The sequence below is a fragment of the Triticum aestivum genome, chromosome 5A (assembly GCF_018294505.1).
Source record: "Triticum aestivum cultivar Chinese Spring chromosome 5A, IWGSC CS RefSeq v2.1, whole genome shotgun sequence".
Classification (NCBI taxonomy): domain Eukaryota; kingdom Viridiplantae; phylum Streptophyta; class Magnoliopsida; order Poales; family Poaceae; genus Triticum; species Triticum aestivum.
The window spans coordinates 184,067,761-184,139,849 of record NC_057806.1 but is presented as its reverse complement, the minus strand read 5'-3'; positions in this window follow the sequence as shown (position 1 = coordinate 184,139,849).

Genomic DNA, 72,089 nt, shown 5'->3' with positions numbered 1-72,089 from the left:
ACCTTTCAAAGATGCATGATGGCTATATTCTCTGACTTTTGTGAAAAGATTTGTGAGGTTCTCATGGATGACTTTTCAATCTGTGGATCTTCTTTTGATGATTGCTTGAGCAACCTTGATCGAGTTTTGCAGAGATGAGAAGAGACTAATCTTGTCCTAAATTGGGAAAAGTGCCACTTTATTGTTAATGAAGGTATTGTCTTGGGGCATAAAGTTTCTAAAAGAGGTATTGAAGTTGATAAAGCCCAAGGTTGATGCTATTGAAAAGATGCCATGTCCCAAGGACATCAAAGGTATAAGAAGTTTCCTTGGTCATGCCAGTTTTTATAGGAGGCTCATTATGGACTTCTCAAAAATCTCTCGGCCTCTGACTACTTTATTACAAAAAGATATACCATTTGTCTTTGATGATGATTGTGTAGAAGCATTTGAAATACTTAAGAAAGCATTGATCTTTGCACCTATTGTTCAGCCACCTGATTGGAATTTACCCTTTGAAATTATGTGTGATGCTAGTGATTATGCTGTAGGTGTTGTCCTAGGACAAAGAGTTGATAAGAAACTAAATGTTATTAAATATGCTAGTAAAACTCTAGACAATGCCCAAAGAAATTATGCTACTACTGAAAAAGAATTCTTAGCGATTGTATTTTCCTGTGATAAGTTTAGACCTTATATTGTTGATTCTAAAGTAACTATTCACACTGATCATGCTGCTATTAAATATCTTATGGAAAAGAAAGATGCTAAACCTAGAATTATTAGATGGGTTCTCTTGCTTCAAGAATTTGACTTACATATTGTTGATAGAAAAGGAGCCGAGAACCCCGTTGCAGACAACTTGTCTAGGTTAGAAAATGTGCAATTAACCTGATGAGCAATTAAATGTCGAGAACCCCGTTGCAGACCCACTACCTATTTATGATAGCTTTCCTGATGAGCAATTAAATGTCATAAATGCTTCTCATACTGCTCCATGGTATGCTGATTATGCTAATTACATTGTTGCTAAGTTTATACCACCTAGTTTCACATACCAGCAAAAGAAAAAGTTCTTCTATGATTTGAGGCATTACTTTTGGGATGACCCACATCTTTATAAAGAAGGAGTAGATGGTGTTATTAGACGTTGTGTACCTGAGAATGAACAGGAACAGATCCTACGCAAGTGTCACTCCGAAGCTTATGGAGGGCACCATGCTGGAGATAGAGCTGCACATAAGGTACTACAATCTGCTTTTTTATTGGCCTACTCTCTTCAAGGATGCCCATAAGTTTGTCTTATCTTGTGATGAATGTCAAAGAATTGGTAATATTAGTAGACGTCAAGAAATGCCTATGAATTATTCACTTGTTATTGAACCATTTGATATTTGGGGCTTTGGCTATATGGGACCTTTTCCTTCCTCTAATGGTTATACACATATTTTAGTTGTTGTTGATTACGTTACTGAGTGGGTAGAAGCTATTCCAACTAGTAGTGCTGATCATAACACTTCTATTAAAATGCTTGAAGAAGTTATCTTTCCAAGGTTTGGAGCCCCTAGATAATTAATGACTGATGGTGGTGCACATTTTATTCATGGTGCTTTCTGTAAAATGCTTGCTAAATATGATGTTGATCATAGAATTGCATCTCCTTATCACCCTCAGTCTAGTGGTCAAGTAGACTTGAGTAATAGAGACCTCAAATTAATTTTGCAAAAGACTTTTAATAGGTCCCAAAATAATTGGTCCAAGAAACTTGATGATGCATTATGGGCCTATAGAACTGCATATAAAAATCCTATGGGTATGTCTCCGTACAAAATGGTCTATGGAAAAGCATGTCACTTACCTCTCGAACTAGAACACAAGTCTTATTGGGCTTTTAAAGAACTAAATTATGATTTTAAACTTGCCGCTGAGAAGAGGTTATTTGATATTAACTCACTTGATGAATGGAGAACCCAAGCCTACGAAAATGCCAAGTTGTTCAAAGAAAAAGTTAAAAGGTGGCATGATAAAAGAATACAAAAGTGTGAGTTTAATGTAGGCGATTATGTATTGCTATACAACTCTCGTTTAAGATTTTTTGCAGGAAAACTTCTCTCTAAATGGGAAGGTCCTTACGTTATCGAAGAGGTCTACCGTTCCGGTGCCATAAAAATCAACAACTTCGAAGGCACAAATCCGAAGGTGGTAAATGGTCAAAGAATCAAACATTATATCTCACGTAATCCCATAAATGTTGAAACCAATGTTATTGAAACCGTAACCCCGGAGGAATACATAAGGGACACTTTCCTTAACGTTTCAGACTCCAAAAAGGAATAGGTATGTGGTACGGTAAGTAAACCGACTCCAAAACAGTTTTTAAGTCAATATTTCTCCATTTTGGAATATTTAGAAAAATAGAAAATTAAGCAGCAGTCCAGAAAGGACACGAGGGCTCCACGAGGGTGGAGGGCGCGCCCCCTACCTCGTGGGCACCTCAAGTGCTCTCCGGACTCCGTTTTCTTACAGGACACGTATTTTGGTCGGTAAAAATTCATTATATAATCTCCCGGGGGTTTTGACTCCCGTATCACGCAAAAATCTTCCTATCTTTGTTTCGAGCTATTTTCTGTCGGGGTTCTCAAGGCCAGGCACTATGTCGTCTCCCTCCTCCTCCAACCATGAGGGCAATGATGCTTGGCTAATGAAGATAGAGCTGAAGAGAGAAGAACCTATGGAGATCAACAAGGATGAAGGGATCAAGAAGGCCATGGTGGATCAAGTTCCAGAAACAGAGGACACCCTTCAACTGGATCACAATCTTCTTACCCCAACAGAAATTGAAGCTTTCAAGATGATTGAGTTGGCTCGTATACAAAATAAGTATCTCACACGTGAAAATATTTTGTTGAAGGAGCATATCATCGCACTCAAGGGCATTATCCGCAAGCTAGAAGACCTTCTACGCTCGATGTGCGACTATCCATCATCAACATCACCACCGTCTCCTCAAACAAAGAAGAATTGAGTATCTGGTATGGGCACTCCACTTGGAAACTGCTAAGCTTGGGGGAGTGCCCCGGTATCGTATCACCATCACTTTTATCTTTGCTGTTTTTCTTAGTTCGATCATTTTGATAATATCTTGATCCAGTAGAATAAAAGTTCTTAGAATGATCTAGTTGTGAGGTTTGCTTTATTATTCTTCTATGTAATCGAGTCCGTGAGATATATAATAAAGATTAGTGTTGAGTCAAGGGCTTGATTATTTTTCCATGATCGTAAAGGAATAAAAGAAAATAGAAAGAAATAAAAAGAAACAAAGAGATCATGTGAGTCTTATGGAGAGTAATGAGCTCACATAGAAAGAGTATGATGAATAAAAGTTGTTGAGGGTTGACAAACATAGTTTTGGTCATCGTTGCAATTAATAGGAAGTAATAAAGAAAGAGAGGTCCTCACATATAAATATACTATCTTGGGCATCTTTTATGATTGTGAGCACTCATTAAAATATGACATGCTAAAGAGTTGACATTGGACAAGGAAGAAAACATAATGAGTTATGTTTTCTTACATCTGAGATAAATTATATTGTCTTGGATCCTCCAACATGTTGAGCTTGCCTTTCTCCCTCATGCTAGCCAAATTCGTTGCACCAAGTAGAGATACTACTTGTGCTTCCAAATACCCTTAAACCAGTTTTGCCATGAGAGTACACTATACCTACCTTTGGATTGAGTAAGATCCATCAAGTAAGTTGTCATCGGTGCAAGTAATAAAAAATTGCTCTCTAAATATGTATGATTGATTGGTGTGGAAGAAATAAGCTTTATACGATCGTGTGATATGGAAGTAATAAAAGCGATAGACTGCATAATAAAGGTCCATATCACAAGTGGCAATATAATGTGACGTTCTTTCGCATTAGGATTTTGTGCATTTACCCACAAAAGCGCATGACAACCTCTGCTTCCCTTTGCGGAGGGCCTATCTTTTACTTTTATCTCCTACACTACAAAAGAGTCATGGTGATCTTCCCCCTTCCTTTTTACATTTTATCCTTTGGCAAGAACAATATGTTGGAAAGATCTTGGTATATATGGCTAATTGGATGTGAGTTTTCATGAACTATTACTGTTGACATTACCCTTGAGCTAAAACGTTGGGAAGCAAAATTATAAGCCCCTATCTTTCTCTGTGTCCGATTAAAACTCCATACCCATAAGTATTGCGCGAGTGTTAGCAATTGTGAAAGATTATATGATAGTTGAGTATTTGGACTTGCTGAAAAGCTCTTATACATTGACTCTTTCCTATGTTATGATAAATTGCAATTGCTTCAATGACTGAGATTATAGTTTGTTAATTTTCAATGAAGTTTACGATTCATACTTGATATTGTGATTGAATTATTACTCTAGCATAAGATATCATATGACAAGAACTATATAAGTTGCTGCTCTAAGAATGATCATGATGCCCTCATTTCTGTATTTTATTTTTATCGACACCTTCATCTCTAAAGATGTGGACATATTTTCGATTTCGACTTTTTGCTTGAGGACAAGCGAGGTCTAAGCTTTGGGGAGTTGATACGTCCATTTTGCATCATGATTTTATATCAATATTTATTGCATTATGGGCTGTTATTACACATTATGTCACAATACTTATGACTATTCTCTCTTATTTTACAAGGTTTAGATAAAGAGGGAGAATGCGGGCAGCTGGGATTCTGGCTGGAAAAGGAGCAAATATTAGAGACCTATTCTGCACAGCTCCAAAAGTCCTGAAACTTCACGGATGATGTTTTCCAAATATATAAAAAACATTGAGCGCAAGAACTTCACCAGGGGGGCCACACCCTGCCCACGAGGGTGGGGGGCGCGCCCTACCCCCCTGGGCGCGCCCCCTACCTCGTGGGCGCCCTGGTGGCCCTCCGGTGACCATCTTCTGCTATATGGAGTCTTTCGATGGGAAAAAAATCACAATCCATTTTCTCGGACGAAACTCCGCCGCCTTGAGGAGGAACCTTGGCGGAGCCAATCTAGGGTTCTGGCGGGGCTGTTCTGCTGGGGAAACTTCCCTCCTGGAGGTGAAAATCATCGCCATCGTCATCACCAACGCTCCTCTCATCGGGAGAGGGCAATCTCCATCAACATCTTCAACATCACCATCTCATCTCAAAACCCTAGTTCATCTCTTGTATCCAATTCTTGTCTCCAAGTCCGGGATTGGTGCTAGTAGGTTGCTAGTAGTGTTAATTACTCCTTGTAGTTGATGCTAGTTGGTTTAATTGGTGGAAGATCATATGTTCAGATCCTATATGCACATTAATACCCCTATGATTATGAACATGTTTATGTGTTGTGAGTAGTTACTTTTGTTCCTGAGGACATGGGAGAAGTCTTGCTATTAGTAGTCATGTGAATTTGGTATTCGTTCGATATTTTGATGAGATGTATGTTGTCTCTCCTCTAGTGGTGTTATGTGAACGTCGACTACATGACACTTCACCATTGTTTGGGCCTAGAGGAAGGCATTGGGAAGTAATAAGTAGATGATGGGTTGCTAGAGTGACAGAAGCTTGAACCCCAGTTTATGCGTTGCTTCGTAAGGGGCTGATTTGGATCCATATGTTTCATGCTATGGTTACGTTTACCTTAATACTTTTGTTTTATTTGCGGATGCTTGCAATAGAGGTTAATCATAAATGGTATGCTTGTCCAAGTAAGGGAAGCACCCAAGCACCAGTCCACCCACATACCAAATTATCAAAATACCGAACACGAATCATATGAGCGTGATGAAAACTAGCTTGACGATATTCCCATGTGTCCTCAGGAGCGCTTTACATCGTATAAGAGTTTGTCCAGGCTTGTCCTTTGCTACAAAAAGGATTGGGCCACCTTGCTGCACCTTATTTACTTTTGTTACTTGTTGCTCGTTACAAATTATCTTATCACAAAACTATCTATTACCACTTATTTCAGTACTTGCAGAGAATACCTTGCTGGAAACCACTTATCATTTCCTTCTGCTCCTTGTTGGGTTCGACACTCTTACTTATCGAAAGGACTATGATAGATCCCCTATACTTGTGGGTCATCAAGCTCCTACGTTACCGCCCGGTCGACGACATGTACGAAGATTGGCTGGACTGCATCGTCGAGCTCGTCAGCACCGCTGGGGGCTCCCCCACACCGTCCCTCTCGTTGCCTCACCCATCTCCAGCTGCGGGCGACGTGGCCCATGGAGCGCCTCCGCCACCTCCGCATCAAGATGCCACCCTCGCAACAAGATGCGAGGTCCCGCAACGCGACCCACTGCACAGGGCACCAGTGCACGAAGAAGGAAGCTGCCAAGAAGTCCCTCGGTCGCAAGAAAACGCTCCTGCACTCCCAGTCCCAGCACCACCGCGTCAAGACCGCGTACCGCGTGTGGCGGCGGCACGTGGACACCAGGACCAGGCTCCGCCTCCGTGACGGGCCCTAGTGACCACCGCAGGCTGCAGTTCCTTCATCCTGAGCTGCACATCATCGACCTGCCTCCACGCTACGACGGCATCCCCGACCCTGCTGAGTTCATGCAGCTCTATGAGCTAAGCATCGAGGCAGCCAACAGCAAGGAGAAGGTCACGGCGAACTAGTTTCGCATGGCCCTCAAGGATGGCGTACACTCGTGGCTCCTCAACCTGCCTGCGGGATCGGTCTCCTCCTGGGGCAAGATGCACGAGTGTTTCGTCGCCAACGTCCAGGGCACTCGTGACCGTCCATTTGTCGCAGGTGACATGCGGCGCATCAAGCAAAAGCGAGGGGAGACCCTGCAGAAATACATCCAGTGCTTCAACAACGTCCACCTCAAGATCCCCAAGGTGATGGATGAGGCCATCATCTCCGCGTTCTCCGATGGCATACACGACGTCAAGATGAAGGAGGAGCTCGCCATCCACGAAGACCTATGCACGGCCCTGGAGATGTTCAACATGGCAACCAAGTGCGCAAGAGCTGAGGAAGGGCGCCTTTCTCTCCTCGAACTCCCAGCTGTCGACCAGGAGGACAAGAAGGCCAAGGCCAAGGACGTGAAACGCAAGGGGATTGTCGTGCTCATGGCAGAGCCAGAGATGAAGCGCGGCCGTGACCATCCCTAGTCATTCAAGGCCGGCCGTCCATTCTGCGCCTTCCACAACGTTCATAGCCACAACACTAATGATTTTCAAGAGCTCAGGGCCATCCACGATGGGAGCGTCGGTCCACGCCCCAAGCGCAACGATCGGGGCTATGGCCGTGGAGGAGGACGAAGTAGATTACACTGGGACGACCGCGGCCGCCGCCAGGAGTGGCGCGACCAGCCTCATGAGGACTGCTAGCAGGACCTGCCTCACAAGGGCACCTAGAGAGACCAGCCTCGTGAGGACCACCCCTAGGGCAACGCTGGCCTCCCTCCGCTGCCGCCTCCGCCTAGAAGGAAGGACGACCATCATCAGGACGAGGGGGCTGGGGGCTTCCAGGAGCCACGCACCATCGCCTGCATCTTGGGTGGAGCCCAGGCCCCGGCCTCTCAGTGTATCTTCAAGCAGTTCGCTCGCAAGGTGAACGCGGCTCTCCCCAAGCTCTAGGCCACGCGCCCGCTCAGGTGGTCCAAGTGTGCCATGACCTTCAGCTTGTCAGACCAGCTCAAGTGCGCAGCAACTGTCGGCGCTCTTCCGATGCTTTTGTGGCACCCCGGCTTAGAGAAACCAGAACGCCCCATATTCCGGCCCAGAGATCGAGGAGAATTCTCTAGAATACGGCACTGCTTGACATAGAACAAATCAGCTCTTATTACAAGAATATCAATACAAAGGTCTGATGTTACAAAGAGGCAAATCAGCACGGTGACCCTACGCCTGCGATACTACACTTGTTCTATGCTAGCAATGGAACAACGACGAAGGTGGTGAACTCCACTCTGCAAGGACTCTGGCTGGGACACGATCTAGCTCGCACGCACGGCAACCTTGACAAGCAATCAAGCAATCATGGCATCACCTGCAATCTGGCATGACACGCCAAGTCAGTACGTTGAATGTACTTGCAAGCTCACAACAGCCATAAACATCAAGGCAAGACAATAACATAGCATTAACAAGTTAATTAATTTAACAGCTACTAGGATAAAACAACAACTACTACTAAGCATGATATGAAACTACTACAATACTGATAAACCAACATCTCAATACCAACAACAACCTCATTCTTGGCTAACCGGCCAAGCAAATACCATCTCGACCACCTCGTGGTCCACATGATCACCTCCTGATCAAAATATCCACACGGTCACCTCGTGACCAACATATCCACACGGTCACCTTGTGACTACATCACAAACTGAATGATCATCCTCAAGATAATCTCAACATCATCATCAACATCCTGCCAAACTGTAATTGCTCACATATATCATATAAATCAGCTATAAGTCATTCCGTCATGTGAGTGTTGATCGAACGGTGTGACCTATTATGAACCCATGCCCATGACCAAGGACGCGGCTATCAATAGTTTAAACAAACACACTCTGCATAGGTAGCACAGTTTACCCACACCATGGAACCCATGGACTCGCACTCCCATTCGGGTGGACCAATGGCGTTCCGACAAAACCGATCTACTGCCATGACACTCTGCCGGCCACTCCGACCAACACCCCCTTTGGGTTCAGTCTTGGGTGGCCCCGTGCCTACCAAAGGCACCAACGGCCACCGTCGTGGCAAACAAAACGGTCCCAAACAGGGACAAAAGCGCGCAAAACCCAACTACGGGGACACAAGGCTTATGTCCGCTTACCTGATCAGGGTAGCACACGCCCATAACCTTCCCTCGTTGGAGGCACCGGCGAGAGACATGGCAATATCATCGCATTAGGGCCTTCCCATAAAGGCAAATGTGGTTTCACTGGAGAAAGCCTGGTTCGGTGGCACCTGACCAACTTAATGACGGAATTTATCCCCAAAAATATAACTGTGATAACTGATACTCCGATATCAACTATCAAACTATAATCCAAGTCATAGCAATATCCAACAAATAATCCAAAGCTTAATATCGTCATATGAAAATACTCCGAGGACAGTATAACACTACTATCATGATGAACCCAAGAACGATAATACTACTACTCAAATATCAAGAACTAACTATCCAACTATGATCCACATGCAAGCATCATCTCCATCACCATACTCCAAAACATAATATCAACTAGCATCATGATGAAACTAACACTAGCCACTAATAATCCAAAGGCAACATGATATCCAAAGTAATACTCCAAAATAATACCAGGTACCATCAGGAAAATAATCATAATAGCCACTAAGAATCCAAAGGCACATGTCATCCACATAATCATCAAAACATAAGTCCTAGAACTCCAAGCAATATCATGGCAATATCAAGATCACAACAATACTCCAAGAAATGCCATGAACAAATCATACCAAGCTAATGCAATATTTTAAACAGGTTCAAATAAATAAACCATGTCACGGAATTGCAATCATGAAAATGGAGGGTGTGGCTTGCCTGGGGTGGAAGAAATCACTGGGAAGAAGTGCGGGAAGCTCGCGGAAAGATTTGCCGGAAACAGTTCTCTCTCGGAGGGGCTGTTTGCGTGCAAGGGCAAAAAGGTCATTTCCAGGATATTAACACATGGTGAAAGTGATATCAACAGAACGGGCTTGACGAGACGAAGAAGTTGGCTTTGGAATCAACTCATTTGGAGTTGTGGTTGAAAAGACATGAGTGTTTGACTGCCAGGGACCTATCTGTAAAAATATATCCACAAACAGGCCCCTGAGAGAGAAAACAAAAAGCGCCTATTGACAGAATATGCTTTCTGACTGAGAAAACGTAAACTGGACCGCAATAGAGCCCGAGTACGCTTTCGGATAGGGAAGACGTATTCCAGCGAATACGCTTCCACTTATCCTAGTTAATAGAGGCGGGGCTGGCCCCTGTCTCGTTGACTGGTGGGGCCATGGGGTCCACGCGCGGTCAACCCTCTCCTCCCGCCTCCTTTTTCTTCTTCCCCTGACCCCGCATGCAGAGTCGAGGAGAGGCGCCGGCGCCGGCTCTCATTCTGGCAGCCCCGACCATCTCCCGAGGAGATACGACCATGGATGAGCTCAGCGGAGCACAATGCATCACCTGGAATCATCTCCGGTCGACTAGGAAGGCCTAAGTGTGGGCTGCTTCGAGGCCAGCGGGCGGAGGTCTTCGGGCGCCGGTGAGCTCGTGTCAAGGGGCCACCAGCGATGGACGAGAGATGCATGGCAGGGTCGCCGGAGGTTGAGAGGGGCTCTGGTGGCGGATAGGACGAGAGAGCAGGGCTGACCAGACCAAATTTAAGAGAGGAGCAGCAGTGGCCATGGCGGCTTAGAGCGGCGAGGAGGGGCTCTGGAGGCAAATGGAGGGGGCGGGGAGGAGTAGTGGAGTGAGGGGGGCGGTTGGTGAGCTCGGGAGCGATCGGGGACGGCTATATATAGCCTGACGAGGGAGGCCGTGGCCGAGTGCCGCCGCTCGAGCTCGGCCAAAGCTCTAGCGAGGCTCAGCGAGCACGGGAACACGACGAGGGAGGCAACGGACGACCTACTGAAGTGCACAGGGCAAGAGGGGCCGAGGGGCCAGAGGTGAAGCGGCCAGGGCGCCGTTAAAGCTCGGTCGGCCACAGTGCGCCTGTGGGCGCGTGGAAACTAGCATTGACAGAAGGGCTGACGGAGGGGGAGATGGCTCCAGGAGGACGGAGACGACGCGATAAAACGGTGAGACATACTCAAGAGCGCTAACACGACGAGAGGGAGAGGGGCCGGAGCTAGAAGACGCCCTGCACGCGGCCAACGCCAGCAGAGCGCGAGCTTGGCATGCCAAAAGTCATGATCACCGCGTGCACTGGTGCACACAGTGCCACACGGCCGGCCAAACAATGTCTGGGGGTTCGTCCTTCCTGGGGAGGTTGCAACTGCGGTGGTAGCTTGGTGAAAACTGCCATGGTTAAATGGTAATCACCCTCTGAAGTTTACTGCAGTAAACTTGGGTGAGCACTTGTGATCAACAGGAAGGTGATTGGGAGCAAAGGAGTTGTCTACGAGGTTTAGGTAAAGAAGGACTTTCACCCTGGTAACTTTGAGAAGATTAGGACCAAGATGCACCATAGTTGCTTCACAAGTGCATATTTAGTCCAGAATCAAGATCGGGAAGGTGCACTCACATGGAGCGTCAAATTGAGATCAAATTTGGCAAGGCTTAGTGATTTGGTCATAGTAAGAAGCTGTAAAAATCTCATACCAATTGGATTCACCAAAATGGTACTTCCTTCACAGCTATCTTCACTGACCAGAATCTTGCAATAATTCTAGAGAAATATTGGCTAGGTGAACTGGTGCCAAATTTGGTGGAGAGAAGTTATTTGGGTAGGAGAACAATCTGGTAATTTATCAGGATTTTTGAAGCAATATAAAATGCACTTGCTTCACAACCTAAAAGATTTGGTCCTGTGCTCACATAGATGATTGGATGGGGCTGAAATTTGTAGGAGTGAGATAATATGAGCACAAGAAGATGCATGCAAAAGTTCAACTCATTTAGATTCTCCTAGCTAGTTTTTCCTTCACAGTGGCTTCTATTTGACAAAAACTTTGAAAAATCACTAAGGAAGATTGGCTAGGCAAATAAAGTTGACTTTTGGCATGTGGCAATTATTTGGACACAAAAGAATACCAGGCAAGTTTGGGAGCAAACAAGATAATATAAATGACACTTCCTTCACAAACTGCCACTCTGGACAGAAAGGAAGAATAATTATTGGGGAATTATTCTTGGGCTAGGACAGGAAAGTTTGGGCATATTTGAGCAATATATGACCCAAAGAAATTATGACAATTATTTGGGAATTTTTGGATGGACAGAAATATGGGTTGCTTCACAACCTAGGGCAGACATGGTTATTCCTTTTGTAGGAAAAGGAATATTCCTGAGAAAAAGAAATTAGGCTTTGGTCAAGCAGTGGAGTGACATGATCTTGGAAAAGTTTTTAGGATGATGAGCCAATTGGGAGAGGAAATGAAGATGATTTTCTAGGTGATAAGGCCACAGAACCACTCCAAAAAGAAAAATAGAGCAAAACGAATAATTTAAAAAGAAAAGAAAAGGGCCAAAAACTAGGCTGTTACAGCTTTGTTCACCCATCATCAGCAACATCCAAGTCACGAAGACCCTCATCGATGGCAGTGCAGGGCTTAACGTCCTATCCGTCGAGACATTCGGCCGCCTCCAAGTGCCATATAATAAGCTGCAGCCTACCAAGCCCTTCTCGGGAGTGACCAACGGCTCTACCACCCTGATAGGGCAGATCCACCTCCCTGTCACCTTCGGCACCCGCGATAACTACCGCACCGAGCTTATCGACTTCGACGTTGACCACATCCGCATGTCGTACAATGCCATCCTTGGGAACGTAGCCTTGGCCATGTTTATGGCAGTGACCCACCACGTCTACAATGTCCTCAAGATGCCAGGGAGCTGTGGCATCATCTCGGTCGCCTGTGAAGATAAGGACGTGGTGTGCTCCCTCGAGCGCGTTTACTAGGCTGCAACGGCCGAAGACCCAGACAATGAAGGCACCCTGTACCCTCCTAAGGCCATCCCCAGGAATAAGAAGCAACTACTCCACCAAGGGCCTCAAGAGAGCGGCGTCTCCAGCGGTACCACCTCAGGACGTGCACCCACATATGGGGCGCCTCCCTCCCTCGCATAGGAAGGTGCGCCCAGCGCCCTCCTCAGGCTGGGCTCTAGGGCTCTCTTCTGGAGGGCCTCGGATCTAGCCAATGTCACAAGGGAGGCGCTCGGGCACCATGTGGAGGCATGCTTCGCCACACGTTTCCCTCAAGAGGGCACAAGGCATGGAGCGCTTGGTGCTTAGGAGATCATCACCAAGGCGACCGAGGAGCTTCAAGAAGTAAGGACCATGCGCGGCGACCGCCGCCCACCACCTGGCGCAGCTCCGCGTCCTGGCGAGGGCGACAAGCTGCGCATCCGCATCAACACTCTAGGGCTCAGCAAGGCTGCATCTTAGAGGCGTTTCTGGCCTTCGCGCTTTGGTTGGTGCGAGGGTCCACCTCACAGCTATGTTTGCATGCCATTCGGCTTGCCGAACACGGCTGTCACCTTCCAGCGCCGCTTGCGGGGCATTTTGGTGGCTCTGGAGGCCAGGCATCACGCAGTCCTAGCAGGGAGGGCGACGGTTCTTCATGAGCCGCCCAGGCCCCAGAGCCTCCCGAGGCTTAGGACCCTGGCGACTGATGAAGGGCAACTTCTTCATCAGGCATCTTCAGCTACCCAAACACCTCTCCAACAACGGTATCAGGTGACTCTTTCCAGTTCATTCAGTTGGGGCGCCCCTCGGGCACCATTATCCCCTGGTCGCACGGGCTTGTCCATGTGGTGCGTATCCTTTTGCATCTTTAGCTTACTCAGTTGGGGGCGCCCCTCGGGCTGCATCATCCCCAGGCAGCTCAGGTATGTCCCAGTGGCATGTATCATTCTTACATCTATCTGAACTAGCTTGCCACCTCGCATGAATTGCTTTATAATCATTGCTTACATGGTGCTTGCTCATTGCAGCCTCCCGCGTTGCTGATCGGTCACTTCCTCATCCCGCAACGGGAGTCTCACATGCTAGCACGGTGCTTGTTCTCGGGTCCGTCCCTGCAACGCTGATAAACCTGTGCGATTGAGCTCTAGATTGCGGTCAGCGCCGCACACGTCACCTCACCAGATTCATAGTGCCTTCATCTTCTCACGGAAGGGCAATGGCAGGGCAGCAAGCATGGCTATGGGCTACTCTCTCTCCTCGCACTAACCCGCAGGAATCTCAGGAGCCTAGCTACAGGTGGAACCGCCAGCTCCTCCCTTTCATGCCTTTTGCTTGGTCGTTAAAGGGAGGGCTCCTGAGCATCGCGCCTTAGGAGCTCTTACTGACACTCCAGCCCTCAACCCCTTAGCCTTGACCACGCACCGCGACCTGGCATACCGGTGGCGGCTGAGCTTGCTCGAGGTTCGGGACCTGAGGACGCAGAGCACTCAGGACAGTGTGAAGGGGGGAGCTAGCATAGACACAAGCTAGCAGCATCGCCATCAACGACGCGTGAATCGGGCACCACACAAGGAATCGACCTAGGATCGCTAACATAAGTCACGTATTCAAGGCAGCCCGGCTCGCGACTTAGGATTTTTGGCTCCTGCAGCCTTGCTCCGGCAATGTCGCCTTCCTTTTCTACCTTTAGGGAGCTGCTTGCACACCAAGGGGGGCCTCTTGAGCATCGCACCTCAGGAGCTCTTACCGGACCTCGGGTCGCTAACCTCCTAGCCTTGACCATGGCATCGCGACCTGGCATACCAGCGATGGCTGAAGCCTACCTGGGGATTGGGACCTATCGGCGTAGAGCACTAAGCTGCCGTGATGTCTACTACACAACCTTCTTCTTGTAGACGTTGTTGGGCCTCCAAGTGTAGAGGTTTGTAGTACAGTAGCAAATCTCCCTCAAGTGGATGTCCTAAGGTTTATCAATCCGTGGGAGGTGTAGGATGAAGATGGTCTCTCTCAAACAACCCTGCAACCAAATAACAAAGATGTTGGGGAACGCAGTAATTTCCAAAAAATTCCTACACACAAGCAAGATCATGGTGATGCATAGTAACGAGAGGGGCGAGTGTTGTCTACGTACCCTCGTAGACCGTAAGTGGAAGCGTTATGACAATGCGGTTGATGTAGTCGTACGTAGTCACGATCGAGCGATCCTAGTACCGAAAGTACGACACCTCCGCGATCTGCACACGTTCGGCTCGGTGACATCCCACGAACTCAAGATCTAGCAGAGTGTCGAAGGAGAGTTCCGTCAGCACGACGGTGTGATGACGGTAGATGATGCTACTGGAACAGGGCTTCGCCTAAGCACCACTACGATATGACCGAGCTGGATTATGGTGAAGGTGCGCACCGCACAAAGCTAAGAGATCAATGATTAACTTGTGGGTCTATGGGGTGCCCCCTACCCCGTATATAAAGGAGTGGAGGTGGGGGAGGGCCGACCCTCCTAAGGTGCGCCCTATGGGGAGTCCTACTCCCACCGGGAGTAGGATTCCCCCCTTCCCTAGTTGGACTTGGAGGGGAAGGAAGGGGGGATAGGGGAAAGGAAAGGGGAGCCAGCCCCGAACCAAATTCAGATTGGGCTTGAGGGGGGTGCGCCCCCTCCTAGGCCTCCCTCTCTTCTCTCCCACTACGGCCCAATAAGGCCCATATACCTCCCGGGGGGTTCCGGTAACCTCCTGGTGCTCCGGTATATGCCTGAACTCGCCCGGAACCATTCTGACATCCAAATATAGTCATCCAATATATCGATCTTTATGTCTTGACCATTTCGAGAGTCCTCATCATGCCCGTGATCACATCCGGGACTCCAAACAACTTTCGGTTCATCAAAACACATAAACTCATAAAATCGATCATCATAGAATGTTAAGCGTGCGGACCCTACAGGTTCGAGAACTATGTAGACGTGATCGAGACATGTCTTCGGTCAATAACCAATAGCGGAACCTGGATGCTCATATTGGTCAAACCGCATAACGACATATGTTGTTCCCTTTGTCATCGGTATGTTACTTGCCCGAGATTCGATCATCGGTATCTCAATACCTAGTTCAATCTCGTTACCGGCAAGTCTCTTTACTCGTTCCTTAAAGCTACATCCTGTAACTAACTTATTAGCTACATTGCTTGCAAGGCTTACAGTGATGTACATTGCCAAGAGGGCCCAGAGATACCTCTTCGACAATTAGAGTGACAAATACTAATCTCGATCTATGCCAACTCAACAAACACCATTGGGGACACCTGTAGAGCACCTTTTGTAATCACCCAATTATGTTGTGACGTTTGGTAGCACACAAAGTGTTCCTCCGGTATTCAGGAGTTTCATGATCTCATATTTATAGGAACATGTATAAGTTATGGAGAAAGCAATAGCAACAAACTAAACAATCATCGTGCTAAGCTAACGGATGGGTCAAGTCAATCACATCATTCTCTAATGATGTGATCCTATTAATCAAATGACAACTCATGTCTATGGCTGGGAAACATAACTATCATTGATTCAACGAGCTAGTCAAGTAGAGGCAAACTAGTGACACTCTGTTTGTCTATGTACTCACACATGTACTATGTTTCCGGTTAATCCAATTCTAGCATGAATAATAAACATTTATCATGATATAAGGAAATATAAATAAAAAAATTATTATTGCCCCTAGGGCATATTTCCTTCAGTCTCCCACTTGCACTAGAGTCAATAATCTAGATTACCTTGTAATGATTCTAACACCCATGGAGTCTTGATGCTGATCATGTTTTGCGCGTGAGAGAGGCTTAGTCAAGGGTCTGCAAAATTCAGATCCGTATGTTTCTTGCAAATCTCTATGTCACCCTCCTTGAATCATCGCGGATGGAATTGAAGCGTCTCTTGATGTGTTTGGTTCTCTTGGTAAATCTGGATTCCTTTGCCAAAGCAATTGCACCAGTATTGTCACAAAAGATTTTCATTGGACCCGAAGCACTAGGTATGACACCTAGATCGGATATAAACTCCTTCATCGAGACTCCTTCATTTGCTGCTTCTGAAGCAGCTATGTGTTCCGCTTCACACGTAGATCCCGCCATGACGCTGTGCTTGGAAATGCACCAAATGACAGCTCCACCATTTAATAAAAACACGTATCCGGTTTGTGACTTAGAGTCATCCGGATCAGTGTCAAAGCTTCTATCGACGTAACCGTTTACGACGAGCTCTTTGTCACCTCCATATACGAGAAACATATCCTTAGTGTTTTTCAGGTGTTTCAGGATATTCTTGACCGCTGTCCAGTGATCCACTCCTAGATTACTTTGGTACCTGCCTACTAAACTGATAGCAAGGCCCACATCAGGTCTGGTACACAACATTGCATACATTATAAAGCCTGTGGCTGAAATATAGGGAACACCTTTCATTTTCTCTCTGTCTTCTGCAGTGGTCGGGCATTGAATCTGACTCAACTTCACACCTTGTAATACAAGCAAGAACCCTTTCTTTTCCTGATCCATTTTGAACTTATTCAAAACTTTATCATGGTATGTGCTTTGTGAAAGTCCAATTAAGCGTCTTGATCTATCTCTATAGATCTTGATGCCCAATATATAAGCAGCTTCACCGAGTTCTTTCATTGAAAAATTCTTATTCAAGTATCCTTTTACACTATTTAGAAATTTAGTATCATTTCCGATCAACAATATGTCATCTACATATAATATCAGAAATGCTACGGAGCTCCCACTCACTTTCTTGTAAATATAGGCTTTGATCACACTATCAAAGCGCATATTCCAACTCCAAGAGGCTTGCACCAGTCCATAAATGGATAGCTGGAGCTTGCACACTTTGTTAGCACCTTTTGGATCGACAAAACCTTCTGGTTGCATCATATACAACTCTTCTTTAAGATATCCATTAAGGAATGCAGTTTTGACATCCATTTGCCAATTTCATAATCATAAAATGCGGCAATTGCTAACATGATTCGGACGGACTTAAGCATCGCTACAGGTGTGAAGGTTTCATCGTAGTCAACTCCTTGAACTTGTCGAAAACCTTTTGCAACAAGTCGAGCTTTGTAGACATAACATTACCTTCAGCGCCAGTCTTCTTATTGAAGATCCATTTATTCTCTATGGCCCGCCGATCATCGGGCAAGTCAACCAAAGTCCACACTTTGTTCTCATACATGGATCCCATCTCAGATTTCATGGCCTCAAGCCATTTTGCGGAATCTGGGCTCATCATCACTTCCTCATAGTTCGTAGGTTCGTCATGGTCAAGTAACATGACTTCCAGAACAAGATTACCGTACCACTCTGGTGTGGATCTTACTCTGGTTGATCTACGAGGTTCGGTAGTAACTTGATGAGAAGTTTCATGATCATCATCATTAGCTTCCTCACTTACTGGTGTAGGAATCACTGGAACTAATTTCAGTGATGAACTACTTTCCAATAAGGGAGAAGGTACAATTACCTCGTCAAGTTCTACTTTCCTCCCACTCACATCTTTCGAGAGAAACTCCTTCTCCAGAAAGGATCCATTCTTAGAAACGAATATTTTGCCTTCGGATATGTGATAGAAGGTGTACCCAACAGTCTCATTTGGGTATCCTATGAAGACACATTTCTACGATTTGGGTTAGAGCTTATCAGGTTGAAGCATTTTCACACAAGCATCGCAGCCCCAAACTTTAAGAAACAACAACTTGGGTTTCTTGCCAAACCACAGTTTATAAGGTGTCGTCTCAACGGATTTAGATGGTTCCCTATTTAATGTGAATGCAGTCGTTTCTAAAGCATAATCCCAAAATGATAGCGGTAAATCAGTGAGAGACATCATAGATCGCACCATATCTAGTAAAGTGCGATTACGACATTCGGCACACCATTACGCTGTGGTGTTCCGAGTGGCGTGAGTTGTGAAACTATTCCCATTGTTTCAAATGAAGACCAAACTCATAACTCAAATATTCTCCTCCACGATCAGATCGTAGAAATTTATCTTCTTGTTATGATGATTTTCCACTCACTTTGAAATTCTTTGAACTTTTCAAATGTTTCAGACTTCTGTTTCATTAAGTAGATATACCCATATCTGCTCAAATCATCTGTGAAGGTGAGAAAATAATGATATCCGCCGCGAGCTTCAATGTTCATTGGACCACATACATCAATATGTATGATTTCCAATAACTCTGTTCCTTGCTCTATTGTTCCGGAGCATGGAGTTTTAGTCATCTTGCCCATGAGGCATGGTTCGCAAGTACCAAGTGGTTCCATAAGTCCATCAGAATGGAGTTTCTTCATGCGCTTTACACCAATATGACCTAAACGACAGTGCCACAAATAAGTTGCACTATCATTATCAACTTTGCATCTTTTGGCTTCAATACTATGAACATGTGTATCACTACTATCAATATTTAGTAAAAATAGACCACTCATCAAGGGTGCATGAATATAAAAGATATTACTCAAATAAATAGAACAACCATTATTCTCTGATTTAAATGAATAACCGTCTCGCATCAAACAAGATCTAGATATAATGTTCATGCTCAACACTGGCACCAAATAACAATTATTTAGGTCTAAAACTAATCCCGAAGGTAGATGTAGAGGTAGCATGCCGCCAGCGATCACATCGACTTTGGAACCATTTCCCACGCGCATCGTCACCTCGTCCTTAGCCAATCTTCGCTTAATCTGTAGCCCCTGTTTCGAGTTGAAAATGTTAGAAACTGAACCAGTATCAAATAACCAAGCACTACTGCGAGCATTAGTAAGGTACACATCAATAACATGTATATCAAATATACCTTTCACTTTCCCATCCTTCTTCTCCGCCAAATACTTGGGGCAGTTCCGCTTCCAGTGACCAATTCCTTTGCAGTAGACGCACTCAGTCTCAGGCTTAGGTCCAGACTTGGGTTTCTTCACTTGAGCAGCAACTGGCTTGCTGTTCTTCTTGAAGTTCCCCTTCTTTCCTTTAACCTTTTTCTTGAAACTGGTGGTCTTGTTGACCATCAACACTTGATGCTCCTTCTTGATTTCTACCTCCGCAGCCTTTAGCATTGCGAAGAGCTCATGAATCGTCTTATCCATCCCTTGCATATTGTACTTCATCACGAAGCTCTTGTAGCTTGGTGGCAATGATTGAAGAACTCTGTCAATGAAACCATAATCAGGAAGATTAACTCCCAGTTGAGTCAAGTGCTTGTGGTGACCAGACATTCTGAGTATATGTTCACTGACAGAACTATTCTCCTCCATCCTGCAGCTGTAGAACTTATTGGAGACTTCATATCTTTCAATCCCGGCATTTGCTTGAAATATTAACTTCAACTCCTAGAACATCTCATATGCTCCATGACGTTTAAAACGACGGTGAAGTCCCGGTTCTAAGCCGTAAAGCATGGCCCACTAAACTATCGAGTTGTCATCAGCTTTGCTCCGCCAGGTGTTCACAACATCTGGCATTGCTCCTGCAGCGGGTTTGTCACCTAGCGGTGCTTCCAGGACGTAATTCGTCTGTGCAGCAATGAGGATAATCCTCAAGTTACAGACCCAGTCCGTGTAGTTGCTACCATCATCTTTCAACTTAGCTTTCTCTATGAACACATTAAAATTCAATGGAACAACAACACATGCCATCTATCGACAACAACATAGACATGCAAAATACTATCAGGTACTAAGTTCATGGTAAATTCAAGTTCAATTAATCAAATTACTTAAGAACTCCCACTTATATAGGCATCTCTCTAATCATCTAAGTGATCACATGATCCATATCAACTAAACCATGTCCGATCATCACGTGAGATGGAGTAGTTTTCAATGGTGAACATCACTATGTTAATCACATCTACTATATGATTCATGCTCGAACTTTCGGTCTCAGTGTTCCGAGGCCATATCTGCATATGTGTCACAACCCTAGAATATTGTTTGTAAATAGTTGCATCTTCATCCAGGCATCATATTTAAATTTCTGAAACTTGAACTGAGGAATTTTGGAAGCCTCAAAAACTTAAAATAAAAGAGGGGCAAAGAACCCTGGTAAATGCATTCAATGTTTTCAAAATGGCCTTAAATAATGTTGGTTATATTTTGGCAAGGGTTTTGCACCAAACCAAAAATAATGAACATTTTTGAGGAATATTTTGAGCACTGAATTTAAATCATTACTTTATTTGCATTTGGAACTATATTCATAACTTGTATAGAATATATTTCCAAATACCCTGAAACATTTTATGTGCTTTTGGAAAAGTCCATTAAGCAGCATAAATATTTTCAGAGGAGTTTTTGGCATTGTTTGAATTATTTTTAAATTCAAAACAGTGGCAAAACAGATTAAATAAAAGAAAACAGAACTGAAATAGAAATAAAAGAGAGAGAGAGAAGGAAGTTACCTGGCCTCACCCGTGCAGCCCACCAGAGCCGGCCCAGCTCCTGTGCTGGTCCAGCACTGTGCGGCCCAGCCCACCGCAGTCGCCACCGTCTTCAACCTCCTGCCAGTAGGCAGGAGGGCGTGTGCCCGACGCGCGCGCGCACGCGCCGGCCACCTCATGCTTGCCGCTTGCTCCTGGACGTCGCTAGGTGCGCCACGCCACCCCCTCGGACCCCTCTCACTCTTCCTCGAGGCCCCGCCCCTCTGCTCCCTCTCTCTCGCCCGAACCCGAACGCAGCCATCGCCGCCGACTAGAACCACCGCGGCCACAGGTCCTCCCTCGCCTCTCCGACGCGCCCCCGAGCTCCGCCGTGACGTCCCCGTCCCTACCACGGAGCCACAAGACGCCGGACGCCCTGGAGCACCGTCACCGACGCCATCTTCTTCCTCTGCACCGACGGCCGTCGTCGCTTGATTCGCCGCCCACAGAGCGTCCCCGGCCTCGCCCTTGCGCTCGTTGGACTCGCGGTGAGCCGCTGAACCGTTCCCCTCTTCTTCCCATGCCGTTTGGCCGCTCTAGCCATTGCTTCCGCCGGACCCGAGAGCTCGCCGCCGCCGTGCCCCATCACCGTCGTGGCCAGAGCCACCGTGGCTCAAAGCCGGGCACACCACCGTGCTCCAAACCTCACTAGGAGCACGTAGAACCCACCAGCTTCCCCTCCCGAGCACCACAACGCCAAACCCGCAGGTGCCCGAACTCCGGCCGCCGCCTTGGAGCTCGCCGCCGTCGACTCAGGCCACCCCAGCTCCTCCCGTTCGCTCCATTAGATGCGCTGCTTTGCCAGCTAGCCGTAGCCGCAAACCACGAGTAAAACGGTGCCCTGTAGCGCAAACCCGACGCGGACGCCGCCGCGATCTGAGGTTGCCGGCGGTTAAACGCCGGCAGCTGACGTGGCGCTGATTTAGTTAGCACTAATGACCACGCTAAACACCCCCACAGCCACTGACAGTGGGCCCCACCCCTGGTCAAACCCCAGTCAGCGCTGGGTTTGACCGGGATTAGCTCCTGTGTCACTGACGTGTGGCCCCCACACGTCAGGTTTGACCGAGCCAGCCCAGTTGACCCTGCTGACGTCACTGTGACGTGGTGCTGACGCCATAATCATTTCTGGATTTATTATTATTTCAGGAATTTCAGAAAATAGCTAAAACTTCAATAAATCATAGAAAATTAACCATAACTCCAAATTAAATAAATTATATATGAAAAATTATCAGAAAAATTCAAGGAATCCATCTGTACCATTTTCATGCATGTTAGAACAACTTATAGCTGCTGTTTAGCACAAATCAATTAAATGGCATTTGAATAATCACATATGGAGTTTGAATTTGAATCTTGTATTCAAACCAACTTCATTTAATCTGTTGCTAGTTGCATTAGCCCAAAACACATTCATTTTGCCATGTCATGATCATGCATCATATTGTGCATTGCATTGATTGTGTTCCCTTCTGTGTTGCCGGTATTTGTCCCCTCTCGATAGACGTGATACCGATGATGTGATCGTTGACACTGATGAAGACTCAATGTTATCTTCAGAAGTGCCAGGCAAGCAAAACCCCCTTGTTCATTCCGATACAATCCTACTCTCTCGCTCCTGCTCTCTTTTACTGCATTAGGACAACACGATTCATCTGTTACTTGCTGCGGTAGCTGAACCCCTTTATCCTTTGCATGACCTGTCATTGCCACAGTAAATAGATGAAACCCACTAGCATGAGTAGGAGTTGTTTGAGCCCTGTTGTGCCTACTCATTCATGTTTGTTTGTCATGCCTGCTACTGCTTAGAGTTGAGTCAGGTCTGATTCATCGGGGATGAATCAGAGGCGTGTGAACATGTCCTACTGTGTGTGAGCTAAGTGTGTGAACACGATTTGGTAAAGGTAGCGGTGAGAGGCCATGTAGGAGTACATGGTGGGTTGTCTCATTGCAGCCGTCCTCAGGAACTGAGTTCTGTGTTTGTGATCCATGATTCAGCTACTACCATACATTGGGCCCTGAAATATGACCCCGCTCGACTTCTTATCACCCTTGTCCTCTGTCCAGGAGTTGCAAGTAGTTTCTGGTGTTTGTAGTATGCTGGAGGCCGTGGACAGCGCTGACCGTAGGGGTGGGCTGTGATGCGGTAGGCACGTGGCCGGGTAAACCGGGCGCCCGTTTGGTGTCACGGAACCCTGTTCACATCGTTTGGGGCTGTGAGCGAAACTCCGGCCGGATCTCCTCATGGATGGAACCCGAATAGGCGATAAACCTGGACTAGAGACTTGAGTGTTTAGGTAGGTCGTGGTCTACACCCACGTCGGCTTTCGCTTGAAGTCTGCCGAGCACATGTCGTGTGCAGACGCTAAGTGGTGGAAACATGTATGAAGAAGTACACCCCTGCAGGGTTAACATCATCTATTCGAATAGCCGTGTCCGCGGAAAAGGACTTCTGGGTTGCTTATATCAGTTCATAGACAAGTGAAAGTGGATACTCTAAAATACGCAAGATAAGCGTGAGTGCTATGGATGGCGTTCTCGTAGGGAGACGGGAGCGGATCCATAGTGGTGTATTGATATGGTGAATATGTGGACTCGTGTGCGCCACCTCAAAAGAGTTACTTGCAGTCGTAGTTCAGGATAGCCACCGAGTCAAAGCTGGCTTGCTGCAGTTAAACCCCACCATCCCCTTTGTTGATAATGATGCATATGTAGTTAGTTCTGATGTAAGTCTTGCTGGGTACATTTGTACTCACGTTTGCCTATTTTATGTTTTTGCAGAGAGATTTCAGTCTCACTAGTAGTTCCGCGTGGACTTCGACGTTTAGCTTGTTACCTCAGCTACGATCTTGTGCCTCGGCAGGATCTGGTAGATAGTCAGGCTTCTCAGCCTTTTTCATTTATAGATGTCTGTACTCAGACATGATAGCTTCCGCTTGTGCTTTGACTTGTATGCTCTGATTGTTGGGTCATGAGACCCATGTTTGTAATATCTCGCTCCTCGGAGCCTATTGAATAAATTACTTGAGTCGTAGAGTCATGTTGTGATGCCATGTTGTATTTGCACATATCGAGCATATTGTGTGTATGTTATTGAAATGCTTGGTATGTGTGGGATCTGACCTATCTAGTTGTTTATCTTTAGTAGCCTCTCTTACCGGGAAATGTCTCCTAGTGTTTCCACCGAGCCATGGTAGCTTGCTACTGCTCCGGAACACTTAGGCTGGCCGGCATGTGTCCTTCTTCGTTCCTGTGTCTGTCCCTTCGGGGAAATGTCACGCGATGAATACCGGAGTCCTGTTAGCCCGCTACAGCCCGGTTCACCGGAGTCCTGCTAGCCCAGTGCTACAGCCTGGATTCACTCGCTGATGACCGACACGTTCGATGCTGGGTCATGGATGCCTGTCCCTGTAAGTCTGTGCCACTTTGGGTTTACGACTAGCCATGTCAGCCCGGGCTCCTTATCATATGGATGCTAGCGACACTGTCATATACGTGTGCCAAAAGGCGCAAACGGTCCCGGGCAAAGGTAAGGCGACACCCGTGGGAATACCGTGCGTGAGGCCGCAAAGTGATATGAGGTGTTACATGCTAGATCGATGTGGCATTGAGTCGGGGTCCTGACAGCGTTGGTATCAGAGCTTGACTGCCTGTAGGATTACCAAGCCAAACTGGTCGAAGTTGAGTCTAGAAATTCTTTAGTTATATAAGGGAATTGATTGTGGGATGGAACGTAAGGCTCTTTTTACTCCTTATACCTCATGCCTTCTGATCTGAGTCATCATCTTCTCTTCTACGGGGATTAAGAACTAGGCTATCTCTTCTTTCTATTAGGATCACGTGTTACTAATCCGTAGACTTATAAGATTGTTGATTCAAGCCTCAGTTCAGTTCCTACTATCTTCTGTATGTTAATTGTTGATCTCGAAACCTTGATATTGTGCTCCTGAGTGGTTATGCCACCATTTTGTGATGTCTCAAATCTTTTTGAGCAATTATAGCCGTTATGCTGTCCGAGTCATCCCAGGTTTCTAAATAGTTTGAAGCAATTTGCAAATTCCTTCCTCCCGCCTCGATGTTCCTTTGGGCCAGATTAACCACACTAATCGGTGTGTTGAGATAATTATTGCCTCGACATATATGTTGGAATTATTATTATGACCCTAAGTGCTTAGGGGATCATCTAGTGGTCTAGCCATGATCTGTGTTCCTAGTGTGATGATTCTGGCCTTTATTCTCGGAAGCATCCCGTGATGCTACTTAGTAGTAGGTATTCTACTCCTGGGTTCTGAACCCGAGATTCACTCTACTTACTTCATGTTGATAGTAATTGCTAGTGCCTTTAGGATATTAGTAACCTTTGCGATAGTCCTTGAAGTCCGTGGTATCTTCTTCTTCCAAATACCATGAACTACTTATGGCAGATGTTTATTGGATCAAAAAATCACAATTAGGAGTACTCTTGAGGAGTTCTCTATTCATAAATCGTGACTCTGCCAGTTCTACCTTTCTGCATGGGTTATCCGGAAGAAATATGTTGAACTTGGTTCGACATACTAATCTATGCATCCACAACTCAGAAAATTATATGTTCCTTTGAGATGTTCTCTTTAGTTGCATTCTGACCCTCGTCTATCAATTGATAGTCAAGAGTATGCGTGCGTTCGTTTATCGATGCCTATTACTCTTGTGGTCCGTCAAGCCATTCTATCGTGGAATGACTAGGAGAAACAAACTCCAGTACCTCTTCCATATCCAGGATTGGGTCAAAGAAGTTGTGCTCCGTAGAACAAATTGCTAATCCAGCTTTTGCTCTGTTCTACCTTGGAGTATTACCATCTTTTATATCGGGATTGTTATAGGAATTGCACACCATCCTATGAACTCTTGGTACAGTGATACTTCTCGCCATCATTACTCATTCCTCGGTTCCGTGTGGTTATAACCGGAATGTCGACAAGTGAATCGTGATGTGTGAAATCAATACTCCTAGCAACCTTGTTGCTTGGTAGTTAAAGGACAATAATTTCATTCTTAGTGTGTTGGTTATTGAATCATCATTCTAAGATTGATCGTGCTACCTAGTCCATTCTCCTGGTTCACTCCTCGATCGATGAGTTAGGATTATTTCAAATCCTTGCTCTATTGATCATATCGCCTTGCCCTGAAAAGCAAGATTGTTCTCGAGCTTAGTAACATACCGTGGTTCGTGATTTCTGAATATCTTCTCAGAAGTATTACCAGGTTGTCACCTGACCGCTATGTTGAGTTCGTGATCAAGTTGGTTTATTCTTGTAAACCACCCTTTCTCCAAGAATCCGTGTTGGATATCCCTGAGCTAGTTGGTTAAGCTAGACAACAACTTGGAGAGTTGGAAGATAAAAGCTTGCCTGACTTAGTTCGTTCCAAAGGGATATCTTTGTGTAGTGTGTGTTGAAGAAAGATGATATCTTCATCGATTGGTCCCTGTGATCAGTTAATGGACCTATCATTCTTATCCAACCTTTGATTGGAGTATGGGCTATCATCCAATCAGACCAGAACCAACGATATTCGTAATGTTGTCTTACTCGTGGTTGATCCCTCGAGCATACACCATTATATCTTTTGGGTCTGACCAATGCTATCACTTGTTCACTTAACTATGGAATTCCTTTTAAAAGGAAACCCAGATGAATTGTTGTTGTGCCCATTGACAACATCCTTGTCTTCCCCATAATTTTGCTGAACATTAAGCTAGTGTTGGAAACTTTTGAAAGCATTTGTTCATGCTAGCTCATGAAGCATATGTTCGGATGTAAGAAGTGACTTCCTCTAGTTCATGTGCATTTGATGCAAGTTGCCGCCGTGGACTCGAGAAAGTCAATGTTGCTTCCTCTGGAATCATCGCAAGTCAGTCATGCACACGTGCGAAGTATTCTGTGGTCTGGAGACTTGCAACCTTCATTCCATATGTGTATCCTAGCACACCAAGCCACTGACTGATTTGTTCAAGGAGAAGGAGTATCTTCATAAGAGCTAATCCGGACTTATGAAAGAACTTCGATATCCTCGCTGATGGTTCCCAACCAGAACTCGGTAGTGTTTTATTGTAAGACTACCATGTGGGCATGCTTGTCTGGGACAACGTGTTCACATGTTTGTAGCAGAACCAGCTCATGTTTTGGAGCTTGCTATCGTAGTTCATCTCCCGAGAATCCCGCAACGTCATCTCGTCGATTTGTGTTGCAAACTTTCATTTTTCTTCCTAAGACTCGATGAGCCTGGAATATCCTAACACCAACCAGAGCTGAATCTCAGGCAGATATGATGGTTGGAACATTTCCCTAAGAACTATAATATTGGTCTCTCGATAACCGGTAAGGTGGATGTCGTGGCCAACACACCCATCCGGTAGACCTATTATTATAGTATCTTGTTGAGGAAGTTGGCCACCCCCCCATAGGGATTTCGTAGGATTTACTCCCTAGTTGCCCCTATGGATTTCTGAGATCCCGAAGTCCGACCTTTTACTTGATGTTCTAGATATCAAACCATATCTATGAGTGGGTTACACTAGCACATCAAGGAGAACATTAGAAGCGGAGTGCTAAGTGTCTCTCGGTCGATCATCCAGATTTTGTTTCCTTGGCCTCGCCAAGGGTGAAATCTGAGAAGGTGTTATCTTCCTTTGCATCTGCATCCTCCATCACCATTCATCATGGTAGTAAGTTGTGTTACCGGACCCTTGACACGGATGTTGGTAAAACCTTGATGATTATGGAATTGCTCAAGTTCTTGAGAGCACGCACAAGCGCTAGGTATTATCGCCGGCACTAACCGGGATTGCTCCTAGTCTCGTCGGTTATGCTATAACCACTCCAACAGTGAATTCACTCTTTATTGTTGGGTTCTTCCCCAGTTACCAGAATCATTCCTAGCATTTGCATTTTGTTCCTAGCTTGCACCGCCAATGTGCCATTCTACCATGGGTCTCTTCCATTTCCGGTGGCAAGCAAATTCATCCATTACGTTGTCTTCAACAAGGTAATCCACATCATCCAAGTCCGAGTATGCCATTCTACCGACCCCCTCCAAACGATCGCTCGAGAATTGCCTTAGGCTGGTTTAAAGAGTTTCAATGATCTCTGAATCAAAAGTAATTCTTTTTGCCACTTAAGGGGATATCTCTACGAGTCACCTTCCCTAAGGTGCATCGTTGTGGTATCATGGCAACTCAACTCCTCGCTACGTTGACAATCGATTACCACCTTCTTAAGCGTGAAATTGTTGTCTACCTAGTGAACCTTCGTCATCTGCTTCACTCCATTCCTATGGATGTGTGCTTCGCCTCTCAGCTCGAGAGATGTTGCTATGTCTCATTCCGTGAGTTAATCCTGAGTTGTTCGACCTTCGAGAAGAACCATTCTTTTAGGGTCTCTCTTTCCTCTCGTTGTCATGTTAGTTGGAGTTCTCAGAGCAAGACTTCGAGACAATGATGGTGAACGAATCAACGTCCATTTGAAGTGCAACTGGATCGTGAAGATTGTGCTAGTTTGCGTTCCCCCTTCACCTTACCCTACACATGAATCTCGGGACGAGATTTTTGTTTAGTGGGGGTGAGTTGTCACAACCCTAGAATATTGTTTGTAAATAGTTGCATCTTCATCCAGGCATCATATTTAAATTTCTGAAACTTGAACTGAGGAATTTTGGAAGCCTCAAAAACTTAAAATAAAAGAGGGGCAAAGAACCCTGGTAAATGCATTCAATGTTTTCAAAATGGCCTTAAATAATGTTGGTTATATTTTGGCAAGGGTTTTGCACCAAACCAAAAATAATGAACATTTTTGAGGAATATTTTGAGCACTGAATTTAAATCATTACTTTATTTGCATTTGGAACTATATTCATAACTTGTATAGAATATAGTTCCAAATACCCTGAAACATTTTATGTGCTTTTGGAAAAGTCCATTAAGCAGCATAAATATTTTCAGAGGAGTTTTTGGCATTGTTTGAATTATTTTTAAATTCAAAACAGTGGCAAAACAGATTAAATAAAAGAAAACAGAACTGAAATAGAAATAAAAGAGAGAGAGAGAAGGAAGTTACCTGGCCTCACCCGTGCAGCCCACCAGAGCCGGCCCAGCTCCTGTGCTGGTCCAGCACTGTGCGGCCCAGCCCACCGCAGTCGCCACCGTCTTCAACCTCCTGCCAGTAGGCAGGAGGGCGTGTGCCCGACGCGCGCGCGCACGCGCCGGCCACCTCATGCTTGCCGCTTGCTCCTGGACGTCGCTAGGTGCGCCACGCCACCCCCTCGGACCCCTCTCACTCTTCCTCGAGGCCCCGCCCCTCTGCTCCCTCTCTCTCGCCCGAACCCGAACGCAGCCATCGCCGCCGACTAGAACCACCGCGGCCACAGGTCCTCCCTCGCCTCTCCGACGCGCCCCCGAGCTCCGCCGTGACGTCCCCGTCCCTACCACGGAGCCACAAGACGCCGGACGCCCTGGAGCACCGTCACCGACGCCATCTTCTTCCTCTGCACCGACGGCCGTCGTCGCTTGATTCGCCGCCCACAGAGCGTCCCCGGCCTCGCCCTTGCGCTCGTTGGACTCGCGGTGAGCCGCTGAACCGTTCCCCTCTTCTTCCCATGCCGTTTGGCCGCTCTAGCCATTGCTTCCGCCGGACCCGAGAGCTCGCCGCCGCCGTGCCCCATCACCGTCGTGGCCAGAGCCACCGTGGCTCAAAGCCGGGCACACCACCGTGCTCCAAACCTCACTAGGAGCACGTAGAATCCACCAGCTTCCCCTCCCGAGCACCACAACGCCAAACCCGCAGGTGCCCGAACTCCGGCCGCCGCCTTGGAGCTCGCCGCCGTCGACTCAGGCCACCCCAGCTCCTCCCGTTCGCTCCATTAGATGCGCTGCTTTGCCAGCTAGCCGTAGCCGCAAACCACGAGTAAAACGGTGCCCTGTAGCGCAAACCCGACGCGGACGCCGCCGCGATCTGAGGTTGCCGGCGGTTAAACGCCGGCAGCTGACGTGGCGCTGATTTAGTTAGCACTAATGACCACGCTAAACACCCCCACAGCCACTGACAGTGGGCCCCACCCCTGGTCAAACCCCAGTCAGCGCTGGGTTTGACCGGGATTAGCTCCTGTGTCACTGACGTGTGGCCCCCACACGTCAGGTTTGACCGAGCCAGCCCAGTTGACCCTGCTGACGTCACTGTGACGTGGTGCTGACGCCATAATCATTTCTGGATTTATTATTATTTCAGGAATTTCAGAAAATAGCTAAAACTTCAATAAATCATAGAAAATTAACCATAACTCCAAATTAAATAAATTATATATGAAAAATTATCAGAAAAATTCAAGGAATCCATCTGTACCATTTTCATGCATGTTAGAACAACTTATAGCTGCTGTTTAGCACAAATCAATTAAATGGCATTTGAATAATCACATATGGAGTTTGAATTTGAATCTTGTATTCAAACCAACTTCATTTAATCTGTTGCTAGTTGCATTAGCTCAAAACACATTCATTTTGCCATGTCATGATCATGCATCATATTGTGCATTGCATTGATTGTGTTCCCTTCTGTGTTGCCGGTATTTGTCCCCTCTCGATAGACGTGATACCGATGATGTGATCGTTGACACTGATGAAGACTCAATGTTATCTTCAGAAGTGCCAGGCAAGCAAAACCCCCTTGTTCATTCCGATACAATCCCACTCTCTCGCTCCTGCTCTCTTTTACTGCATTAGGACAACAACGATTCATCTGTTACTTGCTGCGGTAGCTGAACCCCTTTATCCTTTGCATGACCTGTCATTGCCACAGTAAATAGATGAAACCCACTAGCATGAGTAGGAGTTGTTTGAGCCCTGTTGTGCCTACTCATTCATGCTTGTTTGTCATGCCTGCTACTGCTTAGAGTTGAGTCAGGTCTGATTCATCGGGGATGAATCAGAGGCGTGTGAACATGTCCTACTGTGTGTGAGCTAAGTGTGTGAACACGATTTGGTAAAGGTAGCGGTGAGAGGCCATGTAGGAGTACATGGTGGGTTGTCTCATTGCAGCCGTCCTCAGGAACTGAGTTCTGTGTTTGTGATCCATGATTCAGCTACTACCACGCATTGGGCCCTGAAACCAATGGACCCTCTCGGCTTCTTATCACCCTTGTCCTCTGTCCAGGAGTTGCAAGTAGTTTCTGGTGTTTGTAGTATGCTGGAGGCCGTGGACAGCGCTGACCGTAGGGGTGGGCTGTGATGCGGTAGGCACGTGGCCGGGTAACCGGGCGCCCGTTTGGTGTCACGGAACCCTGTTCACATCGTTTGGGGCTGTGAGCGAAACTCCGGCCGGATCTCCTCATGGATGGAACCCGAATAGGCGATAAACCTGGACTAGAGACTCGAGTGTTTAGGTAGGCCGTGGCCGACACCCACGTTGGGCTTCCGCTTGAAGGTTGCCGAGTACATGTCGTGTAAACGGCGGTAAGTGGTGAGAGCGTGTGTGAAGAAGTACACCCCTGCAGGGTTAACATCATCTATTCGAATAGCCGTGTCCGCGGAAAAGGACTTCTGGGTTGCTTATATCAGTTCATAGACAAGTGAAAGTGGATACTCTAAAATACGCAAGATAAGCGTGAGTGCTATGGATGGCGTTCTCGTAGGGAGACGGGAGCGGATCCATAGTGGTGTATTGATATGGTGAATATGTGGACTCGTGTGCGCCACCTCAAAAGAGTTACTTGCAGTCGTAGTTTAGGATAGCCACCGAGTCAAAGCTGGCTTGCTGCAGTTAAACCCCACCATCCCCTTTGTTGATAATGATGCATATGTAGTTAGTTCTGATGTAAGTCTTGCTGGGTACATTTGTACTCACGTTTGCCTATTTTATGTTTTTGCAGAGAGACTTCAGTCTCACTAGTAGTTCCGCGTGGACTTCGACGTTTAGCTTGTTACCTCAGCTACGATCTTGTGCCTCGGCAGGATCTGGTAGATAGTCAGGCTTCTCAGCCTTTTTCATTTATAGATGTCTGTACTCAGACATGATAGCTTCCGCTTGTGCTTTGACTTGTATGCTCTGATTGTTGGGTCATGAGACCCATGTTTGTAATATCTCGCTCCTCGGAGCCTATTGAATAAATTACTTGAGTCGTAGAGTCATGTTGTGATGCCATGTTGTATTTGCACATATCGAGCATATTGTGTGTATGTTATTGAAATGCTTGGTATGTGTGGGATCTGACCATCTAGTTGTTTATCTTTAGTAGCCTCTCTTACCGGGAAATGTCTCCTAGTGTTTCCACCGAGCCATGGTAGCTTGCTACTGCTCCGGAACACTTAGGCTGGCCGGCATGTGTCCTTCTTCGTTCCTGTGTCTGTCCCTTCGGGGAAATGTCACGCGATGAATACCGGAGTCCTGTTAGCCCGCTACAGCCCGGTTCACCGGAGTCCTGCTAGCCCAGTGCTACAGCCTGGATTCACTCGCTGATGACCGACACGTTCGATGCTGGGTCATGGATGCCTGTCCCTGTAAGTCTGTGCCACTTTGGGTTTACGACTAGCCATGTCAGCCCGGGCTCCTTATCATATGGATGCTAGCGACACTGTCATATACGTGTGCCAAAAGGCGCAAACGGTCCCGGGCAAAGGTAAGGTGGCACCCGTGGGAATACCGTGCGTGAGGCTGCAAAGTGATATGATGTGTTACATGCTAGATCGGTGTGGCATTGAGTCGGGGTCCTGACAATATGCTAGGCTCGTCAAGTTTAACCCGAGTATTCTGCGTGTGCAACGGGGTCCTGACAGCACGACGAACTGTAGCAACGGTGCATACTCAGGGAGAACACTTATACCTTGGAATTTAGTGAGTGATCATCTTATAATGCTACCGTCGAACTAAGAAAAATAAGATGCATAAAGGATAAATATCACATGCAATCAATATAAGTGATATGATATGGCCATCATCATCTTGTGCCTTTGATCTCTATCTCCAAAGCACCATCATGATCACCATTGTCACCGGCTTGACACCTTGATCTCCAACGAAGCATCGTTGTTGTCTCGCCAGCTATTACTTCTACGACTATCGCTACCGCTTAGTGATAAAGTAAAGCAATTACATGGCAATTGAATTTCATACAATAAAGCGACAACCATAAGGCTCTTGCTTCTACGACTATCATGTCTTGACCATATCACATCACAACATGCCCTACAAAAACAAGTTAGACGTCCTCTACTTTGTTGTTGCCAATTTTACGTGGCTGCTACAGGCTGAGCAAGAACCGTTCTTACCTATGCATCAAAAACCACAATGCGGTATAGTGATTGCTTTTTGATCTACAGAAAGAACCATGTTCATTGATTCTGATTCAACTAAAGCTAGAGAAACGAACACCCACTAGCCACCTGTGTGCGAAGCACGTCAGTAGAACCAGTCTCGCGTAAGCATACGCGTAGTGTCAGTCTGGGCCGCTTCATCCACAATGTCGCTGAATCAAGAATCAACTAGTGATGGCAAGAAATATGTATATACCCACGCCCACAACTCCTTTGTGTTCTACTCGTGCATATAACATCCATGCATATCCTGGATCGGACGCCACTGTTGGGGAACGTAGTAATTTCAAAAAAAATCCTACGCACACGCAAGATCATGGTGATGCATAGCAACAAGAGGGGAGAGTGTTGTCTACGTACCCTTGTAGACCGTAAGCGGAAGCATTATGACAATGTGGTTGATGTAGTCGTACGTATTCCGGATCGACCGATACTAGTACCGAAAGTACGACACCTCATCAATCTGCACACGTTCGACTCAGTGACGTCCCATGAACTCACGATCTAGCAGAGTGTCGAGGGAGAGTTTCGCCAGCACGACGGCGTGATGACGGTGATGATGATGCTACCAGAACAGGGCTTCGCCTAAGCACCGCTACGATATGACCAAGGTGTATTATGGTGGAGGGGGGCACCGCACACGGCTAAGAGATCAATGATCAACTTGTGTGTCTATGGGGTGCCCCCCTCCCCCGTATATAAAGAAGTGGAGAAGGGGGAGGGCCGGCTCTCCTATGGCACACCCTATGGGGAGTCCTACTCCCACCGGGAGTAGGATTCCCCCCCCCCTTCCCTAGTTGGACTAGGAGTGGAAGGAAGGGGGAGAGAGGGGAAGGAAAGGGGGCCCGGCCCCCCACCCAATTCGGATTGGGCTTGAGGTGGGCGCTCCCCCTCCTAGGCCTCCCTCTCTTCTATCCCACTATGGCCCAATAAGGACCATATACCTCCCGGGGGGTTCATGTAACCTCCCGATGCTCTAGTATATGCCCGAACTCACCCGGAACCATTCCGACATCCAAATATAGTCATCCAATATATCGATCTTTATGTCTCGATCATTTCGAGACTCCTCGTCATGCCTGTGATCACATTAGGGACTACGAACAACCTTCGGTTCATCAAAACACATAAACTCATAATACCGATTGTCACCGAACATTAAGCGTGCGGAACCTACGGGTTGGAGAACTATGTAGACATGATCGAGACATGTCTCCGGTCAATAACCCATAGCAGAACCTGGATGCTCATATTGGTTCGTATATATTCTATGAAGATCTTTATCGGACAAACCACAAAATGATATACGTTGTTCCCTTTGTGATCTGTACGTTACTTGCCCGAGATTCGATCGTCGGTATCTCAATACCTAGTGCAATCTCGTTACCGGAAAGTCTCCTTACTCGTTCCGTAATGCTATATCCCATAACTAACTTATTAGCTACATTGCTTGCAAGTCTTACAGTGATGTACATTACTAAGAGGGCCCAGAGATACCTCTCCGACAATCGGAGTGACAAATCCTAATCTCGATCTATGCCAACTCAACAAACACCATCAGAGGCAGCTGTAGAGCACCTTTATAATCACCCAATTATGTTGTGACGTTTGGTAGTACACAAAGTGTTCCTCCGGTATTTGGGAGTTGCATGATCTCATAGTCATAGGAACATGTATAATTTATGGAGAAAGCAATAGCAACAAACTAAACGATCAACGTGCTAAGCTAACGGATGGGTCAAGTCAATCACATCATTCTCTAATGATGTGATCCCGTTAATCAAATGACAACTCATGTCTGTGGTTAGGAAACATAACCATCATTGTTTCAACGAGCTAGTAAAGTAGAGGCCAACTAGTGACACTCTGTTTTCTATGTATTCACACATGTACTAAGTTTCCAGTTAATACAATTCTAGCATGAATAATAAACATTTATCATGATATAAGGAAATATAAATAACAACTTTATTATTGCCTCTAGGGCATATTTCCTTCAAAAGAGTCTCTTGTGTCCCCAACAGACCCAATACAATGGTAAATTGCATGGGTGCACTAGTTCAGCGAAGAGATGGTGATACAAGTGCAATTTGGATGGTAGATAAAGGTTTTTGTAATCTGAAAATGTAAAACCGCAAGGTAGCAGGTGATAAAAGTGAGCGTAAACGGTATTGCAATGCTAGGAAACAAGGCCTAGGGTTCATACTTTCACTAGTGCAAGTTCTCTCAACAATAATAACATAATTGGATCATATAACTATCCCTCAACATGCAACGAAGAGTCACTCCAAAGTCACTAATAGCGGAGAACAAATGAAGAGATTACTGTAGGGTATGAAACCACCTCAAAGTTATCCTTTCTGATCGACCTATTCAAGAGTCCATAGTATAATAACACGAAGCTATTCTTTCTGTTCAATCTATCCTAGAGTTCGTACTAGAATAACACCTTAAGACACAAATCAACCAAAACCCTAATGTCACTTAGATACTGCAATGTCACCTCAAGTATCCATGGGTATGATTATACGATATGCATCACACAATCTCAGATTCATCTATTCAACCAATACAAAGAAGTTCAAAGAGTGCCCCAAAGTTTCTACCAGAAAGTCAAGACGAAAACGTGTGCCAACCCCTATGCATAAGTTCACAAGGTCACTTAACTCACAAGTTGATCACCAAAACATACATCAAGTGGATCACGTTAATATCCCATTGTCACCACAGATAAGCACATGCAAGACATACATCAAGTGTTCTCAAATCCTTAACGACTCAATCCGATAAGATAACTTCAAAGGGAAAACTCAATCCATTACAAGAGAGTAGAGGGGGAGAAACATCATAAGATCCAACTATAATACCAAAGCTCGCGATACATGAAGACCGTGCTGAATCAAGAACACGAGAGAGAGAGAGAGAGAGAGAGAGAGATCAAACACATAGCTACTAGTACATACCCTCAGCCCTGAGCGTGAACTACTCCCTCCTCATCAGGGAGAGCGCCGGCATTATGAAGATGGCCACCGAAGAGGGATTCCCTCCTCCGGCAGGGCGCCTGAACGAGTCTAGATTGGCTTTCGGTGGCTACAGAGGCTTGCTGCGGCGGAACTCCAGATCTAGGTTTCTTTCTGGAAGTTTGGGTATATATAAGAGGTGTTGGAGTGGGGAACAAGTCAGGGGGGTCCCTAAGGCGGCCAAAAGGTAGGGGGGATGCCCAAGGGGGTAGGGCGCGCCCCCACCGTCGTGGGTGCCTCGGGACTCTTCTGGCCCATCTCTGGTACTCCGTGGATGTCTTCTGGTCCAAAAATAAACTCCGTTAATTTTCAGGTCAATTGGACTCCGGTTGGTTTTCCTTTTCTACGATACTCAAAAACAAGGAAAAACAGAAACTGACACTGGGCTCTAGGTTAATAGGTTAGTCCCAAAAATCATATAAAATAGCATATAAATGCATATAAAACATCCTAGATGGATAATATAATAGCATGGAACAATAAAAGATTATAGATATGTTGGAGACGTATCAAGCATCCCCAAACTTAATTCCTGCTCGTACTCGAGTAGGTAAATGATAAAAACCGAATATTTGATGTGGAATGCTACCTAACATAATTATCAATGTAATTTTATTTATTGTGGCATGAATATTTAGATCCATAAGATTCAAGAGAAAAGTTTAATATTGACATAAAAAAAATAATACATCAAGCATACTAACCAAGCAATTATGTCCTCTCAAAATAACATAGCCAAAGGAAGCTCATCCCTACAAAATCATATAGTTTGGCCATGCTTCATTTTCGTGACACAAAATGCTCCCATCATGCACAACCCCGATGAAAAGCCAAGCAATTGTTTCATACTTTAGTATTCTCAAACTTTTTCAACTTTCACGCAATACATGAGCGCGAGCCATGGACATAGCACTATGGGTGGAATAGAATATGATGGTGGGGGTTGTGTGGAGAAGACAACAAAAGAAAGTCTCACATTAACGCGGCTAATCAATGGGCTATGGAGATGCCCATCAATTGATGTCAATGCGAGGAGTAGGGATTTCCATGCAACAGATGCACTAGAGCTATAAATTGTAACAACCATGATGCGGCTATATCTCCCACGTGTCAGAGCATGACTTAGAGGCATAACCGCATAGTAGGCATGTCGCAAGAGGGGTAATATTTACACATCCCATGTACTGAATAAGAAAGGGATAGAGAGTTGGCTTAAAATCGCCACTTCACACAGTACATAAATATAGCATTAAATCATGCAGATACAATCAAGGTCCAACTACGGAACCAAATAAAGAAAGACAACCCCTAATGAAAGATCCCCGATCGCCCCGACTGGGCTCCACAACTGATCAACTGGAAACGAAACAACACAACGAACATGATCTTCATCGAGCTCGTCCTTGAGCTCGGTTGCGTCACCTGCACGGTTATCGTCGGCACCTGCAACTGTTTTGGAAGTAATCTGTGAGTCACCAGGATTCAGCAATCTCACACCCTCGCGACCAAGACTATTTAAGCTTATGGGTAGGAAAAGGTAGTGAGGTGGAGCTGCAGCAAGCACTAGCATATATGGTGGCTAACTTACGCAAATAAGAGCGAGAAGAGAAGCAAAGCAACGGTCGTAAAGTAGAAGTTATCAAGAAGTGATCCTGAAACTACTTACATTCAAGCATAACTCCAAAGCCGTGTTCACTTCTCGGACCCCGCCGAGAAGAGACCATCATGGCTACACACGCGGTTGATTCATTTTAATTAAGTTAAGTGTCAAGTTCTCTACAACCGGACATTAACAAATTCCCATCTTCCCATAACCGCGGGCACGGCTTTCGAAAGTTCAAAACCATGCAGGGGTGTCCCAACATAGACCATCACAAGCTCTCACGGTCAACGAAGGATATTCCTTCTCCCAGGAAGACCCGATCAGACTCGGAATCCCGGTTACAAGACATTTCGACAATGGTAAAACAAGACCAGCAAAGCAGCCCGATTATCCGACATCCCGATAGGAGCTGCACATATCTCGTTCTCAGGGCAACACCGGGTTGTCCAAGATTTTGGTAGGCCAGCCCAGAGTTGCCCCTAGTGGCCACCGGCGGCTAACGGGTTCGGACCAACACTTAGACAAGCACTGGCCCGGGGGGGTTAAAATAAAGATGACCCTTGAGTCTACAGAACTCAAGGGAAAAAGGCTATGTGGCAAATGGTAAAACCAAGGTTGGGCCTTGCTAGAGGAGTTTTTTTCAAAGCAAACTGTCAAGGGGTTCCCATTATAACCCAACCGCGTAAGGAACGCAAAATGAAGGAACATAACACTGGTATGACGGAAACTAGGGCGGCAAGAGTGGAACAAAACACCAGGCATAAGGCCGAGCCTTCCACCCTTTACCAAGTATATAGATGCATTATTTAAAATAAGAGATATTGTGATATCCCAACAAATATCCATGTTCCAACATGGAACAAACTCCATCTTCACCTGCAACTAACAACGCTATAAGAGGGGCTGAGCAAAGTGGTAACATAGCCAAACAACAGTTTGCTAGGACAAGGTGGGTTAGAGGTTTGACATGGCAATATGGGAGGCATGATATATGAAGTGGTACGTATCGCAGCATAGCAAAAGAGCGAGCAACTAGCAAGCAAAGATAGAAGTGATTTCGAGGGTATGGTCATCTTGCCTGCAAAGTTCTCAAAGGTTGACAAAATCTTGATCCTCGAAAGTGTACTCAACGGGTTCCTCGATCACGTAATCGTCTCCCGGCTCTACCCAAGGCAAGAACACAAGCAAAGTAAACCACAATCAACCACGGTGGAATGCGCAAGCAACATGATGCAAAACATGGCATGATATGCGGGATGTGATATGCAATGCAAATGCGTGCTTCGGAAGGGAAAGATGTGTTGATTTCGGTTGAAATCGATATAAAGATCACCGGAATTGGATGCACGGTTTGCAAATGGCAAGCAAAACAAGAAAGGCACAATCCTGCAATTACAACACGATGCCACCTAGAATGCAACAAGAAACTAAGCTACTGCACTCCAACATAGCAACAAAGCATATGGTAGAGATCTAAAGATGCTTGACAGAAGATTGACACTGGGCTATGGCTAAATCACACAAGAGCAGGTTCAAACAAGCATGGAAAAAGTGCACAAGATATCAGCATCACAGACTTAGTGAAAATAACATGTCAGGAATTAACATCAGGAAGCAATGTTTAGAGAAAGATAACAACATGCTATAGGATCAGAACATAGCAATACAAGGCATGGAATGATTCTACTCAAAGCATATAACAAAAGTCTCTTACTGACCATAAACCAAAAAGGATCATACGCTAGATGGCACCCATGTAAACATAGCAAGTTCCGTTAACAGATTCAGACTTAGTACAAAAACCGGACATGGCAAAAACAGAATTATGAAGGCATGTTTGCGAGCTCGATTCACTCATCACAAGGCATGGCATGACAATCTAAGCATACTACCAGCAAGAAGACATGTTCATGAAGATAAAAATGACATGAACAAGATCATAGCATGCATGGATCAACTACAACAACCTTGGCAAAATTGATTAACACGTAAACAATCTGCCAGGAACATTTCATAGCAAAAGTAGAGCAAGATTGAGTCATGCTAGGGCACTCCATAAATGCAAACATGGGCATGGATAGATAGAGCATAACCATGTGTCCAAATCATCCTTACTGAACATACTCAAAAGAAGCATGTATCTCACTGTAGCAACATGAAAACATGGCATAAAAATAACAACAGGGAAATGACTTAGTGAAATTGTAAGTCCCTGAAATCAGCAATAAGACGTGAGCTACTTTGCAGGCTTGTGCTAGTCACCACATTGATCACAAAAATACATGGCATACATCCCTGTAAAGATGGCATGTCATAGCCCAAAACACATGTGGAGCTCATGACATATGCAACACACAATAATCATGGCAAAAATGACAAATGCTCATAATCTGCTAAGAAACAGGAACTAACATTTTATAGCACTCTTGCAACAGCTCTTTTGGCATCAAGATGGACTCAAACAAGCATGGCAACAATGTAACAAAATGAATAGAACATCATGATGAACATTTTGAGGAACGTTTGGTCTCCTGAATGTGACATCGCTTTCAACACCCTGAAAGAGAAATTTGTCACTGCTCCAGTTCTGACTTCTCCTGATGAATCCAAACCGTTCGAGGTCTTCTGCGATGCCTCTCTTCAAGGTCTTGGTGCAGTGTTGATGCAAGAGAATAAAGTTGTGGCTTATACCTCTCGCCAGTTGAAGCCCAACGAGTAGAACTACCCCACTCATGACCTCGTGTTGGCGGCAGTTGTGCATGCTTTTTTGACTTGGAGACATCTCTTATTGGGAAGAAAAGTGGACATCTTCACTGACCACAGGAGTCTCAAGTACATCTTCACTCAGCCTAATCTCAACCTCAGGCAGAATCATTGGGAAATGATTCAAGAGTATAATCCGAGCATGGAATATACTCCAGGCAAGGCCAATGTAATTGCTGACGCTTTGAGCAGGAAGGCTTACTGCAGCAGTTTGATTCTCAAGCCTTACCAACCCGAGCTTTGTGAATCTTTCCGCAAACTCAACCTGCAAGTTGTTCCTCAAGGTTTCCTCGCCAACCTTCAAGTCTCTCCTACTTTGGAAGATCAGATTCGCGAGGCTCAACTTCTTGATGCTATGGTGAAGAAGGTGAAGATTGGGATTGCCAAGAGTCAACCCAAGTATAAGTGCTACCGTCTTGATGACAAGGATACTCTCTTCTTCGAGGATCGCATTGTTGTGCCTAAAGGTGACCTTCATAAAGTCATTATGAACGAGGCTCACAATTCACTCCTCTCCATCCACCCTATTAGTACGAAGATGTACCAGGACCTCAAGCAGGCGTATTGGTGGACTCGAATGAAGCGCGAGATTTCTCAGTTCGTGAATGAATGAGATGTCTGCAGAAGAGTGAAGGCAGAACACCAACGACCAGCTGGTCTCCTCCAACCTCTTGCCATTCCAGAATGGAAGTTCGACCACATTGAGATGGACTTTGTGACGGGATTTCCAAAGTCCAAGCGTGGCAATGATTCTATATTCGTTGTCATCGACAAACTCACTAAAGTGGCTCACTTTCTGCCTATCAAAGAGTCTATCACTGTAGCTCAATTGGCCGAGCTTTATACCTCTCGAATTGTCTCTATGCACGGCATTCCGCAATTGATTTCTTCAGATCGTGGAAGCATCTTTACCTCGAAGTTTTGGGATTCTTTTCAGAAGGCCATGGGCACCAACATCCGTTTCAGCACAGCTTTTCATCCTCAAACTAGCGGCCTAGTCGAGCGTGTCAATCAGATTCTCGAAGATATGCTCAGGGCTTGCGTTATATCTTTCGGTATGAAGTGGGAAGATTGTCTTCCATATGCCGAGTTCTCCTACAACAACAGCTTCCAAGCGAGTTCGGGCAAGGCCCCATTTGAAATTCTCCATGGCAGGAAGTGTCGTACTCCTCTCAACTGGTCAGAGACCGGTGAACGTCAACTTCTTGGAAATGACTTGATCTCAGAGGCAGAGGAAATGTGCAAAGTCATTCATGATAACCTCAAAGCAGCGCAATCGCGCCAAAAGAGCTACTATGATAGTAAGAATCGTGATTTGGCTTTCGAGATCGGAGACCATGTTTACCTCCGCGTCTCTCCAATGAAAGGTACTCGTCGCTTCGGTATCGAAGGGAAGCTTGCCCCTAGATACGTTGGCCCTTTCAAAATCGTCAGCAAGAGAGGCGATCTCGCCTATCAACTCGAGCTTCCCTCCAACTTTGCTAATTTACCTTATCTGTATCCCAACTCTTGCCATTTCCAGCCTAAGTAATTTTATTTTCCTCGGGTTCGGGTTTTTGTCTCGTTTGTGTTGTTGCCCTTTTCATGCATCTCATATCATGTCATCATGTGCATTGCATTGCATATGTGTTCGTCTCATGCATCCGAGCATTTTCCCCGTTGTCCGTTTTGCATTCTGGCGCTCCTATCTCCTCCGGTGCCCCTTTCTACCTCTTTTCGTGTTTGGGGGGTTAAACATTTCTATATTGGGCCGAGACTTGTCAGGCGGCCTTGGTTTTCTACCGGTAGACCGCCTGTCAAGTTTCGTGCCATTTGGATTTCGTTTGATACTCCAACGGTTAACTGAGGGACCGAGAAGGCCTCATTTGTGTTGCAGCCCAACACCCTTCAAATTTGTCCCAAAACCCACCAAAAACCCTTCCATCATCTAGAGCGTTCGATCACGATCGCATGGCCGGAAACAGTGCTCAATTTGGAGCCTCCAAGCTCCTCCTACCTATAAAACTAGGTCTTCCCCGAAATTTTCGGGTCATTCTACCCTAATCCTAGCAAAAATCCCCTCTCCGCTGCCGGACAACATCCACCCTTGCCGGACACATCGCCGCCGCCAACCACGTTCCGCCACGTGGCACCTGCGCCGCCTCCCACCGCTCCGGCCCAGAGAGCCCGCGCGGGGCCCTCCCGGCCCGAAGCTCCGCCGCCCTCGCCTAGGAGCCTCGCCGCCCGGCTCCTCGCCCGCGCCTCGCCTCGATGGCCGCCGCCGTTGTCAGCTTGCCGCCGCCTTTGTCAGCTCACCGCCATCGCCGGTCGCCGCCCCGGCGCACCGCTACCTCGCTGCGGGACCTCGCCGGCTTCCCCCATCACTCCGACGGGCTTCCTCCCCTCCGTCCTCTACTCCGGCCAAGTTCCAGCGCCAAGCTCCTCCAGCGACCTTCTTCTTCCCCGACGAACCTCGTAATCCGCGCCGATCCAGATCTGGATCTAGAGTATCACCCGGTTGACTTTTATCCCCCGAAACCCTAGTTTTTTTTGCGATTTTCATCATGTCGTAACTCCGCATCCGTAGCTCCGATTTGCGCGTGTAGCATATCAAAATGTTCGTCTCAACGAGTAAATCATTTCATATCATTGCATATTTTCATTTGAGCTCATCTTGATGCCCGAAATGCTGTTGGAAGAGGGCTATGTGATCTGTTTCTTCAAATGGCATTTTGTCATTTTTGCCATGATTAATGTGTGCATGATATGCTCCTGAGCTCGACATGAGTTTTGTTATGTGCCATGCCATCTTTACAGAGGTGCTTACCATGTATTTTTATGATATGTGTGCTGACTAGCACAAGCTTGCAAAGTAGCGTACTCGGTAATGCTGATTTCAGGGACTGAGAATTTCACAGTCCTTGTCCTGATTTCGTCGGTATGCCATATGTTCATGTTGTTTCCTAGTGATCCGTGCCTCTTTTGAGGATGATCAGTAAGGATGATTTGTTAACATTGTGGTGCTATATCCATCCATGTCTTTGTTTGCATTTATAGATCACCCTAGCTTGAGTCAATCGAGCTCTACTTTTGCTATTTCGTGAATCCTAGCAGATTGTTGACTTGTTAGCGATTTTGCCGAGGATGTTGCTATTGATCCATGCATGCTATGTTGTTGTTCTTGCCATGTCTAGCTTCTATGCCATGTATTCTTGATGGGTGTATGCTTAGTTTGCCATGCCATGCTCTGTAGTGAGTGCATCGAGCTCGTGAACATGCCTACTCATTAACTAAATTGCATGCTCCAGTTCACATGCTCTGAGATTTGTTTATATTTTTGCCATGTTCACATGCTTGCAATTGTATTTTCTGATCCCTTTTGGCTCAAGGTCACTAAGGGACTTTTGTTAAGTGCTTTGAGTATCTTCATGCCATGCCTTGCTTTGCCATGTTAAGTTCCTGTAGCATGTAGTTTTCATGCTCTAATGTGTGCTTCCTGATGATAAATTCCACACTTGTGTTAATTTCACTGTCTGAAACCTGTTATCGTTTGCACTTTTGCCATGCTTGTTTGAACCTGTTAATGGATGAATTAGCCATAGCTCAGTGTTCATCTTTTGTCAAGAAATATGAGTGGATCCCTGCCATGTATTTTGTTGTTATGTTTGAGTGCTGTATCATATTTATCTTGATGCATTAAATGGCTACTTGCTGATTATCGCAGACCGGTGCCATATTTGTTTTGCTTGCCATTTCCAAAACGTGCCTCCGATTCCGGTGATCTTTATATCGATTTCAACCGAAATCACCTCACCTTTCTAGTGGCACTCTTGGATTTCCAAGTAGAGGCCAGGTTCAATCATTCCTTGTCAAATCTTGCATATGCATCACACATCGCATCCCACATAGCATACCTTGTTCGCATCATGTTGTTTGAGCATTGCACGTGGTTGATTGGGTTCCTTTTGCTTGTTTGTCTTGTTTGGGTAGAGCCGGGAGAAGAATTTGTGAACGAGGAGCCCGTTGAGTTCGCTTATGAGGATCAAGTCAACTCTGACAACTTTGCAGGTAAGATGACCATACCCTCGAAATGACTTCTATCTTTGCTTGCTAGATGCTCGCTCTTTCGCTATGCCTATGCTATGATGCCTACCACTTGCTTATCATGCCTCCCAAATTGCCATGTCAAACCTCTAACCCACCATGTCCTAGCAAACCGTTGATTGGCTATGTTACCGCTTTGCTCAGCCCCTCTTATAGCGTTGCTAGTTGCAGGTGAAGATTGGAGATCGTTCCTTGTTGGAACATTGCTTGTTGTGGGGATATCACCATATTATCTTGTTATCTTAATGCACCTATATACTTGTTAAAGGGTGGAAGGCTCGGCCTTTTGCCTAGTCTTTTGTTCCACTCTTGCCACCCTAGTTTCCGTCATATCGGTGTTATGTTCCCGGATTTTGTGTTGCTTACGCGGTTGGGTTATAATGGGAACCCCTTGACAGTTCGCCTTGAATAAAACTCCTCCAGCAATGCCCAACCTTGGTCTTACCATTTGCCACCTAGCCTCTTTTTTCCCTTGGGTTTCCGGAGCCCAAGGGTCATGTTTATTTAAACCCCCTGGGCCAGTGCTCCTCTGAGTGTTGGTCCAAACTAGAGCCCTGTGCAGCGCCCCCTCGGGGAAACTCGAGGTTTGGTTTTAGTTGTGTGGAGAGCTCATCTGAGTGTGCCCTGAGCACGAGATATGTGCAGCTCCTATCGGGATTTGTCGGCACATTCGGGCGGTGTTACTGGACTTGTTTTACCATTGTCGAGGATGTCTTGTAAAACTGAGATGCCGAGTCTGATCGGAATGTCTCGGGAGAAGGAATATACTTCATTGACCATGAGAGCTTGTGATGGGCTAAGTTGGGACTCCTCTGCAGGGATTTGAAATTTCGAAAGTCGTGCCCGCGGTTATGGGCATATGGGAATTTGTTAATGTCTGGTTGTAGATAACATGAAACTTAACTTAATTAAAATGAATCAACCGCGTGTGTAACCGTGATGGTCTCTTCTCGGCGCAGTCCGGGAAGTGAACACGGTGTTGGAGTAATGCTTGACGTAGGTTGTTATAGGATCACTTCTTGATCATAGTTGTTCGACCGTGCTTTTGCCTTCTCTTCTCGCTCTCTTTTGCGAACAGGTTAGCCACGATATATGCTAGTCGCTTGCTGCAGCTCCACATATTACCTTGCCTTACCTATAAGCTTAAATAGTCTTGATCGCGAGGGTGCGAGATTGCTGAGTCCCCGTGACTCACAGATTACTTCCAAACCAGATGCAGGGACCGATGATACCGCTCCATACGATGCGCTTGAGCTCAAGTGGGAGTTCTATGAAGACTCTCGTCGTTACTATGTGTCTTTCCCAGATGATCAGTGGTGGTGCCCAGTTGGGGTGATCGTGGACCGTGTCGCATGTTGAGGTTGATCTTTATTTTGGTGCCGTAGTCGGACCATGAGTGTATTGGATGATTGTAATGTTATTCATGTATTTGTGTGACATGGCGAGTGTAAGCCAACTATGTATCTTTTCCTCTTTTATCTATTTACATGGGTTGTTGCGAAGATTACCTTACTTGCGACATTGCTTTCAATGCGGTTATGCCTCTAAGTCGTGCTTCGACACGTAGGAGATATAGCCGCATCGAGGGCATTACAAGTTGGTAATCAGAGCCTTCCTCGACCTTAGGAGCCCCCTGCTTGATCGAATCGTTGGTGTTGTTGAGTCTAGAAAAATGTTTTGAGTCATTTAGGATTATATATATCGGAGAGTTAGGAATTCTTTTTACTCCCCAGTCCCTTCATCACTGTGGTAAGGCATCCGGACGTAGACTTTTGACTCTTCTCTTCTCAAATTTCACTAAAAAAATTAGGATCATGCGGGTATCTTGGAATCGTTCCGATCGATTTGTGACGAGAACACTGTTCTTGGTGCCTCCTGTCATTTAGGGGTTGTGGCAGTGTCCCGGGGAGTTGAGCTCCGAGGTGTTGTCGTCACAATTTTATCGTTGAGATTATGGAATACCTGAGTTTTGCCGACATCGAAAATCTCTTTTATGCAGTTGTTGGTGAGATAACCTCGACGCCACCCAGTACTGGGGCGGGAGTTCGGGAGTATTGCCATAACTCGTATAACGGATGCTTTTCGAAGGTTGAGGTAAATGATTTCCAAAGTTTTTCTCGGTTATGTGTTGAAGGATGGATACAGCTGGATGTAGGATTTTCTAGATTTGGGTGAGATATTATGCTTCCCCTGTATCCCCAACACCTGATTGCATAACCGGAAAGGTTCGGGAGTTTCATAGGTGGGAATTCTTGTAGCTCTTGTTCTTATTCCGCGGATATTTGGTTTGAGATTGGGTGATCCTTACCGAGTATTCATTCTTGTCCGTACCTTGTTGTTTTTCCTCTACCTGAATTCTACGTGGCTTCTCAATTTATGGATATGTGACCATTTCGATTGGAATGCATTCGTTCATTTGGTTCGGATGTGAAGACTATATGTTGCAATTTCAACTCGTTTGATTCAGATTCAATATTTGTTTGTCAATGTGCTAACGGATGTCAACCTCTTCGGGATGGCTCCTCCAACACGCACGACTCCGAATCCTGATCCGCCACCACCACCTCCACCTCCGGAGGCATGGCAAGCTGTGATGGCCGCTACCAATGCAAACACGCAGCTGATCATGCAACTTCTTCAAGAGCGCAACCAAGGGAACCAGGGTCATGGCAACAATCAGAATCAGTTTGCTACACTCAACCAGTTCCTTGCTAACCAACCAAAGACCTTCAGCAATTGTGTTGAGGCAACAGACGCTGATGATTGTCTCTTCAAATTATCAGTTTGGTTTGGCCTACTAGATTGATCTTTCTTGCAATGGGAGAAGTGCTTAGCTTTCGGTTCAATCTTGCGGTGCTCGATCCCAGTGACAGAAAGGGAAACAAGACGTATTGTATTGTTGCCGTCGAGGATAAAAGATGGGGTTTATATCATATTGCTTGAGTTTATCCCTCTACATCATGTCATCTTACCTAATGTGTTACTTTGTTCATATGAACTTAATACTCTAGATGCATGCTGGATAGCGGTCGATGTGTGGAGTAATAGTGGTAGATGCAGGCAGGAGTCGGTCTACTTGTCACGGACGTGAAGCCTATATACATGATCATGCCTAGATATTCTCATAATTATTCGCTTTTCTATCAATTGCTCGATAGTAATTTGTTCGCCCACCATAATACATATGCTATCTTGAGAGAAGCTACTAGCGAAACCTATGGCCCCCGGGTCTATTTTCCATCATATAAGTTTCCAATCTACTTTAATTTGCCATCATTACTTTCAATCTATATCATAAAAATACCAAAAAAAATATCTTATCGTTATTATCTCTATTAGGTCTCACTCTCGTAAATGACCATGAAGGGATTGACAACCCCTTTATCGCGTTGGTTGCAAGATTCTTATTTGTTTGTGTAGGTACGAGGGACTTGCGTGTGGCCTCCTACTGTATTGATACCTTGGTTCTCAAAAACTGAGGGAAATACTTACGCTGCTTTGCTGCATCACCCTTTCCTCTTCAAGGGAAAACCAACACAGTGCTCAAGAGGTAGCACAGGGCAGGCCGGCGCGGAGGGGCGGGGCGGCCGGGGCGGGGCTGGCGCAGCCTAGCGGGGCGGCCGGGCCATCAAGGAGGCCTGGGCCGGCGCGTATGTGATGGGGAGGCCGGGGCAGCGAGAGGGTGCGGACGGGACAGTGTTGCTGGGCCGACGAGGTGGGCCGGGACGTCGAGGCGGGCCAGGGTGGCCGAAGCAGCGCCGCAGGGCCGAGCGGCCCGGCGCCGCAGGGCGGTGACGCGGGCCGGGGCTGCGCGGCGAGGCGGGGCAGCTGGGGAGGGGCGGCGCGGGGTTGGGATGAGGGGAGGGAGAGAGAGGGGTAGGGCGAGGATATTTTGTTACATATTAGGCACAGCTCTTTGTCGTCTGCTAGCTGACGGCAAAGAGCCTAGCTAAAGGATGTTAGTTGGGCCACTTTTGTTGTCGTCCACTAGCGGACGGCAAAGTTTCTTTGCCATTAGCTAGCGGACGACAAAGAAAGTGTCTGTTAGCTGCCTCTCGCTAGCGACCCACCCTGGCTCTTTGCCGTCCGCTAGCGGACGACAAAGGTTCTATGTTGTCAGCTAGCTGACGGCAAAGATGGGGCTCACGGCAAACACTTTCTTTGTGGTCAGCTGCTTCTTTGCTATCAGTTTTCTGCAAGATGATGGCAAAGACCCTCTTTGTCATAAACTAGCTGATGGCAAAGAACGAACTGACGGCAAAGTTCCTGATTCCAATAGCATATACTCATACGTGCTTATGGAAATGAACTTGCATGACATCTTTTGTCCTACCCTCCCGTGGCAGCATAGTCCTATTGGAAACTAAGGGATATTACGGCCTCCTTTTAATAGAGAACCGGACCAAAGCATTAGCACTTAGTGTCCCGACTATTGTCACTCTGGGGTTGCCGGATCATAACACATAGTAGGTGAGTATAACTAGAAGATAGGATCGAGAACACAAATATATTCGTGAAAACATAATATGTCCAGATCTGAAATCATGGCACTTGGGCCCTAGTGACAAGAATTAAGCAAACTCATGGCAACATCAATCTTAGAACATAGTGGATACTAGGGATCAAACCCTAACAAAACTAACTCGATTACATGGAAAATCTCATCCAACCCATCACCGTCTAGCAAGCCTACGATGGGATTACTCACGCACGGCGGTGATCATCATGAAATTGGTGATGGAGGATGGTTTACGATGATGATCGCGACAATTTCCCCTCTCCGGAGCCCAAAACGGACTCCAGATCTGCTCTCCCAAGGAAGAACAGAAGGTGGTGGCGGCTCCGTATTGTAAAATGTGATGAATCCTTCTCTCTGATTTTTTTTCTCCCCGAACGTGAACATATGGAGTTGGAGTTGAGGTCGGTGGAGGTCGAGGGGACCCACAAGGCAAGGTGGTGCGCCCTAGGGGGCACGCCCTCCACCCTTGTGGACACCCGATGGGTCCCCTCTATTGATTCTTTGGCCAATATTTTTTATTTATTCCAAAAGTATTCTTCGTGAAGTTTCAGGCCATTCTGAGAACTTTTATTTCTGCACAAAAATAACACCATGGCATTTCCGCTGAAAACAGCGTCATTCCGGGTTAGTTCCATTAAAATCATGCACATTAGTGTCCAAAACAAGGGCAAAAGAGTTTGGAAAAGTAGATACGATGGAGATGTATCAAGGACTGTCCGTAGTCAAATTTGATTCAACTAAAGTAGGAGAAACAGATACCCGCCAGCCACCTTTATGCAAAACAAATTGCATGTCAGTCGGTGGAACCGGTCTCATGTACATGGACTTGTAAGGTTGGTCCAGGCCGCTTCATCCCGTAATACCGCCGAATCTAAATAATACGTTGGTGGTAAGCAGTATGAACATCACCTCCCACAACTCCTTTGTATTCTACTCGTGCATATCATCTACGCATAGACCTGGCTCATGATGCCACTGTTGGGGAAAGTTGCATGGAAAACAAAACAAATACTACGCACACACAAGATCTATCCATGGAGATGCATCGCTACGAGAGTGGAGAGCATCTACATACCCTTGTAGACCGCTAAGAGGAAGCGTTTGTCAACGCGGTTTATGTTGTCGTACACCTTCACGATCCGTCCCGATCAAGGACTGAACATACGGCACCTCCGTGTTTAGCACACCACTGGTATGCGTTGGTGATATACAAACGAATTTTAGCCCCTTTTCACGATGTCATTTGGAACCATCGCCAAGTGAGTGTGGGCGATAGGGGGGTCCATCCCACACGACCCAGAAATCATCGGCGATAGGCCCTCCTGGGACACTAAATGAGATCGTGTGCGATCGGGCGAGGCATCGAACCCCAATCATTTCTATAGGTATGTACATCCCACATTGTGAATCCCAGAAAAACATTTCCATAGGTATGTATATCACACACATTCAGTCCAAGGAATACGTTTCCGTTCTTATGTACATCCTACATAGTCAATCCAGGGAAAATGTTTCCGTTCTTATGTACATCCCACACAGTCAATCCAGGGAAAACCTTTCCGTTTGTATGTACATCCCACACAGTTTTATGGGTAGGATCATGTGTGAAAGGTGTAACTATCACACATGCTCTGCCTTGGTTAACTATTTTCTTCTATCAACTACATCACACACGATTTGATGAAGAAAACTGTGTGGCATCAGGCTATCCATCACAAGCGCTTTTACTGCTAGAACCGTTTTCAAAGGTCCATGACACATTTAGCGGATTTATTAGTTTACAATTAATAATTCTACTATTACGCAAATTCACATTTCATATCGAACAACTGTTTGCCAATTCCATGCCAGGCACATAAATTATAACATCACAGTATGATAGCTACATGAAAACATCACGGTACAGCATATAGCTAGTTCAACTTCATAAGAACATATATTTGTCGGTGTTTGCTATTTCTTGAGCATGCGTTGGTTTTCCCTTGAAGAGGAAAGGGTGATGCAGAAAAGTAGCGTAAGTACTTCCCTCAGTTTTTGAGAACCAAGTTATCAATCCAGTAGGAGACTACATGCAAGTCCCTTGTACATGCACAGACAATCAGGAACCTTGCAACAAATGCGATAAAGGGGTTGTCAGCCCCTTCACGACCACTTGTAAAAGTGAGATCTGATAAAGATAATAAGATAAATATTTTTGGTATTTTTGTTGTATAGGTTGAAAAGTAAAGATTGCAAAATAAACGGCAACTGAAATTGGCAAGTTGAGGGGAAAATAATATAATGGAGAATAGACCCGGGGGCATAGGTTTCACTAGTGGCTTCTCTCAAGATAGCATAATCTACGGTGGGTGAACAAACTATTGCGAGCAATTGATAGAAAATCGCATAGTTATGAGAATATCTAGGCATGATCATGTATATAGGCATCACGTCTGTGACAAGTAGACCAAAACGATTCTGCATCTACTACTATTACTCCACACATCGACCGCTATCCAGCATGCATCTAGAGTATTAAGTTCATTAGAACAGAGTAACACATTAGGCAAGATGACATGATGTAGAGGGATAAACTCAAGCAATATGATATAAACCCCATCTTTTTATCCTCGATGGCAACAATACAATACATGCCTTGCTGCCCCTGCTGTCACTGGGAAAGGACACCGCAAGATTGAACCCAAAGCTAAGCACTTCTCCCATTGCAAGAAAGATCAATCTAGTAGGCCAAACCAAACTGATAATTCGAAGAGACTTGCAAAGATATTTAAAATATGCATATAAGAATTCAGAGAAGAATCAAACATTGTTCATAGATAATCTTGATCATAAACCCACAATTCATCGGATCTCGACAAACACACCTCAAAAAGATTTACATCGAATAGTTCTCCAAGAGAATCGAGAGAACTTTGTATTGAGATCCAAAGAGAGAGAAGAAGCCATCTAGGTAATAACTATGGACCCAAAGGTCTGTGGTAAACTACTCACACATCATCGGAGAGGCTATGGTGTTGATGTAGAAGCCCTCCGTGATCGATTCCCCCTGATGGGATCTCACGAGTATAGAAGGTTGCGGCGGTGGAAATAGGGTTTCATGGTGCTCCTGGATGTTTTCAGGGCATATGAGTATATATAGGCGAAAGAAGTAGGTCGGTGGAGCTGCGAGGGGCCCATGAGGGTGGGGGCGCGCCCACCCTCTGGGGCGCACCATCCTGCCTCGTCGCTTCCTCGCTGCTTCCTTGACGTCTACTCCAAGTCTCCTGGATTGTGTTTGTTCCAAAAACGATCCTCGCGAAGGTTCCATTCCGTTTGCATTCCGTTTGATATTCATTTTCTGTGAAACACTGAAATAGGCAAAAAAAACAGCAATTTGCACTCGGCCTTGGGTTAATAGGTTATTCCCAAAAATAATATAAAAGTGGATAATAAATCCCATTAAACATCCAAAAGAGATAATATAATAGCATGGAACAATAAAAAAGTATAGATATGTTGGAGACGTATGAAGCATCCCCAAGCTTAATTCCTCCTCGTCCTTGAGTAGGTAAATGATAAAAACTGAATTTTTGATGCGGAATGCTACCTAACATAATTTTCAAAGTAATTCTCTTTGTTGTGGCATGAATGTTCCAATCCAAAAGATTCGAGATAAAAATTTAATATTGACATAAAAATAATAATACTTCAAGCATACTAACTAAGCAATTATGTCTTCTCAAAATAACATGGCCAGAGAAAGCTTATCCCTACAAAATCATATAGTTTGGCTATGGTTCATTTTCATCACACAAAAATGCTCTCATCATGCACAACCCGATGACAAGCCAAGCAATTGTTTCATACTTTAGTAATCTCAAACTTTTTTCAACTTTCACGCAATACATGAGCGTGAGCCATGGACATAGCACTATGGGTGGAATAGAATATAATGATGGGGTTGTGTGGAGAAGACAAAAAAGGAGAAAGTCTCACATTGATGTGGCTAATCAACGGGCTATGGATATGCCCATCAATTGATGTCAATGCAAGGAGTAGGGATTGCCATGCAACAGATGCACTAGAGCTATAAATGTATGAAAGCTCAACAAAAGAAACTAAGTGGGTGTGCATCCAACTTGATTGCTCACGAAGACCTAGGGCATTTGAGGAAATTCTATAATGAAAAATTCCCACTATTATATGAAGTGACGAAATAAGAGACTCTCTATCATGAAGATCATGCTGCTACTTTGAAGCACAAGTGTGGAAAAAAAGGATAGTAGCACTGTCCCTTTTATTTATTTTATTTCTTTTCTCTTTTTTTATTATTGGGATGGGCAATGAATCAAGAGTGACATGTATGATACATTATGCATGGTGGCTTTGCCACAAATACGATGTCAACTACATGATCATGCAAGGCAATATGAAAATGATGAAGCGTGTCATAATAAATGAAATGGTGGAAAGTTGCATGGCAATATATCTCGAAATGGCCATGGAAATGCCATAATAGGTGGGTATGGTGGCTATTTTGAGGAAGATATAAGGAGGTTTATGTGTGATACATCATATCATATCACGGGGGTTGGATGCACTGGCGAAGTTTGCACCAACTCTCAAGGTGAGAAAGGGCAATGCACAGTACCGAAGAGGCTAGCAATGATGGAAAGGTGAGAGTGCGTTGTCACATCCCTAGCTTCTGGCATTGCACTAGTACTAACCTTTGGTGATGCATCATGTTTACTTTTACAGAAAGTTGAAATGGGGATGTTCAAACCCTAGCATTAAATCAACTCAACTAGGGTAAGTTAAAATCTTTTCAATAAACCCAAAAGGCCCCTAAGAAAAGTTCATGATTTCTGGTTAAGGTGGAAACCTCTGCCAAAAATGATGAATATATCCTTAGGTCATTTTGGATTTTTGAATTAAATCATATTGTATTTGACTTTGGGCATTTAAATACTATAAATATTTTAAATGCTCAAATAAATGTTGGAAATTGATAAGGGTCACTGGAATAATTCAGAAAGCACCCATATTTATTTCCAGGATTTTATAAAATGATTTGATATTTAAAACAAATCAAAAACAAATTGCAGAAATAGAAAAAAATAAAACAGAACAAAAATAAAGAGAGAGAGAGGCCACCTGGGCCACTTACCTGGCCTTAACCGCGCAGCCACCAGAGCCGGCCCAGTTCCCCATCCGGCCCAGCCCGCCACCGCTACTCCCCTGTCGTCTTCCTCCTCGCCAGAAGGACGCGGACACCGCGACGCCGCCGTGCGCGCCACCTCCACCCCGCTCTGGCCACCTCCTGCTTCCTCCCCGAGCCCTCTGGTGACGCCACGCACTTCCCCTCGCCCCCTGCACCTCCCTTCTCCTCCCCTGGACCCCGTTCCCTCCTCTGCTTCCCTTCCTGCACGCGCCCGAGCGGAGCCCATCGCCGCCGACGCCGTTACCGGGGCCACAGCCACCCCCTCGCTCCCACTATGCATCCCTGAGCTCCGCCCTGACCCCGTGAAGCTACCCACGCGACGCACGCGACCAGAGGAGGCCGCAGTCGACCGGAGCATCGTCGTCTTCACCTCCGGTGCCCGGAGATCGACTCCACCGATTCGGCACGTCCAGAGCTTCCCCGACTTCGTCGTCTCCTCCGCTAGCCCCTCCGTGAGCTCTCCTACGTTTCCCCTCACCTTCCCCTCTCGCTAGCTTCCTCTAGCCACCGCCCCACGAGCTCCCGAGGCCGCCGTCCGCCATGGCCGACCTCCTGCTCACCGCTGAGCTTACCACGCCCAGCTGTGCTATCCACCGTGCTCCCTGGGCCCCCTAGATGCGGCCTAGCTACCTGGTTCCCTCGAGGGCGAGCCATAGCCCTGCACCCGTGCACCACCGAGCTCCGGCCACCACACTTGTCGCCATTGCCGTCGCTACGGGCCGCCATAGCCACTGCTGCTTGCACTGCTCGATGCGGACGAGCACGGGCAACGCGTAGATGCCCTCCGCCACGCTTTTGGTGGCCGGAGGAGCGATCCCGAAGCCCTCCGCCGTGCCTGTTGCCGCCGGCGTTGAGCCGCCGGCCTGTTTGGGCCATTTGACCCGGGGTTGACCCCCCCCCCTTTCTCTCTCTCACTGACCTGCGGGCCCCGCCCGGCTAATTAGGCTAGGATTAGTATTAACTAAATATTAGTTAGTTTAATAGACACTGACAGCAGGGTCCCACCTGCTAATTAATCATAGATTAGTTTCTGATTAGTTTTAAACTAATCCAGTGGCCCCACCCGTCAGCATTGACTCTGCTGACGTGGCCTTTGACCCGGCCCCACCTGCCATTGACACTAAACAGCAATGGGTCACTGACCAGTGGACCCCACTGGTCAGGTTTGACCTGGAGGCGCCCTGTTGACCTGCTGACGTCATGATGATGTCAGGCTGACGCAATAAGTATTTTCTGGAATTTAAATAATCTTAAATGATTTAATAATTTCAGAAAATTGTATAAACTTCCAAAATTCATAGAAAATTAACCATAACTCCAAATTAAATAAATTATATATGAAAAATTATCAGAAAAATTCAAGGAATCCATCTGTACCATTTTCATGCATGTTAGAACAACTTATCACCACTGTTTAGGGCAAATCAATTAAAGGGCATTTAAATAATCACATATGGAGTTTGAATTTGAATCTTGTATTCAAACCAACTTCATTTAATCTGGTTTTAGGTGCATTAGCCCAAAACACATTCATATTGCCATGTCATAGCATGCATCATTGACACTGATGAAGACTCAATGTTATCTTCAGAAGTGCCAGGCAAGCAAAACCCCCTTGTTCATTCCGATACAATCCTACTCTCTCGCTTCTGCTCTCTTTTACTACATTAGGACAACACCGATTCATCTGTTACTTGCTGCGGTAGCTGAACCCCTTTATCCTTTGCATGACCTGTCATTGCCACAGTAAATAGATGAAACCCACTAGCATGAGTAGGAGTTGTTTGAGCCCTGTTGTGCCTACTCATTCATGTTTGTTTGTCATGCCTGCTACTGCTTAGAGTTGAGTCAGGTCTGATTCATCGGGGATGAATCAGAGGCGTGTGAACATGTCCTACTGTGTGTGAGCTAAGTGTGTGAACACGATTTGGTAAAGGTAGCGGTGAGAGGCCATGTAGGAGTACATGGTGGGTTGTCTCATTGTAGCCGTCCTCAGGAACTGAGTTCTGTGTTTGTGATCCATGATTCAGCTAATACCATACATTGGGCCCTGAAATATGACCCCGCTCGACTTGTTATTCACCCTTGTCCTCTGTCCAGGAGTTGCAAGTAGTTTCTGGTGTTTGTAGTATGCTGGAGGCCGTGGACAGCGCTGACCGTAGGGGTGGGCTGTGATGCGGTAGGCACGTGGCCGGGTAAACCGGGCGCCCGTTTGGTGTCACGGAACCCTGTTCACATCGTTTGGGGCTGTGAGCGAAACTCCGGCCGGATCTCCTCATGGATGGAACCCGAATAGGCGATAAACCTGGACTAGAGACTTGAGTGTTTAGGTAGGTCGTGGTCTACACCCACGTCGGCTTTCGCTTGAAGTCTGCCGAGCACATGTCGTGTGCAGACGCTAAGTGGTGGAAACATGTATGAAGAAGTACACCCCTGCAGGGTTATCATCATCTATTCGAATAGCCGTGTCCGCGGAAAAGGACTTCTGGGTTGCTTATATCAGTTCATAGACAAGTGAAAGTGGATACTCTAAAATACGCAAGATAAGCGTGAGTGCTATGGATGGCGTTCTCGTAGGGAGACGGGAGCGATTCCATAGTGGTGTATTGATATGGGGAATATGTGGACTCGTGTGCGCCACCTCAAAAGAGTTACTTGCAGTCGTAGTTCAGGATAGCCACCGAGTCAAAGCTGGCTTGCTGCAGTTAAACCCCACCATCCCCTTTGTTGATAATGGAGCATATGTAGTTAGCTCTGATGTAAGTCTTGCTGGGTACATTTGTACTCACGTTTGCCTATTTTATGTTTTTGCAGAGAGACTTCAGTCTCACTAGTATTTCCGCGTGGTCTTCGACGTTTAGCTTGTTACCTCAGCTACGATCTTGTGCCCTCGGCAGGATCTGGTAGATAGTCAGGCTTCTCAGCCTTTTTCATTTATAGTTGTCTGTACTCAGACATGATAGCTTCCGCTTGTGCTTTGACTTGTATGCTCTGAGTGTTGGGTCATGAGACCCATGTTTGTAATATCTCGCTCCTCGGAGCCTATTGAATAAACTACTTGAGTCGTAGAGTCATTTTGTGATGCCATGTTGTATTGCACATATCGAGCATATTGTGTGTATGTTATTGAAATGCTTGGTATGTGTGGGATCTGACCATCTAGTTGTTTATCTCTAGTAGCCTCTCTTACCGGGAAATGTCTCCTAGTGTTTCCACTGAGCCATGGTAGCTTGCTACTGCTCCGGAACACTTAGGCTGGCCGGCATGTGTCCTTCTTCGTTCCTGTGTCTGTCCCTTCGGGGAAATGTCACGCGATGAATACCGGAGTCCTGTTAGCCTGCTACAGCCCGGTTCACCGGAGTCCTGCTAGCCCAGTGCTACAGCCTGGATTCACTCGCTGATGACCGACACGTTCGATGCTGGGTCATGGATGCCTGTCCCTGTAAGTCTGTGCCACTTTGGGTTTACGACTAGCCATGTCAGCCCGGGCTCCTTATCATATGGATGCTAGCGACACTATCATATACGTGTGCCAAAAGGCGCAAACGGTCCCGGGCAAAGGTAAGGCGACACCCGTGGGAATACCGTGCGTGAGGCCGCAAAGTGATATGAGGTGTTACATGCTAGATCGATGTGGCATTGAGTCGGGGTCCTGACAGCGTTGGTATCAGAGCTTGACTGCCTGTAGGATTACCAAGCCAAACTGGTCGAAGTTGAGTCTAGAAATTCTTTAGTTATTTAAGGGAATTGATTGTGGGATGGAACGTAAGGCTCTTTTACTCCTTATACCTTATGCCTTCTGATCTGAGTCATCTTATCTTTCCTGCGGGGATTAAGAACTAGGCTATCTCTTCTTTCCATCAGGATCACGTGTTACTAATCCGTAGACTTATAAGATTGTTGGACTTAAGCCTCGTTTCAGTTCCTACTACTTCTGTATGTTAATTATTGATCTCGAGACCTTGATATTGTGCTTCTGAGTGGTTATGCCACCATTTTTGTGAATGTCTCAAATCTTTTCTGAGCATTTACAGCCGTTATGCTGTCCGAGTCATCCCAGGTTTCTAAGTAGTCTGATGCAATTGCAAATCCTTTCTTCCCGTTTCAATGTTCCCATGGGCCAGATTAACCACACTAATCAGTGAGTTGAGGTACTCCGTTACCTTGACATATATGTTGGAGATACTATTATGACCCTAGGTGTCTCAGGGGATCATCTAGTAGCCTAGCCATGATTTATGTTCCAGTGTGATGATTCTGGCTTTTATTCTCGAAAGCATCCCGTGATGCCACTTAGTAGTAGGTATTCTATTCCTTGGGCTTTGAACCCGAGATTCACTCTACTTACTTCATGTTGATAGTGTTTGCTAGTTCCTTCAGGATATTAGTAACTTTGCGATAGTCCTCGAGGTCCGTGGTATTTCCTTCTTCCAAATACTATGAACCGCTTATGGCAGATGTTTATTGGATCAAAAGATCACAATTATAGTACTCTTGAGGAGTTCTCCATTCATAAATCGTGACTCTGCCAGTTCTACCTTTCTGCATGGGTTATCCGGAAGAAATATGTTGAACTTGGTTCGACATACTAATCTATGCATCCACAACTCAGAAAATTATTTGTTCCTTTGAGTTGTTCTCCGTAGTTGCATTCTGACCCTCGTCTATCAATTGATAGTCAAGAGTATGCGTGCGTTCGTTTATCGATGCCTATTACTCTTGTGGTCCGTCAAGCCATTCTGTCCTGAATGACTTGGAGAAACAAACTCCAGTACCTCTTCCATATCCAGGATTGGGTCAAAGAAGTTGTGCTCCGCAGATCTAATTGCTAATCCAGCTTTTGGTTCTGTTCTACCTTGGAGTATTACCTTATTCTATATCGAGATTGTTATAGGAATTGCACACCATCCTATGAACTCTTGGTACAGTGATACTTCTCACCATCTTTTTTTTCATTCCCCGGTTCCGTGTTGATGCAACCGGAATACCGCTAAATGAATTGTGATGTGTGAGATCAATACTCCCAGCAACCTCGTTGCTTGGTAGTTAAAGGATAATAATTTCATTCTTAGTATGTTGGTTTTTGAATCATCCTTCTAAGACTGATCGTGCTACCTAGTCCTTATTTCGGTGCACCCTTCGATTGATGAATTAGGATCTTGTCAAGCCCTCGCTCACTTGATCATATCATCTTGCCCCGAAAAGCAAGATTGTTCTCGAGCTTAGTAACATATCGGTGGTTCGTGATTTTCCGAAGATCTTCTCGGAAGTACTACCAGGTTGTCACCTGACCGCTATGTTGAGCTCGTGATCAAGTTGGTTTATTGTAAACCACCCTTTCTCCAAGAATTTGTGATGGATATCCCTGAGCTAGTTGGTTAAGCTAGACAACAACTTGGAGAGTTGGAAGGTAAAAGCTTGCCTGACTTAGTTCGTTCCAAAGGGATATTCTTGTGTAGTGTGTGTTGAAGAAAGATGATATCTTCATCGGTTGGTCCCTGTGATCAGTTGCTGGACCTATTGCCTTATCAATCCTTTGATTTGAGTGTGGGCTATCGTCAAATCAAATCAATACCAATGATGCTCGTAATGTTGTCTTGTTCGTGGTTGATCCCTCGAGCATACACCATTACATCTTTGGCCTGACCAATGCTATCACTTGTTCACTTAACTATGGAATTCCTTTTAAAAGGAAACCCAGATGAATTGTTGTTGAGCCCATTGACAACATCCTTGTCTTCTCCATAATTTTGTTGAACATTAAGCTAGTGTTGGAAATTTTTGAAAGCATTTGTTCATGCTAGCTCATGAAACATATGTTTGGATGAAGGTAGTGACTTCCGTTAATTCATGTGCATCTGATGCAAGTTGCCGCCGTGGATTCGAGAAAGTCAATGTTGTTTTCTTGGAATCATTCCAAATCAGTCATGCACACGTGCGAAGAATTCTGTGGTTTGAAGACTTGCAACCTTCATTCTATATGTATATCCTAGCACACCAAGCCACTGATTGAGTTGTTCAAAGATAAAGGAGTCTGTCCAAGGTGAACCCTTTGGACTTCCACGCGTGGAGACTTCGATGTCATTAATGATGGTTCCCCACCTGAACTTGGTAGTGTTTTATTATAAGACTACCACGTGGTCATGCTTGTCTGGGACAACGTGTTCACATGTTGTAGCAGAACCAGCTCATGTTTTGGAGCTTACTATCGTAGTTCATCTCCCGAGAATCCCGCAACGTCATCTCGTCGATTTGTGTTGCAAACTTTCATTTTCTTCCTAGACTCGATGAGTCTGGAATATCCTGACACCAACCAGATCTGAATCTCAGGCAGATATGATGGTTTGGAACATTTCCCAAGAACTATAATATTTGTCCCTCGATAACCGGTAAAGTGGATGTCGTGGCCAGCACCACCCAGCCGAAGGACCTATTATTGTGGTATCTTGATTGAAGCAGTTGGCCACCTTCCCATAAGGACTTCGTAGGATTTACTTCCTAGTTGTGCCTTATGATTATTGTGTTCCCGATGTCCGACCTTTTACTTGATGTTCTAGTTATCAAACCATATCTATGAATGGGATACACTAGCACGTCAAGGAGAATATTAGAAGCGGAGTGCTAAATGTCTCTCGGTCGATCATCCAGATTTTGTTTCCTTGACCTCGCTAAGGTGAAATCTGAGAAAGTGTTATCCTCCTTCGCATCTGCATCGTCCATCGCTATTCATCATGGTAGTATGTTGTGTTGTCAGCACCCTTGACGCGGTTGTTGATAAAACCTTGATGATTGTGGAAATGCTCAAGTTCTTGAGATCACGCACAAGCGCTACGTCTTATCATCGGCACTAACTGGGAATGCCCCAGATTTCCTCGGTTATGCTATAACCACTCCAACAGTGAATTCACTCTCTATTGTTGGGTTCTTCCCCAGTTACCAGAATCATTCCCAGCATTTGCATTCTGTTTCCAGCTTGCCCCGCCAATGTGCCATTCTACCATGGGTCCCTTCCATTTCCGGTGATAAGCAAAATCATACATTGCGTTGTCTTCAACAAGGTAATCCACATCATCCAAGTCTGAGTATGCCATTCTATCGACCCCCCTCCAAACGATCGCTTGAGAATTGCCTTAGGCTGGTATAAAGTTTTTAAATGATCTCTGAATCAAAGGTAATTCTTTTTGCCATTTAAGGGGATAATCTACGAATCACTCTCCTTCAGGATGTTTCATCGTGGTATCATGGCAACTCAACTCCTCGCTACGTTGACAATCAATTACCACCTTCTTAGGTGTGGGATCGTTGTCTACCTAGTGAACTCTCGTCATCTGTTCCACTCCATTTCTTCAAATCTGTACTTCGTCTCCCAGCTCAAGAGATGTTGCTATGTCTCATTCCGTGAGTTGTTCGGTCTTCTAGAAGATCGATCCTGCTAGAGTTTCCCTTTCCTCTCATTGTCATGTCAATTGGAGTTCTTAGAACAAGACGACAAGACAAAGATGGTGATCGAAACAACATTCATTTGAAGTGCAACCTGGATCGTGAAGATTATACTAGTTTGCGTTTCCCCTTCATCTTACACTACGCTTGAATCTCGAGACGAGATTCTTGTTTAGTGGGGGTGAGTTGTCACATCCCTAGCTTCTGGCATTGCACTAGTACTAACCTTTGGTGATGCATCATGTTTACTTTTACAGAAAGTTGAAATGGGGATGTTCAAACCCTAGCATTAAATCAACTCAACTAGGGTAAGTTAAAATCTTTTCAATAAACCCAAAAGGCCCCTAAGAAAAGTTCATGATTTCTGGTTAAGGTGGAAACCTCTGCCAAAAATGATGAATATATCCTTAGGTCATTTTGGATTTTTGAATTAAATCATATTGTATTTGACTTTGGGCATTTAAATACTATAAATATTTTAAATGCTCAAATAAATGTTGGAAATTGATAAGGGTCACTGGAATAATTCAGAAAGCACCCATATTTATTTCCAGGATTTTATAAAATGATTTGATATTTAAAACAAATCAAAAACAAATTGCAGAAATAGAAAAAAATAAAACAGAACAAAAATAAAGAGAGAGAGAGGCCACCTGGGCCACTTACCTGGCCTTAACCGCGCAGCCACCAGAGCCAGCCCAGTTCCCCATCCGGCCCAGCCCGCCACCGCTACTCCCCTGTCGTCTTCCTCCTCGCCAGAAGGACGCGGACACCGCGACGCCGCCGTGCGCGCCACCTCCACCCCGCTCTGGCCACCTCCTGCTTCCTCCCCGAGCCCTCTGGTGACGCCACGCACTTCCCCTCGCCCCCTGCACCTCCCTTCTCCTCCCCTGGACCCCGTTCCCTCCTCTGCTTCCCTCCCTGCACGCGCCCGAGCGGAGCCCATCGCCGCCGACGCCGTTACCGGGGCCACAGCCACCCCCTCGCTCCCACTATGCATCCCTGAGCTCCGCCCTGACCCCGTGAAGCTACCCACGCGACGCACGCGACCAGAGGAGGCCGCAGTCGACCGGAGCATCGTCGTCTTCACCTCCGGTGCCCGGAGATCGACTCCACCGATTCGGCACGTCCAGAGCTTCCCCGACTTCGTCGTCTCCTCCGCTAGCCCCTCCGTGAGCTCTCCTACGTTTCCCCTCACCTTCCCCTCTCGCTAGCTTCCTCTAGCCACCGCCCCACGAGCTCCCGAGGCCGCCGTCCGCCATGGCCGACCTCCTGCTCACCGCTGAGCTTACCACGCCCAGCTGTGCTATCCACCGTGCTCCCTGGGCCCCCTAGATGCGGCCTAGCTACCTGGTTCCCTCGAGGGCGAGCCATAGCCCTGCGCCCGTGCACCACCGAGCTCCGGCCACCACACTTGTCGCCATTGCCGTCGCTACGGGCCGCCATAGCCACTGCTGCTTGCACTGCTCGATGCGGACGAGCACGGGCAACGCGTAGATGCCCTCCGCCACGCTTTTGGTGGCCGGAGGAGCGATCCCGAAGCCCTCCGCCGTGCCTGTTGCCGCCGGCGTTGAGCCGCCGGCCTGCTTGGGCCATTTGACCCGGGGTTTGACCCCCCCCCTCTCTCTCTCACTGACCTGCGGGCCCCGCCCGGCTAATTAGGCTAGGATTAGTATTAACTAAATATTAGTTAGTTTAATAGACACTGACAGCAGGGCCCCACCTGCTAATTAATCATAGATTAGTTTCTGTTTAGTTTTAAACTAATCCAGTGGCCCCACCCGTCAGCATTGACTCTGCTGACGTGGCCTTTGACCCGGCCCCACCTGCCATTGACACTAAACAGCCCTGGGTCACTGACCAGTGGACCCCACTGGTCAGGTTTGACCTGGAGGCGCCCTGTTGACCTGCTGACGTCATGATGATGTCAGGCTGACGCAATAAGTATTTTCTGGAATTTAAATAATCTTAAATGATTTAATAATTTCAGAAAATTGTATAAACTTCCAAAATTCATAGAAAATTAACCGTAACTCCAAATTAAATAAATTATATATGAAAAATTATCAGAAAAATTCAAGGAATCCATCTGTACCATTTTCATGCATGTTAGAACAACTTATCACCACTGTTTAGGGCAAATGAAGTAAATGGCATTTAAATAATCACATATGGAGTTTGAATTTGAATCTTGTATTCAAACCAACTTCATTTAATCTGGTTTTAGGTGCATTAGCCCAAAACACATTCATATTGCCATGTCATAGCATGCATCATATTGTGCATTGCATTGATCGTGTCTTTTCTGTATTTGCCGGTATTTGTCCCCTCTCGATAGACGTGTACCGATGATGTGATCGTTGACACTGATGAAGACTCAATGTTATCTTCAGAAGTGCCAGGCAAGCAAAACCCCCTTGTTCATTCCGATACAATCCTACTCTCTCGCTCCTGCTCTCTTTTACTGCATTAGGACAACACCGATTCATCTGTTACTTGCTGCGGTAGCTGAACCCCTTTATCCTTTGCATGACCTGTCATTGCCACAGTAAATAGATGAAACCCACTAGCATGAGTAGGAGTTGTTTGAGCCCTGTTGTGCCTACTCATTCATGTTTGTTTGTCATGCCTGCTACTGCTTAGAGTTGAGTCAGGTCTGATTCATCGGGGATGAATCAGAGGCGTGTGAACATGTCCTACTGTGTGTGAGCTAAGTGTGTGAACACGATTTGGTAAAGGTAGCGGTGAGAGGCCATGTAGGAGTACATGGTGGGTTGTCTCATTGTAGCCGTCCTCAGGAACTGAGTTCTGTGTTTGTGATCCATGATTCAGCTACTACCATACATTGGGCCCTGAAATATGACCCCGCTCGACTTCTTATTCACCCTTGTCCTCTGTCCAGGAGTTGCAAGTAGTTTCTGGTGTTTGTAGTATGCTGGAGGCCGTGGACAGCGCTGACCGTAGGGGTGGGCTGTGATGCGGTAGGCACGTGGCCGGGTAAACCGGGCGCCCGTTTGGTGTCACGGAACCCTGTTCACATCGTTTGGGGCTGTGAGCGAAACTCCGGCCGGATCTCCTCATGGATGGAACCCGAATAGGCGATAAACCTGGACTAGAGACTTGAGTGTTTAGGTAGGTCGTGGTCTACACCCACGTCGGCTTTCGCTTGAAGTCTGCCGAGCACATGTCGTGTGCAGACGCTAAGTGGTGGAAACATGTATGAAGAAGTACACCCCTGCAGGGTTAACATCATCTATTCGAATAGCCGTGTCCGCGGAAAAGGACTTCTGGGTTGCTTATATCAGTTCATAGACAAGTGAAAGTGGATACTCTAAAATACGCAAGATAAGCGTGAGTGCTATGGATGGCGTTCTCGTAGGGAGACGGGAGCGATTCCATAGTGGTGTATTGATATGGTGAATATGTGGACTCGTGTGCGCCACCTCAAAAGAGTTACTTGCAGTCGTAGTTCAGGATAGCCACCGAGTCAAAGCTGGCTTGCTGCAGTTAAACCCCACCATCCCCTTTGTTGATAATGATGCATATGTAGTTAGTTCTGATGTAAGTCTTGCTGGGTACATTTGTACTCACGTTTGCCTATTTTATGTTTTTGCAGAGAGACTTCAGTCTCACTAGTAGTTCCGCGTGGACTTCGACGTTTAGCTTGTTACCTCAGCTACGATCTTGTGCCCTCGGCAGGATCTGATAGATAGTCAGGCTTCTCAGCCTTTTTCATTTATAGATGTCTGTACTCAGACATGATAGCTTCCGCTTGTGCTTTGACTTGTATGCTCTGAGTGTTGGGTCATGAGACCCATGTTTGTAATATCTCGCTCCTCGGAGCCTATTGAATAAACTACTTGAGTCGTAGAGTCATTTTGTGATGCCATGTTGTATTGCACATATCGAGCATATTGTGTGTATGTTATTGAAATGCTTGGTATGTGTGGGATCTGACCATCTAGTTGTTTATCTTTAGTAGCCTCTCTTACCGGGAAATGTCTCCTAGTGTTTCCACTGAGCCATGGTAGCTTGCTACTGCTCCGGAACACTTAGGCTGGCCGGCATGTGTCCTTCTTCGTTCCTGTGTCTGTCCCTTCGGGGAAATGTCACGCGATGAATACCGGAGTCCTGTTAGCCCGCTACAGCCCGGTTCACCGGAGTCCTGCTAGCCCAGTGCTACAGCCTGGATTCACTCGCTGATGACCGACACGTTCGATGCTGGGTCATGGATGCCTGTCCCTGTAAGTTTGTGCCACTTTGGGTTTACGACTAGCCATGTCAGCCCGGGCTCCTTATCATATGGATGCTAGCGACACTGTCATATACGTGTGCCAAAAGGCGCAAACGGTCCCGGGTAAAGGTAAGGCGACACCCGTGGGAATACCGTGCGTGAGGCCGCAAAGTGATATGAAGTGTTACATGCTAGATCTATGTGGCATCGAGTCGGGGTCCTGACAGCGTTGGTATCAGAGCTTGACTGCCTGTAGGATTACCAAGCCAAACTGGTCGAAGTTGAGTCTAGAAATTCTTTAGTTATATAAGGGAATTGATTGTGGGATGGAACGTAAGGCTCTTTTTACTCCTTATACCTTATGCCTTCTGATCTGAGTCATCTTATCTTTCCTGCGGGGATTAAGAACTAGGCTATCTCTTCTTTCCATCAGGATCACGTGTTACTAATCCGTAGACTTATAAGATTGTTGGACTTAAGCCTCGTTTCAGTTCCTACTACTTCTGTATGTTAATTATTGATCTCGAGACCTTGATATTGTGCTTCTGAGTGGTTATGCCACCATTTTTGTGAATGTCTCAAATCTTTTCTGAGCATTTACAGCCGTTATGCTGTCCGAGTCATCCCAGGTTTCTAAGTAGTCTGATGCAATTGCAAATCCTTTCTTCCCGTTTCAATGTTCCCATGGGCCAGATTAACCACACTAATCAGTGAGTTGAGGTACTCCGTTACCTTGACATATATGTTGGAGATACTATTATGGCCCTAGGTGTTTAGGGAGTCACCTAGTAATCTAGCAATGTTTTGTGATCCCAGTGTGATGATTCTGGCTTTTATTCTCGAAAGCATCCCGTGATGCCACTTAGTAGTAGGTATTCTATTCCTTGGGCTTTGAACCCGAGATTCACTCTACTTACTTCATGTTGATAGTGTTTGCTAGTTCCTTCAGGATATTAGTAACTTTGCGATAGTCCTCGAGGTCCGTGGTATTTCCTTCTTCCAAATACTATGAACCGCTTATGGCAGATGTTTATTGGATCAAAAGATCACAATTAGAGTACTCTTGAGGAGTTCTCCATTCATAAATCGTGACTCTGCCAGTTCTACCTTTCTGCATGGGTTATCCGGAAGAAATATGTTGAACTTGGTTCGACATACTAATCTATGCATCCACAACTCAGAAAATTATATGTTCCTTTGAGTTGTTCTCCGTAGTTGCATTCTGACCCTCGTCTATCAATTGATAGTCAAGAGTATGCGTGCGTTCGTTTATCGATGCCTATTACTCTTGTGGTCCGTCAAGCCATTCTGTCCTGAATGACTTGGAGAAACAAACTCCAGTACCTCTTCCATATCCAGGATTGGGTCAAAGAAGTTGTGCTCCGCAGATCTAATTGCTAATCCAGCTTTTGGTTCTGTTCTACCTTGGAGTATTACCTTATTCTATATCGAGATTGTTATAGGAATTGCACACCATCCTATGAACTCTTGGTACAGTGATACTTCTCACCATCATTAGTCATTCCTCGGCCCTCGTGTTGATGCAACCGGAATACCGACAAATGAGTTGTGATGTGTGAGATCAATACTCCCAGCAACCTCGTTGCTTGGTAGTTAAAGGATAATAATTTCATTCTTAGTATGTTGGTTTTTGAATCATCCTTCTAAGACTGATCGTGCTACCTAGTCCTTATTTCGGTGCACCCTTCGATTGATGAATTAGGATCTTGTCAAGCCCTCGCTCACTTGATCATATCATCTTGCCCCGAAAAGCAAGATTGTTCTCGAGCTTAGTAACATATCGGTGGTTCGTGATTTTCCGAAGATCTTCTCGGAAGTACTACCAGGTTGTCACCTGACCGCTATGTTGAGCTCGTGATCAAGTTGGTTTATTGTAAACCACCCTTTCTCCAAGAATCTGTGATGGATATCCCTGAGCTAGTTGGTTAAGCTAGACAACAACTTGGAGAGTTGGAAGGTAAAAGCTTGCCTGACTTAGTTCGTTCCAAAGGGATATTCTTGTGTAGTGTGTGTTGAAGAAAGATGATATCTTCATCGGTTGGTCCCTGTGATCAGTTGCTGGACCTATTGCCTTATCAATCCTTTGATTTGAGTGTGGGCTATCGTCAAATCAAATCAATACCAATGATGCTCGTAATGTTGTCTTGTTCGTGGTTGATCCCTCGAGCATACACCATTACATCTTTGGCCTGACCAATGCTATCACTTGTTCACTTAACTATGGAATTCCTTTTAAAAGGAAACCCAGATGAATTGTTGTTGAGCCCATTGACAACATCCTTATCTCCTCCATAATTTTGTTGGACATTAAGCTAGTGTTGGAAACTTTTGAAAGCATTTCTTCATGCTAGCTCATGAAGTATTTGTTGATGAAAGGAGTGACTTCCTTTATACATGTGCATCTGATGCAAGTTGCCGCCGTGGATTCGAGAAAGTCAATGTTGCTTTCTTGGAATCATTCCAAATCAGTCATGCACACGTGCGAAGAATTCTGTGGTTTGAAGACTTGCAACCTTCATTCTATATGTATATCCTAGCACACCAAGCCACTGATTGAGTTGTTCAAAGATAAAGGAGTCTGTCCAAGGTGAACCTTTGGACTTCCACGCGTGGAGACTTCGATGTCATTAATGATGGTTCCCCTCCTGAACTCGGTAGTGTTTTATTATAAGACTACCACGTGGTCATGCTTGTCTGGGACAACGTGTTCACATGTTTGTAGCAGAACCAGCTCATGTTTTGGAGCTTACTATCGTAGTTCATCTCCCGAGAATCCCGCAACGTCATCTCGTCGATTTGTGTTGCAAACTTTCATTTTTCTTCCTAGACTCGATGAGTCTGGAATATCCTGACACCAACCAGATCTGAATCTCAGGCAGATATGATGGTTTGGAACATTTCCCAAGAACTATAATATTGGTCCCTCGATAACCGGTAAAGTGGATGTCGTGGCCAGCACCACCCAGCCGAAGGACCTATTATTGTGGTATCTTGATTGAAGCAGTTGGCCACCTTCCCATAAGGACTTCGTAGGATTTACTTCCTAGTTGTGCCTTATGATTATTGTGTTCCCGAAGTCCGACCTTTTACTTGATGTTCTAGTTATCAAACCATATCTATGAATGGGTATACTAGCACGTCAAGGAGAACATTAGAAGCGGAGTGCTAAATGTCTCTCGGTCGATCATCCAGATTTTATTTCCTTGGCCTCGCTAAGGTGAAATCTGAGAAAGTGTTATCCTCCTTCGCATCTGCATCGTCCATCGCTATTCATCATGGTAGTATGTTGTGTTGTCAGCACCCTTGACGCGGTTGTTGATAAAACCTTGATGATTGTGGAAATGCTCAAGTTCTTGAGAGCACGCACAAGCGCTACGTCTTATCATCGGCACTAGCTGGGATTGCCCCAGATTCCTCGGTTATGCTATAACCACTCCAACAGTGAATTCACTCTCTATTGTTGGGTTCTTCCCCAGTTACCAGAATCATTCCAGCATTTGCATTCTGTTTCCATCTTGCCCCGCCAATGTGCCATTCTACCATGGGTCCTTCCATTTCCGGTGATAAGCAAAATCATACATTGCGTTGTCTTCAACAAGGTAATCCACATCATCCAAGTCTGAGTATGCCATTCTATCGACCCCCTCCAAACGATCGCTTGAGAATTGCCTTAGGCTGGTATAAAGGTTTTAAATGATCTCTGAATCAAAGGTAATTCTTTTTGCCATTTAAGGGGATATCTACGAATCACTCTCCTTCAGGATGTTTCGTCGTGGTATCATGGCAACTCAATTCCTCGCTACGTTGACAATCAATTACCACCTTCTTAGGTGTGGGATCGTTGTCTACCTAGTGAACTCTCGTCATCTGTTCCACTCCATTTCTTCAAATCTGTACTTCGTCTCCCAGCTCAAGAGATGTTGCTATGTCTCATTCCGTGAGTTGTTCGGTCTTCTAGAAGATCGATCCTGCTAGAGTTTCCCTTTCCTCTCATTGTCATGTCAATTGGAGTTCTCAGAACAAGACGACAAGACAAAGATGGTGATCGAAACAACATTCATTTGAAGTGCAACCTGGATCGTGAAGATTATACTAGTTTGCGTTTCCCCTTCATCTTACCCTACGCTTGAATCTCGAGACGAGATTCTTGTTTAGTGGGGGTGAGTTGTCACATCCCTAGCTTCTGGCATTGCACTAGTACTAACCTTTGGTGATGCATCATGTTTACTTTTACAGAAAGTTGAAATGGGGATGTTCAAACCCTAGCATTAAATCAACTCAACTAGGGTAAGTTAAAATCTTTTCAATAAACCCAAAAGGCCCCTAAGAAAAGTTCATGATTTCTGGTTAAGGTGGAAACCTCTGCCAAAAATGATGAATATATCCTTAGGTCATTTTGGATTTTGAATTAAATCATATTGTATTTGACTTTGGGCATTTAAATACTATAAATATTTAAATGCTCAAATAAATGTTTGGAAATTGATAAGGGTCACTGGAATAATTCAGAAAGCACCCATATTTATTTCCAGGATTTTATAAAATGATTTGATATTTTAAAACAAATCAAAAACAAATTGCAGAAATAGAAAAAAATAAAACAGAACAAAAATAAAGAGAGAGAGAGGACCTACCTGGGCCCTTCACCTGGCTAACCGCGCAGCACCAGGCCGGCCCAGTTCCCCATCGGCCCAGCCGCCACCGCTACTCCCCTGTCGTCTTCCTCCTCGCCAGAAGGACGCGGACACCGCGACGCCGCCGTGCGCGCCACCTCCACCCCGCTCTGGCCACCTCCTGCTTCCTCCCCGAGCCCTCTGGTGACGCCACGCACTTCCCCTCGCCCCCTGCACCTCCCCTCTCCTCCCCTGGACCCCGTTCCCTCCCTGCTTCCCTCCCTGCACGCGCCCGAGCGGAGCCCATCGCCGCCGACGCCGTTACCGGGGCCACAGCCACCCCCTCGCTCCCACTATGCATCCCTGAGCTCCGCCCTGACCCCGTGAAGCTACCCACGCGACGCACGCGACCAGAGGAGGCCGCAGTCGACCGGAGCATCGTCGTCTTCACCTCCGGTGCCCGGAGATCGACTCCACCGATTCGGCGCGTCCAGAGCTTCCCCGACTTCGTCGTCTCCTCCGCTAGCCCCTCCGTGAGCTCTCCTACGTTTCCCCTCACCTTCCCCTCTCGCTAGCTTCCTCTAGCCACCGCCCCACGAGCTCCCGAGGCCGCCGTCCGCCATGGCCGACCTCCTGCTCACCGCTGAGCTTACCACGCCCAGCTGTGCTATCCACCGTGCTCCCTGGGCCCCCTAGATGCGGCCTAGCTACCTGGTTCCCTCGAGGGCGAGCCATAGCCCTGCGCCCGTGCACCACCGAGCTCCGGCCACCACACTTGTCGCCATTGCCGTCGCTACGGGCCGCCATAGCCACTGCTGCTTGCACTGCTCGATGCGGACGAGCACGGGCAACGCGTAGATGCCCTCCGCCACGCTTTTGGTGGCCGGAGGAGCGATCCCGAAGCCCTCCGACCGTGCCTGTTGCCGCCGGCGTTGAGCCGCCGGCCTGTTTGGGCCATTTGACCCGGGTTTGACCCCCCCCTTCTCTCTCTCACTGACCTGCGGGCCCCGCCCGGCTAATTAGGCTAGGATTAGTATTAACTAAATATTAGTTAGTTTAATAGACACTGACAGCAGGGTCCCACCTGCTAATTAATCATAGATTAGTTTCTGTTTAGTTTTAAACTAATCCAGTGGCCCCACCCGTCAGCATTGACTC